Source organism: Lygodium microphyllum, chromosome 10 (genome assembly GCF_053477565.2).
Source record: "Lygodium microphyllum isolate KBCC chromosome 10, Lygodium_microphyllum_v1.1.10, whole genome shotgun sequence".
NCBI classification, from domain to species: Eukaryota; Viridiplantae; Streptophyta; class Polypodiopsida; order Schizaeales; family Lygodiaceae; genus Lygodium; species Lygodium microphyllum.
Window position 1 is genome coordinate 59,174,547 of NC_141144.1, and position 72,089 is coordinate 59,246,635.

The 72,089-nt window shown below is 40.6% G+C and overlaps 2 protein-coding genes across 3 annotated transcripts; both read right to left on the minus strand.

The window, feature by feature from the left end:
- Positions 1 to 3,703: 3,703 nt before the first annotated feature.
- HEN2 (RNA helicase, ATP-dependent, SK12/DOB1 protein) lies at positions 3,704 to 35,699 on the minus strand. 2 transcript variants are annotated; one of them, XM_087686303.1, is made up of 17 exons: positions 35,461 to 35,698; positions 33,892 to 34,972; positions 33,361 to 33,675; positions 33,169 to 33,273; positions 33,019 to 33,087; positions 28,195 to 28,362; positions 28,029 to 28,100; positions 27,824 to 27,940; positions 26,922 to 27,149; positions 26,533 to 26,691; positions 26,028 to 26,117; positions 25,855 to 25,950; positions 5,716 to 5,869; positions 5,472 to 5,620; positions 5,287 to 5,379; positions 5,100 to 5,192; positions 3,711 to 4,995 (listed from the first exon to the last, which is right to left on the minus strand). In XM_087686303.1, exons 2-17 carry the CDS (start codon positions 34,948 to 34,950, stop codon positions 4,885 to 4,887), a joined length of 3,078 nt encoding a protein of 1,025 aa, XP_087542429.1. In that variant the 5' UTR covers positions 34,951 to 34,972; positions 35,461 to 35,698; the 3' UTR covers positions 3,711 to 4,884. The 2 variants fall into 2 exon arrangements, with proteins under 2 accessions (XP_087542430.1, XP_087542429.1); XM_087686304.1 differs by lacking the exons at positions 27,824 to 27,940; positions 28,029 to 28,100; positions 28,195 to 28,362 and having other exon boundaries at positions 3,704 to 4,995; positions 35,461 to 35,699.
- A 15,936-nt stretch (positions 35,700 to 51,635) lies between these two features.
- LOC148030041 (uncharacterized) lies at positions 51,636 to 52,142 on the minus strand. The gene is made up of 2 exons (XM_087687353.1): positions 52,032 to 52,142; positions 51,636 to 51,932 (listed from the first exon to the last, which is right to left on the minus strand). Exons 1-2 carry the CDS (start codon positions 52,140 to 52,142, stop codon positions 51,636 to 51,638), a joined length of 408 nt encoding a protein of 135 aa, XP_087543479.1.
- Positions 52,143 to 72,089: the final 19,947 nt, after the last annotated feature.

Here is a 72,089-nt window from a genome sequence, read left to right on the forward strand (position 1 = left end):
AATGGGGCAACTTTGCAGGACACTGCTTTTCATGTGGAAAATTCGAGCATTTCATGGAAGAAATCCCAAAGAAGCAACCGTCTTCAGATGATGCGCATGTTGTGCTGCCTATGGATGACATGGTGCTTGATGCCCCATCACAGGAGGCAACCTAGCCACCTAATGTTTTGGATAAAGGTAAACAACAGGTTTTGGGTTTGGATTCCCGTAGCAATGACTGGCTAGAGACACGTCCCAAAAAATGTAAAAAGTTGGATGCTGGCCTGGCAGATACTGGGTCTAATGTGTCACAGGATTCCATGCGCACGTATATGCGCAGGAAATAAGTGTTCTCTTCACAGCATGCTGCGTGTACTATGGTTCCTTCTGCTCCCCGTAATCAGTCTACGAGGAAAGTATATACAAACGGTCCAAAGGGCCCACCTGCTAAGTTGGCGTTTGATACTAGAGGTAATGTGATTACACCCTGGAATCGTCGTTATCCCCGTTCCATCCCCAAGACAATGGATATTCCATCTACCTCCAAAGCTGGCCGTCAGAATCCTTTTGCAATGTTAGCTGATTTTCTGGATGAAGGTGTCCTTGACATTCTAGCAGAAAAGGTTAAATCGAGACAAGCTCATTCCTGATTTTCTTTTTGAAGACATATGAAGATAGCCACGTGGAATGTGCGAGGCATTTGTTCTCGCCATAAGCAACATGCCATGTGGACTGTATTGCATGAGAATCAGTGGGATGTCTTGTGTGCGGTTGAGGACAAGAGTCACGGTGAAGCAAGAAAAGTTGTGGATTGCCATGGGTTTCGCTTGTTTTATGCAGGGACACATGCTATGCATTATTCTGGTGTGTTTATGATTGTCCATGAGAAATATCAGCCTGTTCTTATTAAAAATGATGTACAAGGCCGCTTTGTGGTAATTGAAGTTTTATTTGAAGGAGAGATCTTATGGTTGTTGGGCCTCTATACTCCGAATGACCCTTTATCCCGACGAAATCTTTGAAAGACTTTGCAGAGCTCCATGTCACTTGGCAGAAGGGGTTTTTTTATGGGGGATTTTAATATGTGTGTCGATTCTTCACAGTCCACTTCAGGGCATTCGGTGATGGATGCTCCGAAAAGTCGGGTGTGGAATGCCTTTGCTCTTGCGGTACTTAAGCAAGATCTATGGTCTTGGCTACACCCTTCTTCTACAGGGTTTACTTTCCATTCGGCACAGTATGCAACTACATGGTCACGCTTGGACCGAATGTACATCATGCAAGATGATGATTTTCTTCTTGAGATGTTGAAAATGAAAGTCTTGCAGCAATATGCCTTGTCGGACCATTTCCCTCTCCAGCTTGAGATACTTGCACAACCCATTGCACCTTTTATGCAGTTGCTAAATAGACTCCCTTTACGTTTCAACTCGTCTTATTTGAAGCATTCAATCTTTTAGGGCTATATGCAGCAATTGATTGAGAGATTTTTATTGGACTTCGCCTCTGAGGACACCGCTTCCTTTGAACAATTGCTCTCTAATGTGCAGCGGGTTGCTCAGCAGTATGGGATCCATCATGCCTCTCTTTGTCGGCGGCGTCGACATGCAACGGGAGACTTACTGGCTTTGGTTCGTTGGCTGCTGGTGGACACCCCAAATGATGAATTTCTACTGTCACTGGCGATGCATTTGGCTGATCTTATTAAAGAATTTCAGTTGAAATCTTATCAACAGGCCAAACTACAAAATTTGACTGACAATTTGCAAGAGAATGCTTGTCAGACGCATAAGTTCTTTCATGCGCTGCATGTTTCTCCTGCTCGAGAAAATATGACTGACTCCAGGATTCAGAAGGTCGAATGGTCACTGATCCGCAGACCATTGTCAATATGTGCAAGAATTATTTTCTAGATCTTCTTGGTTCTTCTCCGTCGGCTTCTGATCAGGTTAAACATGCACGCTCAGTCTTCTATGATATGGTCTGCCATCAGGTTCCACTTGATATGCAAACTACTTTTGAGACAGATATTTGTGAGGAGGAGGTTATGGATGTTTTGTTACACCTGCCTAAGGATAAAAGTCCCGGTTGGGATGGTCTCACCAATGAATTCTTTGAAAGCTCTGCTACCCAGCTAGTGAAGCCATTGGCGGCTATGTTTCAGCAGGTTTGGGAAACAGAGTTCATGCCTTCCTCATGGAAAGAAGCCCTTATCAAACTGCTTCCAAAGGTTCCTTCGCAGTCAATGTTGCAACATTGGAAACCAATTTCTTTGATGGATTCGATGTATAAAATATTTTCCAAAGTGCTGGCGAATCGGCTCCACAAGCACCTTCCAGCTATTGTGCATCCTCTTCAATATGGTTTCATTAAGGGCCGCAACATTCTGCATAATATCTTAAATATGCAAATGGCTATTGACTATGCAAGGCACTCTAGTCAGGAAGTGGTATTGATTCAATTGGATCTGGAAAAGGCTTTTGACTATTTAGATTGGTCTTTCATTGCAAAACTTATATCTACTATGGGTTTTGCTACTCGGATGTCCCGATTGATCTACACCATTAGTGCTATGGCTTCTTCGTGAGTTATGCTAAATGGTGGTGTTACAGAGCCATTTGTCCTTACACGCTCTGTGAGATAGGGTTGCACTTTGAGTCCTCTCTTCTTTGCCCTGGCGACTCATCCGGTTATTTCAATGTTATCTTCAATGGCAGCTTCTACGTAGATGGCCGGATTGTCTCTTCCTTTGGGACAGCACTTCATTAGCCAATCTTTGGCTGATGATAGCTTTATGATTTTGCGTGCGGACAAGGACAACATTCACAAGGCATTATGCTTCTAGTCTTCATAGCAATGCTTTCAAATCAGACATCCTCAGTTGCACGGAGTCTAATTTACAGTCATTAGGCTGGCAGGGTCAGGTTGTTCCCCGTGGTTCCATTGTCAAGCATCTTGGGTACCCTTTGGATGTTGATGTTCGGCCAAAGCAACTACTAGAGTGGATTTCACAGAAACTGGCAGCTAAGTTTATGTATTGGAAGTTGCAAGCATAGCCCTTCCATGTTCGCCTCAAAGTGGCTCAAACAATTATGCTGCCAATGCTTACATATTTCTTGCCATTGTTGTCGTGGACTCCTACTACTTTGAATGCTCTCACTCGTCCCATTCGTTTCATGTTATGGAAGAAGGATTCATTGCATACAGGTATTTCGTGGATTTCGTGGTCACATACATGTACCCCCAAACGACTGGGTAGTGGAGCTATTTTGGATGCCGAAACTCATATGCTGACACTTCGTTGGTCTCTTTTTCGTGCCATGTGTGTGGATCATCACCCGTGGGCCATTATAGCCCGTTATTTTCTTGAGGACAGCGAGCTTCGGTATGGTAATACACAACTTCGGAGCTCCTGGTAGCATGTCCTTAATGCAGACTCTCGGTTTTCCAATCCGTCCTCATCCCTGTTAGTTCATTTGGTCGGCTCCTGGAAAGTGGTGCTCCAAAAGGCGCGTTGGCATCCAACGGAGAACTGCTTGCATACTAACTCTTTTCAACTGGAATTGTTGGCAGTCTCGAGATTACTTTCATGGGAAGACAAACATGAGCTCATACCAAATTTAACCACATGACCCATTTGGATGTGACTTTACTTGCGGAAGCCACCCTTGCCAATCATAATGTCTTCATATCGTTTCGTACTGCCAGGAGACTTTTCAAAATCCCTCGTGGATACCGTGATTTATGGAAACTGCTTTTGTTAGTGCTTCAGAGCAGGCAACCCTTTCCTGCCCTTGCTATCGATCGTCCTTGGCCGGACTGGGACCTTGCAGGTCGCTTGAGTTTGGAAAAGGCCTCAACTAATCAGGTGTACCATCTTCTGATTAAAGATCATCAATGGCTGGTTGTTAAAGCTAATACTGTATAGGGATTGCGGAAATCTCAGTCATGGTGGAAGGCAACGGTGATGGAGGGCTAGTTGAATAAGACACCTTTCAAATGCCTTGTGTTTCTTTGGAGGGTGATGATGGATGGTCTTCCTCTTGCCTCGGTCCTTTCCAAGCATCGAATCTCTAACGGCAATTGTTTCTTCTGCACCACTACTGTGGAATCGGCCCATCATCGATTTATTTCTTGCCCGCTTGCTAAGAATATCCGGTCGCTCTTGTCACAGGTTTGGCGAGCTGTGGTGGGGTTCTCACTAACCCCTTTCGATTGGGTTTTTGTGCGCCCAAAATACCCCACACTGGCACAGTTGCATATGAAAATCTTATTCCACTTTTTTAGATATTGGGGATGCTAGCACAATTGGACCACTCGGAATGCCTTTCTTTTTTATTCGGCCTCTAATGTACCGGGACACATTGCCAGGCTTAAAGGTCTCTTGCATTGGCAGATAGATCTCATTCGGCACTCGGACTTGCTCCCTCGGGAGGACTTACTTCCCTGGCATATGGCAATTTCCTCTGCGTCTTTGCCATGACTTGTGTAACTCTTTCGTGGCTTCGTACTGGGATTTTACACACGTTGGCTAGTTGCCCTCGTGTATCTTGTAATCATGTAAACTTGTACCTTTTTTTCGTAATTAATACAATTATCTTTTACCACAAAAAAAAAAAAGAGAGCATCATTTTACAAAGCAAAAGTTAGTTGAGTTCCTCAAAGCTTGTGGGGGGGATTAAGAAGATCAGATAGAATTGAGCAGATGGAAAGCTTTGCATTCCAGAACAGATACTCTAAGATCATGTAATCATCTGACTGATAAAATGACAGGGACCTACTTGAAATAGGAAGGCTGTGTGGAGCAGGTGGACTCCTTCAAAATCACACCAGTGTCGTGCATCCAACGAACGTTTTGCTTGCCAGGTCTTGTGAGAGGGTGTTGTCAGAACCATGCTAGATAAACTACAGATACAAGGAGTTTGCAAAAATAATTCCCCGTCGTATGCTTTCACTACCAGCAGCAAATTTTTCTTCTAAACCAGAGTCTCCGATGGCACGTGCAGCCTCCCGCAGCTTGAATAGTGACAAATTATTGTTAGTAAAGAACTAGCACCCTAGCAGAATAGACCAGACAGAACAACACCTCAATTTAGTGCACAATAAGGCTAGCCCTTTACCTGATTCAGGAACTCTTCCAGTCTCCTTGCCACACGAATGATACTGCCCTCAAAAATATCAGTCAAGGAGCAAATTTCAGCAAATGTTGCACCCTGTTGTACCACAGAAAAAGATTATGCACCAGTAACTGGGAGAATACACACAACAAAGGTATCCAAATCGATTGAAAGTAGTTTTAGCCCAAACCTTGGACCAGCTGTATATCACATCCATCAGGAATGGTTTAAAGTTTTGCACGTATTCTTCAGTATCAATATCCAATTTGCACTCACGTTGGATCTTGAGTAGAAAGAACAGCAGGAGTTAGAATTTTCATTCTAGTCCTAATCATCTCAAATCCAATATGCATCCCAGGGCTAAAGACCATGTACCTCAGCAATTCTCCTAGCAGTGTCTTGCATCCTGCGAAGTGGCATTGCAAGTTCGTTTTTCAAATGAACCTGCTCGTTTGATTTCTCTAGTGGCAAAAAGCAGCTTGAAAGAGCTACCAGTTGATGATGATCAAGCTCATTGAACAAACCTGGAGAAGAAAATGATGAGATCTTCAAGTTCAAAGTATATATACAACCTTTAAAATCCTACCAAAAATCTTAGAAGCTCAGTTGTATGTCATACCATTGAACATCAGCTCAGTGACGAGAAGCTCATCTGCGGTGTCTATCAGGCATGCAGCACGACCCTTCAATTGTACTACACCATCAGCATTAATATGACCAAGCCGCTTTAGCACTCTTGAACGGTTGCGAAGCTCCTCTCTAAACTTGTGAAGCTGCAGTTGTACAATTCTGGTGAGCATGAAATTAACGAGATAAAAACAATCAATATACTTTGAAATGAGAAATAACCAGATGATGTAACTTGACAAGGGTTGCACAAAAAACATGATTCTCCTGGGACCTGAAAATATACTAAAATAAATCACAAAAAGAACTAAAGGAAGAAGAGAACGCAGAAAACCTGGACACTGGAGACACACAGAATACTGCTGATCAGATTAACAATCACAAAACGGACTGAAAGGAAAGAGAGAACAGAGAAGACCTGGACATTAGAGACACAGCACACTACAATACAATGGGCAGGACTTACACAGCAGATTGGAAAGAAAACTCTCTCCCCATTGGGTCTCCCAATTAGGATGTTGGGAAGCTCTCTTCTCAACAGGGCTCCTGGAATGGCGGATCCAGTGTAGGTGGAGCCTGTAGCTCAGTGGATGAGAGCATGTGATTCATGGCATCGCAAGAAAACAAGATAATAGGATCAACAGATCCTCCTTACATAATCTCTAACTCTAATACAATCAAGTCCTCCTAAGAAGACACCTCAAGGCCCCAGAAGCCTGAATCAGATCTGAAACATGGTATTGTCAGGCTGAAAAGAAAGGAAACAGCCTTACCAAACTCTATAGAGAATCTGTCATGAAAATCCTCCTCAAAATGGCTGGAACAGGTCCAAACAGCTTTGCCTCTGGCTGAAAGCAACTGATGGAATTCTAGTACGAAAAAAACCTAGATCGGACTTCTGATGCAGAGGCACCCTCTTCACACAAGTAAGAAGCAGCTATCATATATCTTGAAACTTCATTGCGCATGTAATACAGAAGTAGTAATGATGTATATAGGGGTAAAGGATGCCAACAGCAAATCCACACCACACTCCAGCCCATTGCAATCTGCCGCATTCCTACCACTAGGTACAACACTTGTCTTATCCTAAACCAATCACTACTCAGCCTTTAATCACAAAGAATAATTTTGAGTGATCATCCACTAAAGGTGTGACACCAGCCAAGAAGTCAATGAAGACTATTGATCCTTGAAGCTGAGGAGGTTGCTTTGGATAGGTGGCCAACACAATCCAATCTATGCAACTTGACTGACTGACCTACCGTCTGAACGGCCAATCAGCTGCCACATAGCAGTCTAACCAAGCAACACTCGTGTCTGCCTCACATATATGATGTCATCAGTCTGTACCTTGTCCTAGCCAACTGCTTTGATATGGGAGCTGCCTAGCGTTGACCTTTAAAAATATTCCAAACTGATTAGCTCTTTAAAAAAAGCCCAAAATATGTAAATTACCAAAAGCTTCATTAAATTATGCACAGTTCTAGAGAGTTTTTGTGTCCCACATGCAAAACCCTAATTTGGGAGAATCCTTCTACAACTATAAATAGATAGGCTGACCACCATTCAGCCTCATGTATTGTCTTGCAGGTTTCAGCCATCATCCCTCTTCCACAATCCTAGAGAGTTTCTATGTCCCACAAGCAAAACCCTAATTTGGGAGAATAGTTCTACACCTATAAATAGATAGGCTGACCACCATTCAGCCCCATGTCTGGTCTTGTAGGTTTCAACCATCATCCCTCTTCCACCAGCTGTCCAACCCCTAGTAACTGCTACCATGTGATCTACAACTGTCGCCCAGCCTTCCACTGCTGCCCGTGATCAGCCGCCATCGTCTTCAGGTGGTCACATTGATGCATTTACCAATTCCAGTCCTAGAGACTACTGCATTCTAGTTTCCAGCCTCCTGTCCTTCTGCTAGCATTAGCCTGATTTGTGTTTGCATCTGCAACAGGCCATATTAGTGTTTTCAGCACTTTTCTTCATCAGCCTTTGCTCTGATTGGTGGTTAGTGCACTCCGGATCCATCTCCAGTGGGACAACACACAGCGACACCTCCCTCATCCTGCTCCCACGAGAGCCACCAGCTGATGGACAGCTCTACCCTTCATTTACAGCATTCATTTATTCACTTCATTGTATATTCTTTCCTTCATTTACAGCTCTACCCTTCATTTACAGCATTCATTTATTCACTTCAGAGTTCTCTTTCTTCTCTATTTGTGTTTGTGTTTTTGCATTTTATGTTTTGCATTTTGCATTTATTGCATTACTTCTTTCTTGAGTTATTTTGTTTCAATCATGCTTGTACATTCTATGTTTGCTCTATGCAAAACCTACTGTATCTTCACATAGTATCAAAATCGGTGCCCTTTTAAAGAGTATCCTGTGGTATTGTGGAGGCATGATTTTGTGCGAGAAATATGGATGACACCTAACCAATTCACAATGTCTCTGACTCCTTGGGATGTCTTATCAAGCTTCTCCATCACTCCAAGCCCTAAGGAGGCACTATGGACTCGATGAGGAAGATGACACTTCACGTTCACCTTCACTTTCTTCTCCTTTCCCGGACTTCATGATAGATGAGGAGTTAAAAGATTTCATGCACAAGTATGGTTCAACTTATCTCCCTTCTACTATCTTTTCTACTACATCCGAACTAGTTGGTGAGGCTAGCCACCTCTCCGATCAAGGAGACATACAAATTTTGGGATGATTGGCAAACCATATTCATCATCTCAGCCAAACCTAGTATGGGGTTCGTATAACCCCTTTGTGTCCTATGAATCAAAACCCTCCCTTATTTCTCCTTTTGGTGTGCAAAATCCGAACAATTTTTAGTATGTCAATTTTAAGGAGACTCTAGATGCAAATATACATATACAAGTATACTTGGAACTGTATCTTTTGTTTCTTTTTGTGCATAGAGTTAGCATTTCTCTTTCACATTTCCCTCCCACTCGACCCACATCTCCTAGATCTCTTTCTTTTGCATCCAATAATCTAGGATTTCACTCCACTTGTGCATTCAGCACGCTGGGAGTTGAGTCTTCCATCTTTGCTCCTATTTCCTCATCTGTCTCTACACCCCATGTCACCTAGTCTCAAGTGAATGCAACTTTGCACTCCGGTACATCATTAGGGGGAATGCCATCCCTACCACACCTATAAGTGAGCACATCTGTTCATCCTGGAATGGCAGTGATGGTTATCCCCCTCAACACTCACCTCCTCATATATCGGCCTCTCAAATGCAAGATTTCCATCCTCTACTTATGGTGCGCCTTCATGTACTCCATAGGTCACTCCCACAAAGGATTTCCATCCTCTACCCCACGTGTCCCTATCCCTCCTCCATGGGCTACTCATGCGATCACCATGCCCAAACCTAGTCAATCCATCCCACTTTTGAATCCACTCTGCACACTTCACGCATGCATAGTGGGCATACTAGGATTACTTCCCAAGTGTACTCCACTCAACTACCCTACCCACCCTACTCACCTTACCCATCTTATGGCACTACCACTCCTATTGGTACGGCCAAGAATGCATTCACAGATAAGACTTGTTTTAATAGATCCAATTTCACCACTTGGTCGAACTTTATGCAACAAGTGCTTGAATCTTAGGCTCTTTGGGACCTAGTTGTTTGTCTAGAGCCTATGTTGAACCTTTGACTTACCCTGATTACATCTGTCAATGGAGCCTTTGTTGAACCTTTGATTGACTTACCCTGATTACATCTGTCAATGGAGAGCCTATGTTGAACCTTTGATTGACTTACCCTGATTACATCTGTCAATGGAGAGCCCGCAATACCACAACCATTGTTGAGCTAATGCAAGGGTTGCTTCATAAGTTCCTCTCTTAGTTACAACATTTTTCCCTTGTATCTAAGCATTGAAATCATCTCATTGACCACTATGCTGCGCAAGATCGCACTTGACATATCAATCTTGACTTTGAGCTTCAAGAGATTTCCATTAAGGAAAGGGATGGTCTAAAAGTCAACTCGTTGAATGTAGACATTTACTTGCTAAGCTTGCCACCACTAGCTCACTAGTGTCAAATGACAATCTTTTTTTTTTAACAAGCTTCTTGAAAAGTACTTCCACTTCATCCAATGCATCCTCTCATCACCCTGATTGCCAACCTTCTATGAATTCGAATGTCAGTTATTGCATTACACAAGACTGCATGACCAAACAAGAATTCCTCCCACACTCTTATTCAAAGAGAGGGCTGGTTGCCTCTTCTTTGCAAGGAAAAACCGAAGGTGGCAAGAACTCTCAAGATGCGAAGGAAACTCAAAATAGGGATAGCACCCCTTCCTTAGACAGAACTAGAGAATCTAAACCCATTTCGCAATAACTCTCTAAAAACAATAGGTTTTGCACACACTATCAAAGATCGAGCCATGTGAACAAGGAGTGTCATACCAAGGTCCAGGTTCTCCCACCTAGAAAACCACAGCAAACTGCTGCAACTACATCCACTCCTGTTGGATTATCCACTAGGGTTATGCCTCCCACTACTACCCCTTCTACTCCTCCTCGCACAATTGGTGCTAGATATGTGCCACATAAACAGCCTCAGCAACCCATATCTTTCACTAACCCTAAAGGATTACTCATTGTATTGAGCTTAAACTTCATTGCCCACTGATTAGCTCTTTAAAACAACCCCAAAATAATAAATTATCAAAAGTTTAATTAAACAAGGAACGGTTCTAGAGAGTTTCTATGCCCCACATGTAAAACCCTAATTTGGGAGGATCCTTCCACATCTATAAATAGATAGGCTGCCCACCAATCTGTCCCACTTCTTATCTTGGAGATTTCATCCCATCAGCCCTTTTCTATTAGTTGTCTAGCCCCCAACAATTGCTACTATGTGGTCTATAGCTATCGCCCAACCTCCCACTACCACCCAATGATCAACTTCCATCATCTACATCAGGTCGTTTTTGTGTTTTCAATACTTTTATTCATCAGCCTCTACTCTGATTGGTGATTGGAACACTCGGGATCCATCTCCAATAGGTGATACACATCAACGCCTCCATTAGCCCGCTCCCACGAGAGCCACCCGCCATTGGACAACTTTGCCCTTAACCATTCTATACATTCTCTAATTCATTTCTAATATTGATTCATTCACTTTAGAGTTCTTATTCTTCACTATTTGCGTTTGCGTTTTTATGTTTGCATTTTGCGTTTTAGTTTTGCACGTCACTGTCTAAGTCTTTGTGTTTTAGTCATGGCCAGAGTATCCAGTGGCTATCATGGAGTGCTTGGTTTTGTGCGAGATACGTGAATGACATGTATCTAATTCACGATTACTCAAACGACTCCATCTTCAGATCCTCTGATGCTTTCTCTAGCTACTCCTTTAATGGAGTCCCTGCAAAGGCATTATGGTCTTGATTTGGAGGATAACACTCCTACTAACCTTTCTTGTAGGGATCACTCATCGAGTCCCAACTCTTCTTCGCCTCATAATCCTTCAAAAGGTTTATCTCAGTAGGAGCACTCTACTAACAAGATTGGTTACCGCTTAGTTGAGGAAAGACTCTCCACTCACGACACAACCAAAAGTTCAAACTCTTCATAATCAAGCCCAATGGCAAATTGGTATAATCCATTTTTTGTTTTGTCTATATTACAATTTACTACTACTATTATATAGGAACCAACTACAAGTCTCCATGGAGACCCAAATTGGTACCGATATGGTTTAAAGAAAACTCTATGTTAAGATATGTTCCACAATGTAATCCTTCCTTTATTTCATTTGAGTATGAGTTTGGTGCTTCGCATTCATTGTCTTTGAGGCACATCAAGGTTTTGGGCAATCACTAGATACTCAGAAATATTCTACTCTGCACCCTGGTACATCGTTAGTAGAAATGCCACCCTTTAACATTGTGCTTTACACACACCTGCAAGTGTGTTACTCTTTGTCCTCCGGTCCTATTGTACCACCCTTCTTGGATGCTTAAACGCATGATATCAGAGTGCAGCGATGCGGAAGCGTAGGACATAGACTGAGAGAGTGAACATAAGAGAGAGAGAGAGAGACAGAGACAGAGACAGAGACAAAGAGAGAGAAGGAGACAGTGTAAACGCAAAAAATCTGCAATGTAGTATGTTGTATAAGAGTACAGAAAATTACACAGGGGCAAAGGAAATATCTGCATGTGTCTCCGACTTGATGACCTCGATCTCCGACAGCCCGAGCACAATCTGTCTCAGCCAACAAATCTCAAGACCAGAATCTGAAGTGAATGAACGGAAGTGTGCACCAGGAGCTGGCTATTTATAGCCAGGAAAAGAGCAATCACCAGCAGCAGGTCGGCTGCACTGCACCTCAAAAAGTGCAAAATCTGTCCAAATACCCATAAAAAGTAGCGCATGTACCTAATGTTCCACTTGACGCCTGTACGCTGCCTGCACAGAGAGTAAACTGTCTGACTGCTGACGTGTCCTCTACCATACGACCGTCCAGGAAATGCTAACACCCCCTCTCAGATCCTGGACGGGTCAAAAGATTGAGGGATCTGGAATCCTGCCAAAGAAGAGTCTGGGAAAGTGCCTTCGTAAACAAATCTGCAAGATTATCCTTCGTCTTGCAGTGCTCGACATCGATGGTCCCATCCAAAAGCTTCTCCCGACTGAAGTGATAATGGATCTCAATATACTTCGTCTGGGCACAGAATACAAGATTCCGCACCAAGGCAATCCAACTCTAGTTGCCGCACTGCAGAAGAGTAGGACGAGGCTAGGGGCAGCCAAACTCTTCCAACAATCTCCCAAACCACACAACCTCACATGTGGTGGACGACGCACCCCGATACTTCACCTCAATAGAGGAAAGGGCTACCGTGGGTTGCTTCTTGCTACTCCAAGAGATAACACCTGTACCCAAGGTAAAACGGTAACCTGTAGTAGACCATTAGTAGTCCACATCACCAGCCCAATCCGAGTCACTTCAACTTGCAAGAACGAGATCTGAAGCATTTGCACCTGCTGGATAAGAAATCCCTAAGTATTGCTATTGTTTCTGCCTGGCAACTAACTGCTGATCATTTGCACTATTGTCGTACAACCTGCCACATCAATAGACTACTGCGTTTGCAGGCTTCAGCTACCGCCCTAACAATTTTCTCTCTTACTGCAGTCGCTGCAGTCTTTCTCTCACCTGTCAGTTGTTGTCTACAGTTTTCTCTCTCCTCACATCTACGTTTTTAGTCATTCTCTCTCCTGCAAGCTGTCCTGTCTGCGTTTTTAGTCTCTCTCTCCTCACTATTGTCTGCATCAGATCCAGCTTCTCACTGCTGCATTTGCCAGTGTTCAACATCCGGAGGCTGCCTTGCTGCAATTCGGGATCCGTTCAGAGTACGACATACTCTCCAGCTCATTACCCTTGCCATGATCCTTGAGATACAGGAGTTCAAGGTTCAGTATTCATTCATTGCATAGTGTGTTTGTTGCATGAGCATTGTATTATTAGTAGTCATATCATTTCATTTATTAACTGTGTTCATTGTCTCTGAGTTACCCTAACCCTAACCCTAACTGTGTTCTTTTATCAATCTGTGCTTTGTCGTACGGTTTCTGTTTATGCTTCTATGTTAGGGTATTTTCTTTACATGGTATCAGAGCCCGGTACTCTCTAAGAAACCTAGGCCTTTGATCTGAGAGCTCTTCGCAAGAAGTAAGAACAACAGTAGGTTCAAATGACTTCGAACACATCAACACCGATTCTGTCTCCAGAACAGCCTATGCCGAGAACCGAGCTAGAGTGGGCCAATCAGCTTGCTCCACAAAGTTCCGACGTGGTGGAAGACACATCTGCGTACATGGAAGAAAAGATATGCAAGCTGACCTCTGAAGAATATAAACTGATCATAGCCTATCGACGAAAGAAGATTGAAGAGCTCGACCAAAGGATTGCCCTTCAAGAAAAGCTTCTGAATGAAGGTATGCATGATTTTCACTCTTCATATGTTGCGTGTAAGTCCGATGATGTTGCAGGGCTGTCGAGACCTCCATCAGAGATGGGCCCCCCTCTTGGAGAGCAAGATCCGGAGTATTTTTCATTTTTTCAGACTCTTCCGTCCTCTCCAATGCAAGGTACTTTTGATTCGTCTTTCGTGCCTTCTTTTTTTACCTCTTCTCTTTTGCTATATACTGGTAGAGATCATGTGGAAGAAAGAGTCCAGTCTATTGACTACGGAAAAGGTCCTCTTGAGGACCAATTCTTGTATGTTAACACACATCACGGGGATTATAAGAAAAAGTCAGGTACCTCTTCTTCTGCCCTTCCTTCTTTTCCGTCTACTTCACATAATCAAAACGAATTTGGTGTTCCTTTCACTTCATTACATGGTGTATCATTATCTTCACAGTTTTATTTTCAGTCTTTAAATGATAAAAATGAGCAAAAAGAATATGCACCTCATACACCTCACTTTCAAAATCCACCCATCCCACCACATTCTTCCACTGCTTCACCACTTCCATTTAGACCATTTACATTTCCATTTCAGACACCTCATATCGCACCGCACATCACACCGGGGGGCTATGGAAACATAGGCACATCCTTTAGGACCTCATCCTTCCCTCAGCTGGGTAGTGTTTCCCCTACCTCATACACACTTTCGGGATCATTGCAAACTGGGTATCACACTCAGTCTCTCCCGATTGTGGATCAATTGCCTACACAATTTGCCTCCATGGCATTGCCTAGTGAACCTTCTAGTCATACTGTTGTATCCCAGTCTTACTTGGGACAAGGCTACCATGTCCTAGTGCCTCCACCTACACCGGCACCTTATGGAAACATTCATGTTCTAGTGCCTTCGCATCAATCGGCACTCATTAGACACTCACAACCTACTTCCGCCTACCCACCTCTTCCCCCTCCCTCTTACTCTTATCAAATACACCCACCTCCACCATCTTTCCCACCATCATCTTACACCACCTACTCGAAATCTCATGGTTCTAGCTCATCTTCTGCCAAGAATGCATTTAATGACGAGAGTCGTTTTACAGGTCAAGTTTTACTACTTCTATTACCTCATATTTTGTTATCCACTTATTATTTTCTTACACACACACACAAAAAAAAAAAACATTGATTTGGAGGTTTGTTGGTCAGTTTTGACAGCAAAAGCCACTTGGATTAGCGGAGGATCAGAGGATCTCGACAGTACTTCTTCCATTTGCAATATACGATAAAAATCTACCAAAAGGGGTGCTAGTTTTATGGTCAACAAGGTGTTCAATGTCCAAGATCAAAGTGGTAAGTGTGCATTTGAAGTTTACGTGACTTTTATGCTTGCTGTAATTAGTGCTTAATCAAGTTATTTACCACCCTATCCGAGGAGGAAGGTTGGTTTCATGGTTCCATCACCAAGATACCACTCAATCCCTTGATTTGATGGGCCCAAGGCACCTGATTGCAAGCCAAAGATTTATGCTAGTGCTGATTTTTGTTCTCACCTGAGAAATTACAGTAATATGTCTTCATATAGTGAGATGAATCAAGCAGTGATGATGCCTCTCAATATAACATTCACATAGAAATGAAGGATATGCAATGCTTGATCTTGGACAAGGCTCAGACCATGGACAACAAGTTGAAAATATTCCTATTGGGTAAGACGTAGAGGATCTCAATTGTACTTCTTCCATTTGCAATATAAGAAAAAGAAATACCAAAAGGGGTGCCAGTTTTGCAGCCAAGAGGGTATCCAATGTCCAAGATTAAAGTGGTAAAGTTAGCATTTTCAATTTACATGAATTCTATGCTTGTTGTAATTAGTGCTTAATCAAGTTATTTACCACCCTATCCAAGGAGAAAGCATGATTTCACTTATTTGTTAGTGCAATTAATTTTTTGAGCACTGGAATAATTATTGAATTGATGTTCACAATTAATATTTTAAAAATTAATTTAATAAGTTGAATAATGCTGAAAAATGACATTAGAAAGCTACCACTTAACAAAACTTGGCCATGCAAGTGAGAAAAACGTTTTTAGGGACTAGTGAAAGTCTATTCCAGCCATTATGAGAGAGAAAGAGGTTGTTACAAAGCAAGGAGAGATTGCTAATATAATTTGCAACCACCAAGGATCAATCCTACAAAATATGATAGTAGTTTGGAGCCCTCCAAGAGCAAGTGATAGTAGCTCTTAAGGTCCTTCTGGTATAGATGACAGTATACAAGAGGAGGCAGCAATCTTTCTAGTGGTCAGCTGTAGATGACAGCTTTCAGGGCTGTTTGAGCAAGGCAGCAATAGCTTTTCAACGTTTCTCACAATGAAACTCGGAAATTTCTCTCTCTGCAACATTCTCTTGCATCCCGAACATTTCTCAAGTTATCTCAACATTTTTCAGCAGTTTGAGACATCAAAGGAAGAGATTTCAATCAATCTTTATTATAAACCCTAGTTTATAGTAGAAATTTGGGTTTTGACAGCCACCTCGAGATGCATACTCAAAATTGAGGACCTAAGACTTGAATTCCAACAACTAATATTGAGGAATTTCAAGGAGATTCAAAAGGCTAGCTAGTCAATATCAAATTGGGAGCTGAACTTGTCTTTCGAGGAGCAAGGTGAAGGCCAAACCCCAAGCAAAGAGGCAAATTGGTTTGGAAACTTGTTGGTCAGTTTTGACAGCAAGAGGCACTTGGATTAGCAGAGATCAGAGAATCTCAATTGTACTCCTTCCATTTGCAATATGAAAAAAATTTACCAAAAGAGGTATCAAATTTGCAGCCAACAAGATATCAAATGTCCAAGATTAAAGTGGTAAAGTTGATATTTTCAGTTTACATGAATTTTATACTTATTATAATTAGTGCTTAGTCAAGTTATTTACCACCCTATCCAAGGAGAAAGCTTGGTTTCACTTATTTGCTCGTGCAATTAATTTTTTGAGTACTCGAATAATTATCGAATTAATGTTCACAATTAATATTTTAAAAATTAATTTAATAAGTTGAATAATTCTGAAAAATGACATTAGAAGGCTACCACTTAACAAAACTTGGCCATGCAAGTGAGAAAAACGTTTTTAGGGGCTAGTGAAAGTCTATTCCAGCCATTACGAGAGAGAAAGAGATTGTTACAAAGCAAGGAGAGATTGCTAATGTAATTTGTAACCACAAGGGATCAATCCTACAAAATGTGATAGTAGTTTAGAGCCCTCCAAGAGCAAGTGATAGTAGCCCTTAAGATCCTTTTAGTACAGATGACAGCATACAAGAGGAGACAACAATCTTTCTAGTGGTCCCAAGCTGTAGATGACAGCTTTCAGGGCTGTTTGAGCAAGGCAACAATAGCTTTTCAGCGTTTCTCACAATGAAACTCGGAAATTTCTCTCTCTACAACATTCTCTCGCATCCCCAAACATTTCTCAAGTTATCCCAACATTTTTCAACAATTTGAGACATCAAAGGAAGAGATTTTAATCAATCTTTGTTGTAAACCCTAGTTTATAATAGAAATTTGGATCTTGACAGCCACCTCGAGATACATACTCAAAATTGAGGGTCTAGGACTTAAATTCCAACAGCTAATATTGAGGAATTTCAAGGAGATTCAAAAGCCTAGCTAGCCAATATCAAATTAGGAGCTGAATTTGTCTTTCAAGGAGCAAGGTGAAGGCCAATCCCCAAGCAAAAGGGCAAATCGGTTTGGAGGCTTACTGGTCAGTTTTAAGAGTAAGAGGCACTTGGATTAGGAGAGGAGATCAGAGAATCTCAATTGTACTCCTTCCATTTGCAATATAAGAAAAGAAATACTTAAAGGGATGTCAATTTTGCAGCCAATAGGATATCCAATGTCCAAGATTAAAGTGGTAAAGTTGGCATTTTCAATTTACATGAATTTTATGGTTGTTGTGATTAGTGCTTAATCAAGTTATTTACCACCCTATCCAAGGAGAAAGCTTGCTTCCTTCCAAGTTACCCCTTGGCATCCCTTCTTTGTTTGCAACTCCTACCCCTCCTCCCAACCCTTCACCCTCTCCCCTTTCACCCTTGACGACTCCTTTGTCGACTACTTCATCATTGAGTAATCCTGCCCCTTCCACGTCTCCTCAAGTTTCCTCTCGCGAAGGATTGAGCTGTCAAAGAGAGAGCTCTCTTCATCAGGTAAGAAGCACCCGCCTTTCCTTAGTGAGAGGGAGTCCCTTCCACAAATAGGTGCTTTATAAGTGTTGCAAGCTTCTCGGTGTTCTTCGCAGCAAGATGAGCCTATCACTGTTTCTCGATGGTATTTGTAACCAGCCTTCCTTTTGTGGATGGGTGGTAAATCCCTGATTACAACTTAATTACACCAGCAAACAATAAATGCAAATCTAAAAATACAAATTCACCTACTGATCTTGGACAATGCACAACCGATTGGCCCCAAAATTGGTGTGACCAGCAAGTCTTCAATCTATTTTGCTCCTTAATTCAAGCACTAAAATTGGCCTTCACTCACTTCATAGATGATGGAAATTCCCCAAATTCAATGGCTAGCTAGTCCTCCACTTGAATTTGGCAGAAATTCACCTTCTGCCCTGAAAAATCCAAGTCTTGGAGCTTCCAATTTTTGACACGCTTCTCGAGGCTGCTGCTAAACCCTAATTTCTGCTGTAAATTAGGGTCTACAGTAGAGAAATTTGCAATTTCTCAGCCTCCAAGGATCCAAATGCTGAGATCTTCGAAGCAAGACTGTGAAATGGCTGGGAGATGAGAGAGAGAGTTGTAGAGAGAGAAAATTCAGAGTTTTGTCGTGAAGAATGACTAAAAATCAGTCAAATGCAGATACTGCCCTGCCAAACAGATACTGCCCTGCCAAACAGCATGTAGATGCAAAGAACTGAAGAAAATCAGTCAGTTACTGCAGCTGCCCTATCTCAAAAACTTGTAGATGCTGTCACCTGCTATTGATTGGTCTTCTCCTGTCCCTAGCTGCCTCAAAAGTTCCTCCAATGGCTACCAATCAAACCAGTAGCATCTCCTCCCTCACTCTTGCAGGCTAAATACACCAAAAATGCCTCTTTCCAACCTCTAAATACGTTTTTCAGTCTTACATGGGCATTTTTGACAAGTGGTAGCCTTTCCAAAGGGTTTTTTTAGTATTATCAATATTTAAATATTAATTTTTAATCTTTAAATACTGAAAATTAATCTAATAATTATTTTGATACCCTGAAAAATAATCTAACTGGTCAATAATTAAATTGGTGTCACAACTCTATAGAAACAGAATTTGTATCCTTTTTCATTAATTTGTCTATATAATGATTTATTAAATTTATTTCCTTTGCACTAATTAGATATAAAGAAAAGTGCATTGGAGCCGGCCACTGATGAGTGGTCACAAGTTATGGTTTACCCACACGGTGGGTTACAGAAAAGATAGTTCACACTTCCACCTATATGGCCCGATTGGGCGCCTGTGACCAAAACTCACGCATATCAAGGTTAGACTCGCACACAGAAAGGATTGATGCCTTGAAGTGTGGGCTAGATCCACTAGAACAAACAGTTACAATCAACAAGATGGCATGATCATGAAATGCTTGTATAATGTCCATGTGTGGGCTGAAAGCTTGAAATGCACATTTCTTTGCATAGGAAAGTCACATGAAGATTCTGATACCGTTTTTGCAATGTACACGGAAAAAGCTTTTATATGACACCCATATTGGGGGGGTCCCTAAATTTTAGGAGATCCCTAAATTTTAGGAGCCTCGAATTAGCCTAAAAATGCTAGTCCTAAAAAATAGGGATGTCATTCTAAAAATAGTAAGTTCTGTACTCTGATTGTGCTTACTAAATTTCGTTGTTTCTATTCTTGACAATATTCAGTCCAAAAAAGAAGGCCATAAAGAAGAGACAAGTGTCAAGACACTTGTCACATAAGTTTCCAAGTGTCCCACCACTTATCACATCTCATGACATGTGGCTGGACACCTATCTTGTGCTACTCCACTTTCCCCTTTTGTACTAGCTCTTCCCTCTCCTATAAATAAGAGCTCGTTTTTCTTCATTCATCGTCATTTTTCTTTCTTGTAAACTCATGTACAGCACCCACAGATAGCCAGAAACTGGCCCCATCCATCCCCATCATCATCCCCTACTTCTCCATTATCAAATTCCTCCATATTCCCTCTTCTATCACTGCTGTTTTACAAGACATCAAGCCTGTAAATTCATTACAGCACCTCCTTCTCAAGCTCTTTCTTCCATTTTAGCAATAAGAAGCAAGCCCTATCCATGTACTACTGTTCAACGATAAAGAAAGGCTGATTTCCCCTCTTTCTTCTCTCATACTGTAAAGAAATCAGTTGCATAATAGATAACGCATGTGTATTTGTACATCTTTGCATGATCTTGTGAGAGTGAGAATTACTTCTCCTCACTCTCAGGTTGATTGTAACTGAGCTCTTCCCTAAGGGACTTGGATTGAGCAGAAATACATTCCTTCCGGGGGAGGGGGAGGGGGAGGGGGGGGGGGGGGGGGGGGGGGGGGGGAGGGGAGGGGGGGTTGCCTATCTTCAACCCTCAATCTTGTCTCCATTACTTTTACATTTTTATGTCTGTAATTTTGTGAGTAATTTTCATTTTCAACTTTAAGTGTTCATTCTCTTTTATATTAAATCTCAAAAACAAGCGAATATCATAATTGTTAAGCATACTACGTTGTTCGGGGCGTTTACAGTGGTATCAGAGCTTTGGCTCGGTCCTCACCCCAACACTAGAAGTGCTTACAATTATAAGTGTGTTTGTTTTCAGCCCTTGCATTGAGTGCTTGAGCATATTTTTTTCTTAAGAGTCTCAATGGATCAGTCGAGTGCTATCCTTCAAGCCATTCAAAGTCTTAGAGAGGAGAATCAGCAAATTCGTGACCAACTTCTCAAACTAGAAAAAGTTGAGAATCCCAAAGAATTCAAGGAAAGAATCCCATCCGCTTCAAGGAGACAAAGCCATACCAATGAAAGGAGCCGATCAAGAAGTCCAACTAGTTCTAAGAGGCAGTCCCATTCTACTTCAAGACAAAGAAAGAGATCGCGTCGAAGCTCATCCTCTTCTTCAAAGTCATCTGGCGCCTACTCTGATGGACCCTCTTCTAGTGACGAAGAGTCACACCCTTCTCGTGGAAGACCTCATCATCGTCAAAGGCGTCGACATTCTTCACCCTCGTCTCCATCTTCATCCCCATCAAGCGAATATCATAATTGTTAAGCATACTACGTTATTCGGGGCGTTTACAATTGGCAAGGCAATTTTCACTCTTAAGTGTCTCTGTGCCATCTTTGACCATCAGATTGGTGTTAGGTACCATTAAGTCTAGTGTCACCAACTGACACTTATTGCCAAATAAATGACCTAGGCTAACAACTCGCACCAGATACCACCAAGTACCGGTGCCCCATAACTTATAGCAACTTTTGCCTTTGACATCCCGTGATTTCCTCGGGTCTCGCGCTCGTAAATTTACTTTCACCTAGTTACACCTCACATGTGCAACATTTACTTAACCATGTGATTAAAAATTAATCCACATGTTAAGTGAGGTTTCAAAAAGACATGTCCTCATAAGAGTATTACCAGCTCATGTAGGATTCAGGAATTACTTAGTTCCCTGAGACGCCCCTTGCCCACATACGTCAACCTAGTTACAATGCCAATGGGATAGTTCACTCTGTGTTAACTATGCTCTTTGTTTGAGATTCTTCAAGATCATGAGCCTACTACAATTGATGAGACTCTTACACAAGATTTTTTGCATAGTGCTATGCAGGCTGAGCTCGATTATATCGAGTGGAACCAGATTTGAAAGTTGATTCCTTATTCAAAGAAGCGAAAGGTGATTGGTGTAAAGTCAGTCTTCAAGACCAAGTATCGTGCAGACGGAACCTTGGACAAGCGTAAGGCACGGCTTGTTACTAAGGGATTTTCTCAGAGGGCAAGTTTGGATTATTTCGAGACTTTCACACCAATAGCTTGGATTTCCACTATTCAACTTATTTAGGATTTAGCCACCCAACACTATTGGCTTATTTATCAAATGGACGTCAAGTCGGCCTTTTTGAATGGCGTCTTGAAGGAGGATATTTATGCCTCACAGCCTCCTAGTTTTCTTATGCAAGGGAAGGAGAATCATGTTTACAGGTTGCAGAAGGCCCTTTATGGCCTAAAGTAAGTTCCTAGGGCTTGGTATCAATGGATTGATCGATTCTCCCAACCTTTATTACAAGGTTGTGGAGGACCATGTACATCTTGGTCACCTTGTATATTGTTGATCTCATCATTTCAGGGAGCGGCACACAAGAGGTTGATCATACTCAACAAATATTGGAGTATGAGTTCAACATGACGGATCTTGGAATCCTATACTTCTTTCTTGGATTGGAAATCTATCAAATGGCATAGGGCATTTTTATCTTGCAACACAGGTATCTCTCTGAGCTTCTTTCGAAGATTGGTATGGCGGAGTATTGGCCTATCTCATGCTCCATGGACCCAAAGTCCAAGCTTTGGTAGCAAGAGATCCCCTTAGAGATACCACCCGTTACAGGTGCCTTGTTGGCTCTTTGATCTGGCTGTAATCCTTATTCGGCCGGGCATCTCTTTTGTGGTGGCTTTGTCGTCTTCTTTAATGAAGACTCCTACTTAGGCTCACTGGAGAGCCGCCTTGCGCGTTTTGCGCTACCTACAACAGACTCGATCCTACAGGATCATGTAAAGAGAGGGGGCCACTCTTTTATGATGGAGTGACTTTACTTGGTCAAGCGATGTGGACTCACATCGGTCCTCCACTAGTTATGCCTTCTCCCTTGGATTAGAAGCTATCTCTTAGAGCAATAAGAAGCGACCTACTATGGCTCTTTCATCTACAGAGATTGACTACTGTGGCCTTTGTACTACAACTATGGAGACAATTTGGCTCCATTGTTTGTTGGTGGAGATTGGCTCTCCACAAACAAGACCTTCATAGCTGTACATGGACAACTAGTGCCCTTGCTCTAGCAAAGAACCGAGTGTTTCATGCTTGCACAAAGCACATTGAGATTCGGTACCATTATGTTGGAGAGTGAATCTAGTATCCCGAGTTAGCAGAGGCCTAATGTCCTACTACAGATAATGCAGCAAATCTCTTCACAAGGCCTTTGTCTAAGGCTTCTATGCTTCATCACCTGAGATTGTTGTGTCTCCAGACACTCCTATGATCTGAGACAGGATATTAGCTTGTAACTTTTAGTATTGTCGGTCTATCATCTCCCGGTTGTGAGCTCCTATCAAAGTCTAATGGAGACATGGAAGTTGGCATTTTAGTGTGCATTTCCCAAGTTCTATGAGCATTTTTCAGCACTCCCTAGCCTGAGCCACTCTATCAGACACTATTCTATCTCCTTGACTTTATTGTCATATCAGCTGTATTTTTTCCTAAATTTTTTATACTGCCTACTACGTTAAATACAATCGGCCAGTTGACAAGCCAATTTTGGTTCTTTTCTGCTAATTATAGCAGGCTGGCTAGCTCGGGTACATCACTCCTTTCACAGGTTGCTCCTCTAACTATGGGCACACTTCATTGTTTCCAGTGCTGCTGCTTCCATCATCATTTTAGGCCAGATTTGGTGCCCTTACTAACACCTTAGTATCTTCTTGTTGTCTTCTTTCTCTGTGTTCGAGTTCCTTCTTCTGTTGCACTCTCACAGTTTTGACATGAGGGTGCTCACAAGTGGTAATTATTTCATGCTTGGTGATTCATGTATTTCTTGGTTGAGCAAGAAGCAATCTACGGTGGCCACATCTAGCTATGAAGCTGAATATGGGCCAACATATACAACTACATTGGAATGTGTATGGCTAAAACACCTTTTGGTCAATCTTAGTGCAGGATGATAGTCATCCACTCCTATCTATACTGACAATCAAAGTATCATGGCAATTGTGAGAAATCAAGATTTTCATGCTTGTACAAAGCACTTTGAGGCGCATTATCATTATGTCAGAGAGAGGCTCCATGTAGGGGAGATTGACTTGGTTCATATCCCTACATAGAACAACTTGGCAAATGTGCTTACAAAATCTCTCTCTAGAGAGAAGTTTGGTCGATCTTAGTATGGGACAACAGTCACCCCCTCCTATCTATACAGACACTTAAAGTGCCATGGCAATTGCGAGGAATCCAGTTTTTCATGCTTGTACTAAGCACATTGAAGTGCATTATCATTATGTTAGAGAGAGGCTCCATGTAAGGGAGATTAACCTAGTTTATGTCCCTACACACTAACAACTTGATAGATGTGTTTACAAAAGCTCTCTCTAGAGAGAAGTTTGAAGCCTTTTACAAGGCTCTAGGCTTGAGATCATTTGGGGATTCATCTATGTATTCCTATACAAGTTCACATCATTCACTCGAGGGGGGTTTGTTACACTTATCATGTTCCTCCTAAGTTCTAGTGTAAACGCTCCCTTATCCATGGGCACTTTTTACCTTCTAGCTAGAAAAGGGTTTTTTCCCCATGTGAACACCCGTCAGTGAGTGTAGTACTTAGTACCTTAGGGATTGTACTTTCATATCATTCTCCCATAGTAGATGTGATATTTCAGCATTCTCCTCTCTTGTTGTTCACTTGTTCATTGTGAGTGTGTGTGTCTATGCATGCTACTGAATCCTAACCTAACACTCACTAGTAACCTCTGTTTTTACAGGTTCTGATCTCTTTTGCAAGGTAGGTGATTCACCATTGGCTTCCAATCATTCCAAGCCTCATATGGCATAACTTAGTATACTAGTTTAGTGGGGCAAGATTAAGGATATTCGCCAAACAGATGATTGCTTCCATCCAAAACTTGTGAGGAAGCCCTTAATCAGTAAGCATACATTGTGTTATCTCCATAAGAGATTGATTTTTCTTTTCAACAACACCATTTTGATGAGGTGTATATGAGGTTGTACATTGATGATTAATGTCTCTGAAAGTCAAAAATACATTGAACCCATGGGACATAGACTACTTTTTTGGCTCCCCTCGACCAATGTCAAGTGTAATAAGCTTACAACCAATGAAATTTTCAGTCATGCCCAAGAATGTCTTAAAGCTAGTAAGCACTTTTGATTTGTGCTTCATCAAGTACACCTGCCCATAGTGTGTAAAGTCATCATGAAGGTAACAAAGAAGAATTCCCCTATGGATGGGATCTACATCAAACCAATGCACTAGCTGCAATTTCTATGTAGCTCACATTGCTTCATCCTTGGAATGAAGTACGTTGCATCTTGCGAAGTACACAACCTTCACATACATGTTTGACTAGCACTTTTAAAAAGGGAAAATCAAGTACCATGTCATGCCTTTCCACCACAAAGCAAATTGCCATAGTTCAAATGACCAAACCAAGAAAACCAGAGCTCAATGTCAGCAACGACTGAGGCATCAACTACCTAAGCATATTGCTGGGTGCATATTGTCCTAGTGTCTGGGGGACTCGGGGCACAATCTGGTCCACAATGACCATGGTAACGGCGAAACACCTTTCATTGGCACTAAAATGTAAAATGCCTAAAAAAACTGAAATGTTCCACTGAAACACAAAACACCCCAAGTGAAATGGCTGACTGAAACATGATTTTTAAAATGGAAAAAAATATTTTTTTTAATTGTTTTTTTGAGGTTTTTGGGCACTACATGTAGGATACACATCAGTTGTTGATATGAAAGGACTCGCATGATATAAGTGTGTAAGCTATAACTCATTGTTCATAAAGAAAACCATCTCGTATGTATTATTCAACCGTTTCACTTGGTGTTTCTCTTGGAACTTACTCAAAGGTGAAACGTTTTGGAACATTTCAGGGGTGAGATGTTTCGAGAGTGAAATGTTTTGCGGTTACCTTAACAATGACACATTAGAATCCCATGCTACTTACCAAACCAAAAAAACAGCTAAATACCACATAAGAGTCTGCCAGCATATGAAGTTGAAAATCCCATGCCAGCATATGTGTCACAAAGAGAAAAAAGACATTAAAACCACTAAGAAACTACATGTGCAGCATGTATCAAGCAGAATGGGCATTGCTTTGACACCTGGGAATCCCGCATTGTCATCTTCAACCGTTGCGCCTCTGCTGTAAGTTGTGCCCTCTTTTGAAAGAGTGAATAATAATCTGTCTCATTGTCCGACTGCATTCAAACAGGACACATGAAAATTCTATGCATACAATTCACAAGAACTTAGAAGTATTTAAAAGCATGCCAACCTTGTAAAGGGGATGAGCATAAAGCTTCTTCTCTTCTTCCTCAATCTGCCTTATAATCTTCACAAAGTCTGGATCATCAATTTGCATGTCCTGAAAATATAAAAAGAGATTATCTTCTCATTCCCCCCTCCCTTCTACATGTGACATGTATGACTGTTCTTCACTCTCTTGTCACTTTGATCTTTGCTGACATTACATGAAAATGTGTCGCTTTTGCTTTGGTTGTACAAGGATAATACCACCAATAATCATGCTTCATTGAAAAAACTGGAACACACTAAAGGCTAAATTACAGGTTTAGTATATCAGCTGTCTCACGCTCCCACACATGGGAGTTCTCTTGTCAATTAGTCTGCTACTCATTTTCCCTGACAAGCCAGTCCCTGAACCTTTACCGCCGCATGGATATGTTAATCCTACTTACCTTCTGTTAATGCAATTTAAGGCATTTTCAACAAAAAGTTAGACTGCTAATCAGACCAAGTACCAAGAGCAAGTTACGAACTTCTATTGGATCCAATTTTGGTAGCCCATCAGGAAACCGCCTCTCCAGCTCCTGAACTGCCATAAGAACACTTTGTCGAGCCTCAGCTGGCCTTAAATCTTGAGGAACAGCTACTCTCAGTGCACTCACTCCGCATATCAAAGACATCTGCACAGGTACCTGCAACAACGAAATACCCATGAAAAATAGCTTAAGAAAGGGACAACTCCAGACCGACAGAAGGAAGCAGAGCATTGCACACTTTTCAAACATAATGAGCAGCATTGTCATCACATCTCACGTGTTCACATTCAAATACACGAGTTCACCTTGAGAATGCAAGGAACAGATAAGTTACACAGGAGGGAAAGAAAGACAGAGAGAGTGCTACTCTTAGAAGCAGTTCTTACCACATGCATTTCACCCTTCTCCTCTTTAGGACATGGCCTCGGCTTCATTCGAGGACCCTCCTGCGTCAAACCAGATGCACAGTAAAGCAATGTATCAACCAAGTAAAAGCTTGACCGAGCAGTTGTCAACATTGAAGATGGTAGGGGGCTGTGACCAGCTGGTTGCTTCTTGACAACATTGACAACAACACCCCATCCCCAGTCATCCGCTCCGTCCCTAATTTTTATCTACACCCAAAAGAAGTATAATTTAGCATCCTACCCAAAAAGACCATCATTAATAAAACAGATCCTACTCTTTCTAAAAGTCTGAAAAGGCATAAGAAGCAACATGGAGATTCATACATCCTAATCAAAGCCTGCAGGAACGGCGATTATTAGTATAAATCCTACAATTTCTAAGCATATGAGCCAGATCTTACAAAAAAGACAGAAGCCAGCAGTTTTGTGAGAATTAACCCAATGTTTTATCTTCCTCCCATCATCAACTCAGTCAAACTATGCACAAGCCTGAGTGACAATCAAAGTCTACACCATGAGCCTGCTTAGCAACTTGCATAAGTCAAGAACAAACTTTAATTACAGGCTGAATTTGCATGAAGCATAAAATGTAGGGTGGCGACATGTAATATGTCCCAACCTCTCCCTATGCTCATTTCTTCTTATTTTAGGGCACCGCACGTAATAATCGCAATGCATGTTCCAGACCAAAACGAACGACTGCCTGTTTGTTGCTAATAAATGATAGGTTGCTACATTTTGCATCTTTGACAGTGCAAGGCATCTAGTCAATTGCAGGTGTTGGTTTCCATTAAAAACTAAATATAGTACAAGTAAATTCGAAAGAACATGCATGAACTTGGAAGCTAGCTTTCAATACAGATGTGTACAAAAGTGAATACCAGCCTGCCAGGAGCCAAGAAAGCTAAGATGCGTTCGGGTCTCAGAATTTCAGACATCATCTGCCTCTCCAACTGTACAAGACGTAGTCTCAACCTGTGATACTCTGCGATCGAGTCCTGAGTAAATTCACCACCTTCAAAGCTGTTTGATATAAGATTCCCAAGAGAAGTAGCAATGCAAATATACTTCAACAGCGAAGAATACCTCTCCTGCTGTATCAAGGGTCAATGCTTCCTTTTCCAACTGTGCAACCTTCTCTTCTACATCAGGTAAAGCCTATAAATCAAAAGCAACCAAAAAAGAACCCAGCTATCAATCTTGCACCAGAAAACTCTCCTAAGATTATGCTTGTTCTGCAAAATGAGTATACCTTGTCATGCTGAAATTGATGAAATGAGTTCTTGATCACATGCTCAGCATCAAATTGGCCCTCCACTCGACTCATCAAATTCAGCAATGTGTAGTAACTCAACCTGAATGTACTGACTAAAGGAGCAGGCTTGCCCAAAACCATCTCTCTACAGGTATTCATGTCTATCTGCATCCATTGGTAAAACACAGTCACAAACATAAATTTGCAATACCATCCTGCCTTTGGTCTTGAAGACCAACCAGTGCAAATACTTCAAAAGTACAATTAGATTACATGTATGATTATCTTAGAAGTTCAAAAGTCCAATAATCGCAATCTATTATTACTAAATCTGAAGTAGAATTCAAAGAGCAAAATATTTTAGAAGGTAGAAATTGGAACAATCAAGACATTTGGTAGTTCACAAGTAAGTCGAGGGGAGTCTGGGGACATTAGAGCTCTGCCCTTTGTCAGTTACTCATTCACTTTATTCATTATTTACGCCTTTGGCTGGCCAATTTGCATCCCATTTATTGAATATTTGAAGACAACCTATCACTTTGGCATGCTAGCTCAGTCTACGCAACATAATCTTGTTGAGAAACCCTTCACCTGCAATTTGCGTTTTTTGCATTTCTGTGTTTTGCATTTAAGGTTTGCGTTTAGGGTTTGCAGCCCCTGAAAGGGGTGCCATCCTAGACTAGTTGTGCCTATTTATAGGCCACTCTCTCATTCATTCCTACGGCTAATTCATTCAGTCCATCACCTCTTCTCTCCAACCTCTCCACTACCCTCACACCCCTTCAGGAGGACATTGCAGTTCATGGTTCATGGCTATCTTCATCATCTTCCTTGTGCTACGACACCCTTGTTCCCTTTTATCACATTCACTCCATGATTCAAAACTTCATCATTCCATTCATGAGAGTTTCTTCTCTCTTCTCTTCTCTTCTCCATGTTTGCCGAGTTCACTCCGTGTTCCTCCCTGCAAACCCTACTGTCTTATTGGTATGTCATCTTTTGACATGGTATCAGAGCTAGATCTGTTCAAACATCGACAAAGATCCTCCACTCCAATGAAGGCAAAGACTGGTGGCGGGTTTGGCATCCACTTCTCTTCTTCCGCTGCATCAACATCCTAACTGGTGGCTGCTCCCTCCTACGTTTGCTGTTTTCCAGCCTATGTTCAGGACTACTGCTGCCACCTTCACCTCCCCGCTGCTAGCGGCTATTCTCTGCAACCTGGCTAATGTTCTTCTCTCCTCAGCCTGTCACAACAAATTCTCTCCTTGCTGTCGCTGCTGTTTTTCTCTCTCCTTAATCTGTCGCAGCAGATTTTCTCTCCACTGCCTACATTTGCTATTTTCTCTCTCTTGCAACCTATGTTTTGTCTCTCTCTCTCCTCATCTGCGTTTTTCTACCGGTTGCAACCTCTTTCTACTGGTCGCATCCTCCTCCCACTGGTAGCTCACTTCCAACCCTTCCACTGCCCTTCTAGCCCTTGAGGCGGACATTGCAGTTCATGGTTCGTGGGTGGCCTCTTCCTTCTTCAGCAAGGCACACTGGTACCCATAGCTTCTTTACCATCAGATGACCAAACTACTAGGTGCTTCTACTGTGGCATCACCGGGGACACCACCAATGCTTCCCATCCCCCCGGAGTATATGCGTCTTCCACCAAGCACTCCTTGTGCCACCTCTCCTTTATGGGCCACAGAGATCGTTCTGCATCGGCTATTAGAGTACTATGCTCAAAGCATTAAGACAAATTCGATGCGCACTAAGTCCTTTCGAGCACACCGAGGCTCTAAGACCTTGCAAGGCGATAAGCCCTCTTAGAGACCACCCTACCATGCAAAGATTTCCCCCACCCACTTCCAGGTACAATGGCTTCCACGGCCCACTTCTCCTCCATAGTCCACTCTCCTGAGAGCCCGCGACTGTTCTCCACCCTTGGCTCATCCTAAGCCTCCTTCTTCCCCACCAACACGCTTCACTCTACGGCGCTCAAAACTTGGAGTTGTCTCAACTTCAATCTTTGGGAATTAATCTACTATGACATTGTAGTGCCATAGTACATATTGAGTACTCCTTGTAAGCACCATACACTTCACACATGCACATACATCTAAACCTCTTGGTCATCTTTATACATACATATTCGGTTTCACTTCACATGCATAGATTCACTTTACATGCACACAATAACCCTTCTTGATCATGATTGAACATTTGTATATAGGAGCTCGGTTTTTCCCTTGTGCTCCCCAAGGGTTTTTTCATCCGCAGCTAGACACCTTTGTTTGAGTGGGGGTGTTGGAGCTATATATAGCTCACCTATCTAGACTAGGTCTCACCGATATATATATAGATTGTGATCAATATGAAATAGTCTTTGGGAGTGTACATGGTGTGTCTCCTCTCCCTCTCGCGTCTCTATATATCTTCTCTCTCTACATCTCAACACTATTAGCCACATCTGAAGGTTTTCGTTGAATCTTATGTGTCATGCCAACATTATCACCTCAATAAAGTTGAATGGCATACAGACATGCAATGATATTGCACCCTCTACAAATTCCCATTAGAAATGGAGCAAAATCTCCAAGGAATTTGTAGTGCGATCGCCATGCATAGATTGAGGAGGATCTAAGTCATCATGAACTGATTGATTATAACACACCATACACTATGGAGGTTTTTTCCACCTACTTTCAAGACCTTAAATATCCGTAGAGATTCCTAAGTCTTAAGCTTGTTATACAAATTACAATAGCTCTTATATCATTTTATTTTGGTGAATAAAGAGGCTATGCTTTTGAATACGAAGGGAGCAAACACACATATCTATCAAGGGTTCTAGTGGTAACCATAACCTATGGCTTCACAATCCGCTCCATTAAGAAACAGGCTATTAGATCTTCCCTTTTTTACAGCCCACTCCACCAAGAGATAGAGGTCGTCCGACTCTTGGTCTTGCAGTCCTCTCCATTGTAAGACAATGTAACCCATCTTGTATGACTCCACGGACATCAATTCCAATGATACCCTACCTACCATCCCTCCTCTACTCAATCTTGGAAGGCCAGCTTTATTTCCTTGCAACCTCATGTACCTTGCTCCTTCCTTCATCATCTGACTCATCGGAAGCCATGATTCATAAGTTTTTGGATTCCCCATCTCCTTCAAAGGGGGATTCAAAGAGGGCTTCAACCTAGAATTCTCTTCCTTCTGATCTAGAGGGGATCACTTCCTATTCTCATCATTCATCTCAAGACTGTAATTCACCCCCTCCCTATTGCAGCTATTCACGCACCTTGGCCGAGGCCATGGTTTTTCATCCTTCTCTTTCAACACCAACAATGAGGATCTACGAGTTCTACCTAAGGTTGGGACCTTGGATGTTTCAGCCATGACTTGGTCGCTATGCCTTTACATTCTTGTCAATGTGGAGATACGGAGCTAGAGGCTTCTCTCCCAAGGTCAAGTCTTAGGCAACATTAACTCCACCTTGTCTATTGTTTTTCCTTACCAATTTCCGTTCCGGTAGAATACTTGGATTACCAAGTGGAGAATATCTCTTTCACTCCTCCTAGGGCAGCTTTTTGGGCTTAAGAGGAGATGTTGAGCAAAGTCATTGAATGCATGTATTACATTAATTTCCATTTCGGTTTCCATTTACAAACCCCGAAAGGCTTTACTTGTAATATTCATTAGTCTCTAGGTGCCACCCTAGACAATTCAATGACTCGTGTCTATAATTAGGGCATGGGCATTCATTCATCATTGCTCTCTACCCATTTTTCAGTCACTCTTCTTCTTCTTTTCAGACTGTTGTTCCCTTCCTACCTTACATGGTAGTTGCTGCCCATCAGAGCTGCCTGGAGCTGTCATTCGTTGCCACCAGCTGTCAACCAGCCTAAACCCAATTAGAGGCTGACAAACACCTGTGTTTTCAGTAACCTGTGGCCATCCAGCTCCCCTGTAGAATTCAGCAGCTGTTGCTACACCTGGCAGCCCTTGCATTTGCTGCCTGCAGGTCCACTCATCCTCAGATACATGCGTTTTTTGTACCAGTAGCTGTGCAACCCTCTGTTTTGGTGTTCCAGCTGCCACCCAACTCCACACATGGCTCTTACCAGCAGACTTCAACCTCAACGGTGCTGCATTAGTGGGTGCAGCAGTGGAAGCATGAAACACGAGCTGAAGAAGCATTGCAAAGAGAGAACAACACGGCAAGAGAACTCAAAAGATAGATGCTCAAGAAATGGAATCCATATACCAAGAGGAGAGACAATACAAAAACAACAGTGAGTCACTGACTATTTGGGCACTCACACCAGCTCCCTCTCTCCAACGGGACCTGCACATGAAGGTGTATGCACAAAGCAATCTGGAGGGGGAAGCACCTGGCCAATAAATAGGCCATCAGTGTGATCAATTTGGCCAGCAATCTGGCACTACAAAAATACAGTCGGCCAGCTTAGAAAATGCCAGTCAGCCATTAACAGGCGCCCAAAAAACAGGCAGACTACATCATTCTCTAGTTAAAGGTACCCAGCCCACCGGAACGTGCACAGACTCACTCCTGAACTGACAAATCCAGTAACAAAACTACTTCGTTCTAGACCATTTCCTTACACTGTAAACCATAAATGACAAATATAGGCGCACAAAGGAACTAAATGTTAATGGAGCTCCATTCCTCCCTCCCTCCCTCCCTTTGTACATGTTCGCATCCACATATACCAATTCACATAGACATACATTTGCCTAGAAAATTCAACTCAAAATCCAGGTTGATGAGCAGATATTAAAATTGAATTGGATACAACTGCATACCTGCTCATCAATCATTATAATGGAGATGCCTCGCTCATCCTTTCCACGACGACCTGCCCTTCCACTCATCTGCATCCACCCAGATGGAGTTAAAAACATACTATAGGAGCTGAATTCACAATAGTATGATAAATTAACCGAAAGATGTACTTGTATGTACTCTCCAGAAGACATCCAGCGGTGACTGTCTCCATCCCACTTTCGAACCGCTGTAAACACTACAGTCTTTGCAGGCATGTTCAAACCCATCGCAAACTGCAGTGCATGTCAAAATGGTCCATCATTTTTGTGTGAAGTCATTGTCAAATAAGGATATCCAGAATGCTTCTTTAGTATACCCACTGTTTCAGTAGCAAACAATGCTTTTATCAAGCCTTCTTGGAACAAAATCTCAACCACCTCTTTCACAATAGGAAGTAGACCTGAATGATGCATTGCTATGCCTTTCTCCAACAGAGGTAAGATGGAAACTATTGGAGGTAGCTCCCTGTCCTCCTCATTGAGGCATTGTATTGCATTATTAAAGACATCCCTCACCACAGATTTTTCCTCTTCTGAATTAAAGTCTAATTTGTGCATTGCTGTGGCATACTGTTCACATTCACGGCGACTGAAGCTGAAAACGATTACAGGCTGAAATTTTCTTTCCATTATCATCTGAAAGTAAGAATAAATTTAAAATAAGTCTCCCAAGCATTAAAAACTTTGAAAAGTTAGCACAAAATGTTCTTCATAAAGCAAGGTCTCGGTGACACTCGGTAAATAATTCGTTAGCATTGGAATAAAGATCTCCTAAAACTTGGAATTTCCGACCTTGGATAAATAAGTACAACCTTTATAAGCTGAAAACGTATTAACTTGACAACAACCTACCTTTACTATTTTATAGATATCTGTTCCCACATTTGCACCACTGCCAGCACCCCTTCCTTTTCCTGTCCTCCCGCCCCTTGTGCCCCTTCCCATTCCTCTTCCACCTCCATTGGGAGAGGTCAAGCCATCCTCCTGGTCGGCTTCCTTTGAAAATGTTGTGACTAATTTGTTAAAGCTATCCTCTCTAAACTGGCCCTTCTCATCAACAATAAGATACAATCCTGAACCTCCTACAGGAAAAGCATAATGCTGCAGTGGTGTTGGCCTGAAGTCAGTGTACACAACATGGCACGGCTGTTTGTGCAAACAGCATATCCATTCTGCAAATTCAGTTGCATTGGACATTGTAGCTGACAAGAACACCATTTTTATAGCTGGAGGAAGAAAAATTATACTTTCTTCCCACACAACACCTCGTTCTCTGTCTCTCATGTAATGAATTTCATCAAAGATAACCCAAGCAACCTCCTTAAGAACTTCAGAGCCTCTGTAAAGCATCCCTCTTAGAATTTCTGTTGTCATCACAATACAGCTTGCATTGGGGGCTATAGAAACATCTCCAGTCATCAGCCCCACATCACTGAATTCCTGACTAAGTTCCCTATACTTTTGATTACTCAGAGCCTTCAATGGAGACGTATATATTACCCGTTGCTTATCCCTGAATGACATGGCAATCGCATACTCCGCCACAGCTGTTTTACCTGCCGAAGTATGTGCTGACACAAGAACTGATTCATTTCGCTCCAGACAGGCCACTGAGATTTCCTGAAATGGATCCAATGTAAACGGATACTTCTTTGCACCCTCCCCCCTATAAACTGGATTGTCTATAGTTCCATAGGTCTCCTCGTCTTGTGTTGGAACATAACCTGGCGGAACAGCAACTTCGTGGACACAGGTACGTGCAATATTTCGACGTTTAGGATCTGATGCCAATGTAATTTTGACGCTCTCAATTGAAACTTTTGTAGAGCCATTTACATCTTCTGGACTTTTCCGTTTTCCTGGCCCCACATCAGGTGTTCCTTGAGTTACTTTTGACCCTTTTGAGTCCATTTTCTTCTAGGACATTGTGAATCTGCAACAAGACAGATAAAGATTAGTTTACTGTAAACAGTGTACTGCAACAAATCAAGTGCTAATGTTCAAAAAGCCACTCACAGTAACATTAAAGCAGGGAGGCTAGATCAGCCTGTTAGACTAATTATGACGAACTGCCTTTGCTACTACTGCTAAAGCCACGGTAATTTGGACAAGCTTGAATATGCATGTTATATAGCATGCAATCTGTGCATGGATTCACCAGTGTAATTCATATAACAGTCCATATGATTGGGATTAAATGCTTAGGAAAACACAGTTTTAGCCATAATCCCAACGACTTTACACCCTTGAAGGCAAATGCCGCTCGAGTAACATCCCGCTGCAAATTCGAATCAGAATTTGTGTGCTGAAAATGCATTTTTCGGGTCCGTTATGGCGAGCGCACTTGCTAGTCGAGTAATTTGCACCGTAATCAGCTCAGGTTTTAATCCAACTCGCATGATTGAGGTGAGAGAAGCTTACTCTGAGTGTGACGCCAGGGAATGTGAAGAGCCGAGAAACCCTAAATTTCAGCCACAGAAGCTGCAGAAACCTCGAAAGCTTGTCTGTCGTCGGGACGATGGCACTCAATCTGAATGTTTTCCTGTTTTGAGAATAAACCTTTTGTTCTCCCTGCAACACGAGTGACTAGACTAGCAGCAACAATATTAACAAACTTTCCAATAACAACTCTGAACCCTAAGCTTAACACTTCACCACCCATGCAAAGAATGGAAGCAACTGCCTTTAACTAAATCATCCCAAAGTGTAACGTTTAATATTGGCCATGTGGACTTCCATACTTGGGAATTATGGAATAGTACGAGTGACTTTTTCACTTACACATGCTAGGGACTTTGCCGCCCAATTCCATCAACTTGCACATGGTACTTATGCAAGTTGATCAATTGTCATCCACGCACAAGTCCATTTCATAGGGCCCCATTACATGTCGAACTACAAACAAGTGAAAGAAAGCAAGACAAACACAAAGAGAGAGAGAGAGAGAGAGAGAGAGAGAGAGTCAATCACATTTCCTCTGCTTCTCCACAAGAGTATCTCCATTGTTCTCCCTTGAGCCTTAGGCCTACTATACCATGGCATCAACTTTACTAGGTTTGCCCCATCCTCGCACGGGTTTACTTGATCACATCCACTCATGCACGTAATTTTTACATGCATGTATTATGCTCTAGCTTTTATGCCTTGCATGTAGTAGCTTCTCTTTGAGATAATCATTGTAGAGCACTACATCTTACTTCACTCACTACAAAAGGTATTTGGCTCTCAAAATGCACCTTTCTTTATCTTTAGATCCCCTTACATTACAGAAAGTGTGATGTTATTAACCTTTATGATTATTACATACATAGTACTTAAGATGCACCCTTTCTAAACACAAACTTACAACGGCAGTCCGCCTAATTTCATCTTCCAAGAAAAACATTCCTTTATTTTCCCAAGGCAACTTGTCTTTACAGACCCGTGCCATCAATTTTCCAGCAATCACAAGCGCTTGAATTAATCATCCAAATCACATCCACAATCAGTTTAATGCAAAAGCATTTTTAGATGTTATTCAATCCATCGACAAAAGAAAATAATGGTGTCCTTTTCTAAACATTGCAGGAATAATCGCGATAACCTTCCATTGCACATTTGGTCTTCCCCTTGGGATCTAAGTGATTCCATGCAAAATTTACTTAACACTTCCTCTATTCGGCATAACAAGAATAAATTCTACTAACATGTAGAAGCTTGTTAACTAAGGAATTCATCAATTTTAATAGCCAACAAAATGAGATTACCCTACCTCATAAAGGCTTAAACTTTGAAGCAATGCATAGAAACGAGAATATGAGATCCATCTTTACTAAGAAGGCCCTTAGCTTTCGCTAAGGCATGGCCTAGCATGATGTTGGTAGCCTCACTACATGTAGCTTGCCATGGATGGTTGATTACATTTTTGGGTAAAGGTGAAGGCAATGTATGTCTTTATCGTGCAAGGTGATAACTAAGGTATTAGATGCTCACTCTCAAAAGATGCAGTTAAGATACATGCATACATAATTGGCGAGACGATGGATACATTAAGCATATGCAATGCAACTTCTAACTAGAGGAAAGTGTATTACATAACAATACTAAAATCTACTAACATGTAGAAGCTTCTAAACTAAGGAATTGATCAATTTTAATAGCCAAGGGAATGAGATTACCCTAAATCACAAAGGCTCGAACTTTGAAGCAATGCATAAAAACAACAATATGAGATCCATCTTCACTAAGAGGGCCCTTGGCTTTTCGCTAAGTCATGATAGCCTTGCTACATGTAGCTTAGCATGGATGGTTGATTACATGTTTGGGTGCATACATAATTGGTGAGCCAATGGATACTCATTAACTCTCAAAAGGTGATAACTAAGGTGTTAGATGCTCATTCACTCTCAAAAGTTGTAATTAAGATATATGCATACATTATTGGCAAGACGATGGATACATTAAGCATATGCAATGCAACCTCTAACTAGAGGAGAGTGTATTACATAACAATAATAAAATCTACTAACATGTAGAAGTTTTTAAACTAAGGAATTGATAAGTTTTAATAGCCAAGGGAATGAGATTACCCTAAATCACAAAGGCTCGAAAATTGAAGCAATGAATAAAAACAACAATATGAGATCCATCTTTACTAAGAAGGCCCTTAGCTTTCGCTAAGTCATGATAGCCTTGCTACATGTAGCTTAGCATGGATGGTTGATTACATGTTTGGGTGCATACATAATTGGTGATGCAATGGATGCATTAAGCATATCCATTGCAACCTCTCACTAGATATGGCATGGAATAAAAATACATTTTTTTCTTTTTAAGTCGTTAAACAATACCAAAAGGTTTAAGATCACCCAATGAATGCCATTTAGAATTGCTGAGAGGGCAGGTATTAATATTGTGTGCAAGCATATGTGTTGCTTGTGCACTTTCATAATGTATATAGATCATTGTCTTCCAAGAGTAGTGTTGGTAGAAAAACTATCTTTGATATATTGAACCTCGTCTTTAGAAAACTTTACTAATATTTACTACTTTTTGTTATAAGTAGTCTAATACGAAAATTTGAGAAAAAAATTTGGTCACTTCTCAATTGTCCCATTGGTCACACAAAAAATGATTTCTAACATAACCCATAAAAGAGCCAACTACTCCACCAAAAGGGTAGACCTTGAGTTTGCATCTATCTTCACGAGAAACAAAACTAACTATATGAAGTTTGGACACTTGTAATTTGTAGCACCCAAGTACTTTCTCTCTTTGGAAATGCCACATACATCTATCAAAAGCATTTTGTTAGTAATACAATGGTTTACACTAACTGTGAGATTCAAAATAGGAATTTGATGCTTTTCAAACATTTGTTTGTTTTATGACATAGCTTTCTTATCATTATCAAACATCTTATAACAACAATAAGCAAAAATCAAAACACACAACGAGAGGTACATTCAATGTGAGGAGTTTTTCCATTGAGGGTAGTCTCTCTCTCTCTCTCTCTCTCTCTCTCTCTCTCTCTCTCTCTCTCTCTCTCTCTCTCTCTCTCTCTCTCTCTCTCTCTCTCTCTCTCTCTCTCTCTCTCTCTCACATTGAAATTTTGAGGTAGATGAAGGCATTACAAACTAAACTTTTGCTAAAATCACAAGGAAACTACACCCAACACATGAAAGTCAACAACCATTTCAATTGCATAACAATACTTCTAATGTTGCACATGCAACTTGGGTCAAATTTGTCAACATTGAGCATGTAATTCTAATCACATATCTTTGAAAAGTAGGTTCTTTATAAGCTCGTCTTAATTTTAAATAGGGTCTATTCACCTAAGGACCAATATGGGCACATGGTTAGCACCCATTTAGGTCTTAGAAGGAGAGAGATAATAAGTACTTTACCAATAGGTGAGAAGATTGACTCACTCCAAATGCGCGTTCCAATTAGCCATGCTATCCTCGTTCTTCTATTGCGGTCTTTAAGCAACCGCATTGCCTTGCCTGTTTCATGTCTAGTCACTCTACTTAACGAATAATATTGTGGAATATATACAATGCTTATGACCATGAAAGCTAGAGGGCATGTTCACTAGATCTCTTTTGGTTGGCCTTTAGGTGTGACCATGTATACATAGCCAACATGTGCAACTACATGCATCCACAATGTCCTCCTTTACCCCATAAGGACCAAACTTAGTCTTTTAAGCAATATTCAACATGCCTTTACCCTATCAACAAAATCACACAAAGACCACATTTATAAATCTTTAGACTTGCACATGTTGATATCATCAAGATGCTCTCATATGAATACACATTTGTAATGCTAAATTGATACATTGTCACTCATGCAAGTTAACATGAATAATGAAGTTGTGTTCACTTGTTTACCATGCTTACCTTGTCAAAGACTCTTCAAATACGTATGTGATAAGTATATAGGCATGTCCAAGTTAAGTAGAACCAAAAATCTAATACCCTCAAAGAAGGCCTGGAAACTTTTGTGTTTTAATAATAACACTACAATTCTTTATTATGTGTTTTATTGAAAAACCAATAAAGCCCTTAAAAATGGTGTGTTTTGAAAGAGATGTTTATTTCTTAGGGATGAGTTCATGATGCATTACATTACAACACAATTTTGATGAGATGTCATTGGAAATAGATATAAACTTAGATGAGCTTTTGGTATATAAGTAGATGTCATGGGCAAGAAGTGCTAGGTTGACTTTGACATCAATTGTGTTTTTGTCTAGTGAGATGACATATGCATTGTTGACATCACCATCACAATGTTTATCCTTACCCACTCTAGCAAAGCTTAGAAATCTTATAAGAATAACGAGGGTTTTTAAGGATGAGCTCAATGTATACTCCATTTTTTGAACATTTACCTCAAAGAAATGTTAACACAAAATGTAAAATTGGCTAGATATTCATGAGAATATGACAACCCAAGATGTAAATTTAGTACCCATTTTAAAGTTTCTCTTGTGATTATTTATCTTTATAACAATTCCAACATTGCACCAACTCGACAATATATAAACAACTCTCTGCTTTGTCAAGGTGAGCAACTTTGTTAATGTTTAGCACTAATCTTATCTAAAATTTTAAAGTTACTTTAAAAGTTCACATGTGTATTAAATTGGATTTGGTCACCTAAGCACCACGGGCAATGGCATGTTCCTCACTTTTTGGTGGGCTTTGGATATCACCACCTATGCCTAGTCCATACATGCAACCCCATGCATCCACAACATCCTTTTTTCTCATAGGGCACCACACTTAATCTTTTAAGAAATATTAAACATGTCTTTGCCCTATCAACAACAATCGTACCACTAATACATTTATATGCATTTGGGCTTTCGCATATTCATATGCATCATGACACATATGAACATGTGCATTATCTTAAGCTTCTCACCTTTGGAGGATGCTAGTAGCAAGTACGTTCTTATGTAGGTCCTAGTTGCACTTGGCAAGTATGCACCCAAAAGCATAACCCAAGCCATACAACAAAATACGGTTTGCTTTCCAACACTCCACCCTACCACCCACTATGCTTCAATGATATGACCTGAGGAACATCAATCTTTGCAAAAAAGATTTCTTCCACTTTATTCTTGATATACCCAACCTAAGTACACTCAAATTTATGAAAGGCTCTCTTAACTTGCAAAGTCATCACAAATGGGAATATGTTAATAAGCTATAAAGGTAGCCCTCAAGCTTTAACCCACATAGTTGATTCTTACATGTATGAAATACTAATTTTCTTCCACTTTATTCTTGATATACCCAACCTAAGTACACTCAAATTTATGAAAGGCTCTCTTAATTTGCAACATCATCACAAATGGGAATATGTTAATAAGCTTTAACCCACATAGTTGATTCTTACATGTATGAAATACTAATTTTACTAGTTTGCAAGGCAACTACTTATCTAAAAAATATGGTAGACAAGTAGATATAGTAAAGCCTACAAAAGTATTCCTTAAAGGAACTTGATGTGATGCATAGATACTGTATATATTTGGAGAAGAGTTTGATGGTTCAAAATCAAGACCACATACTCATGACTCATAGACACTATAATTAATAGAAGTGAGAATGTAACTTGACTTGTAGTACCGTCAACTTCAAAAAACCCTCACCACCTAATTGCAATCACCCAACTACCATTGAAAGCTTCTCCTTGATCTCTTCTTCCATCTTTTCCTTAGTTTTCCCCATTCTCTAATAAATACTCTTCTTGCACAAACCTAAGATTCAGCTTCACCATCAACATGCTTGGTGGAATGCAAAAATGGCCAAACCCATAACCTTGATCCATCTTCTTGAGAATCATTATATGAAAAAGATCACCACCCTAGAATAAACATAGAAAAGTGGTTTTGATCCATTCCAAACATACGTTGTCCATAACTACTCCAATTTTTCAAATCCTAAGAGTAAGTTATGTTATGTTGCTACCATTAGACACATCTCCCATGACATGCTAGCATTTGGGATAACTATGGCCATAGGCACATGGAACCTCATAATGCCACAATCACATTAGGATGAATCCTACACTCAACAATAATAGTCACAAGATACCCTTTAGATGTGCAACATTAAGGTGTATGGGTTCTAAGTAGTAGTATGGATGTGTTTGATTGGTGTTTTGTGCAACCAAAACATAGAAATACGTCTCACAATCATTGTAGCTACTCAATAATCTATGCCTCCACCTGGTTGAAGATAGGGCCATTGAGTTTTCTCACCTTTGATATGTGCACTAGCCTCCTACCATGAGATCACGCTTGTTGAAAACCAGCATAGGGAGGAGGAGCAACATCCATGTACCTCCCCCAATTGCAATAGATAGGGAGGAGGAATTCCATGATTAGCAATAGCAATACTACACACACACGCACGCACACACACACACACATACACATGCACGCACGCACACACACACACACGCACGCACGCACACACACACACACACACACACCCACGCACGCATGCATGCACGCACACGCACGCATGCACGCACGCACACACACACACACACACACACACACACACACAGAAGAGGAGAGAGGTATTAGTAGTAGTAGTTTGAATTAATACAAAAAGAATAGAGATTATGTCGATTTGAAGATAACATCGAAACTACATAGTTAATGGTACATCATTGAATGATTTAGATATCATCAAGGGTGTCTTTTGGGGTTATTTACCTCAAGGAGATGTTGAATGAGTGAGATGAGGTTGAAAGAGCTCTTTCAAAGGAGGTAGAGTAGGCAAGGTAATACTTTATCAATGTTTTGCAACTAGGATGGAAGGGAACTAGCTTGCTCACCAAATTGAGGCTTTAATCCTAGCATAAGCAATTTCGAATGAACTAGATACCCAAACTTCATGGGATCTAGTCTCCATTACTATTCCTCTAGGAGATTTATTGAAATTTTTCTCAATATTTAAGGACCACTTGTTGAAGATAATCCACCAGATTGGCCCATTCTATTAGAGCCTAAAGTTGTGGCATTGGTTGCATCTACATTGGAAGAAGAAGGTGCAGTCTTTAGGACCGTTGTCTGACCATACCATTTTGATCATCTCTCTTTGATTCCAGAACCAGGTCCTCAACACTATCTTGTTGGATAGTGGGTTCAGACTCAACATCATTACGATGGCCACTTTTGTAGAGATTTGGGGTTGATGAAATGGGTGCCAACCCCATTCCTTGTTTGAATGGAAAATCAACAAAGAGTGTGGCCACTTGGCATGAGCCAATTAGTCCTAATGGAGGTTGCTAGTGTACCATTGTTGATTTCCTTCGTAGTTCTTAACATGGAGCATGCAAGTGAAGATTACCACATTTTGCTTGGACTACCTTGGTTGCGGTAAGCACATGTCAATCACAATTGGGATTGTTACCAACTGACTATCCACCAAGGTCACAATAAAATCCGGATCTTCTCAAACAAGATTTTGCTTCCATCAGTAGCATGTTGCCAGTCACAAAGACTATTGACATAGTGGAAGGCTTGGATGATGATGAGGAAGATGCGTTATTGGAAACTAATGCCCACTTGGAATCATTTTGCCTAGTGGATGTGTTCTAGATTAGCCAACAATACATGGATCCGCACTCCCCACTCAATCTTGCCCAGGAGCCAGAATCAACCCAAGAGCTGATTCTTAATGACTTAGAAAATTAGAATCTAGACTTTGAGGTAGAAGTGGCTCAAGCTAAAGCTATAGCCGATAATAAATTTTTGGATGTGCTCTGATAAGAAAGAGAATTTGAAGCTCAAAATGTAGAAGGTCACGAGAGTCAAGGAGGATGCTCTCACCATAATTTACCTTGGCTTGGATGAAACAAAGCCAGTCAAAATTAGTGTGTAGCTTGACTTGTGCAACCAACTAGTTGCCCTCCTAACCGAATTCAAATATATTTTTTAACTGGGATTACTATGAAATGAAGGGATTGGATCCTCAATTTTACTACCACCAAATTCCTTTCAAATCAAATGTTATACCAGTCTACATGCAAATATATCAAATGAATCCCCACATGGTAAAGCTAATGAAAGAAGAGTTGGATCAACTCTTCTAAGTTGGCTTCATCACCCCCGTGGATTGGGCAGAGTGGATCTTGCCCATTGTCATTATTCCCAAAAAAAATAACAAGCTCAAAATTTGTGAAGATTACAGGAAGTTGAGTGTTGCAAAAATTCCACATCCGTTCCTTATCCCGTACTTGACAACATCTTGATGAGGTTGTTGGTCATGAGAAGTACTCATTTTTTTATGGATTCAATGGTTACAACTAGGTTAGGCTTGCTCTGGAGGGTCAATTGCTTTCACCATGGCTTGGGGTGTGTATGTTTGTATAGTAATGTGGTTTGGGCTAAAGAATATCCTTGCTTCCTTTCAGCGAGATGTGCAGGAAATATTCAAGCCCTCCCTAACAAAATTCATGTGGGTCTTCTTGGATGACTTCAATGTCTTTGAAACACTCTTGCTTCACTTACATCATCTTCAGCTTTGTTTCATCAGATGTTGAGAAGCCATCTAAGTCTAAATCCCATGAAATGCATCTTTGTAGTGAAAGGCAATGTTAGGTCACAGAATTTCTAGCAATAGCATTGTTGTGGATCCCAACAAGGTAGTTGCCATCATGTAGGCCCCCACTCCTAACTCCCTAACTGTAGAGCTACAATTTCTAGGGCAAGTGCGGTGGTGCGAATGACACTTGTGCCTTTTGGCCCACGTAGCTATTCCCTTCAATTAGCTCACACACAGTCCCAAGGTATCTTTCCACTAGAATGAGGCAATAGACCTTGCATTTTGACAACTTCGACTACTCCATTCCAAGGCCCTAGTATCGATTCTATTGAATTGGACAAGGCCTTTCCATGTCTTTGTAGATGCCTTCGATAGGGCAATAGGCAATGTGCTTATGCAATAGGATGCAAATGGTTGGTTCCAATCCATTTTTTATGCTAGCAGATGGCTCTCTACTACTAAGAAAAAATTTTGTGACAGAAAGGGAATGCCTCAAAATGATTTATTTTGTGAAGAAATTCCACACCTACTTATTTGGCCATTCTTTTGTCTTCCATGTGGATCACTCTGCTTTGGTCTATTTAGTCAAGCAACAAAATGTCACAGAGGATGACTGGCCCACTCGATCCTATTACTATAATTTTTTTATTTCAAGCTTGTACATCGACTTGGTGCCGAGAACATGTGATTGCCAACTTCTTGTTCCGGCTTGATTTCAAAGAAGCTTCAATTAGAGTAGATGATGACTTTTTGGATGCCCAACTATTCCATGCAATCATTGAAAACCTAGAATCTAACCCACCCAATCCTCCCTAGAAATGGTATGAAGAATTATTGGTCTTCTTGGACTCATGACAAGTCTCAAATCACATTTTGATGTACCAATGCAAATGAATAGCTCTCCGGAGCGTGTGTTTTGAATCAGTCCTAGGCTAGCCTACCACATAACATTTTTCGAAGTGCTACAGTGTGTGGTTCTACCTATGGAAAAGGAGGTGGTCATGAAAGAAGCTCACTAAGGCATAGCTAGAGGTCACTTTACGGTTGATGTTATAATCCTGAAGATCCAACAAGCAAGACTATGGCGGCCTACTATACATGGAGATGTCAACTGATTTGTCCAAAAGTGCAATGCATGCCAATGACTTGGTCAACCTTTGTCTCACGACTGGTTTCCCTTTCACCCAATCTTGTCACTAGAGCCCTTTCAAAAATGAGGACTAGACTTGGTTGGCCCTATCAAACTTGCCGCATCATACACCAAAAATAGGTATATCCTTATAGCAACGGACAACTGCACAAAGTAGGTTGAAGCATGGACACTACCCAACAATTCTGCATAAGCAGTAGCCAAGTGCATCTTAAAGGAAATCTTCATCCTCTATGATTGTCTGGTTGAATCAGTTAGTGACAGGGGAAGGTAAATTGTAAATAAGATCATCAAGTATATGACTTCCACCTTCTTGGTAATTCACAAGAAATTTTCCCTATACTATCCACAAGCTATTGGTCTAGTTGAATCTACCAACAAAAATTTGTGTAAAATACTTACCAAGTTGGTCAAGCATCATAAAAAATATTAGGATACCAAGCTCCCAATAGCACTTTGGGCTTACTGCACTTCATGAAAAGTGGCTATAGGCCTCACTCCATACAAGCTTGCCTTTGGCATTGAGGCAATTACTCCTCTGGAATGCGTAGTCCCAAGTTTTCGAATTGCTATCAAAGATCACCTTCTTCCTTAGGAAACCCTCCCATTCTGAATAGAAAACCAAGCTCAACTTGATGAGGATTGACTCAGAGTTCCTACCTCCTATCCAAAGTATAGTCAAGGCAGAAGCACCAAGTAGATTGCCTTTCCAAAGAGTAGCTCTTCGAGCACAAACAAGCCATCTTGGTCTTCCACACTCGCATGGGCAAGCTTCCTGAAAATTTGAAAATGCAGTGAAGTGGCCCATTTTGGATCTTGAAGTTCCAATCATGCCCTCAAGCTTGGCCGCTTTTTTCCATCCTCACTATCTCCACCTTCCTAAAGCTTTTCCATGCACAATTATTTGTAGCAAATGTGGATGCTTTGAGCCACCAAACCCTCCCTGGTCATGGTATGAAGAAATGACGGCTTGTCACACTCATTATTCCTTATGGCCCTATCTATTGACATGGTAAACATGTATTGGCCACATTCAAACCACCCACTTGCCATGCTTCTGTTAAAATATTGAGAATGCATGCTATGGAGGATCATTGATGAGCAAATAGACAATCATAATGAGGCAGAAGCATTGACAAGGAAGAACAACTAATATTATCCAAGCATAATGCAAGTACAACTGATTGATAATGACTGATTGAATGAGTGTGGGGATGAGTGCCTTTTATAGGCTTATAGTAGGTGGTATTCGTAGGTGGAGATAGGCGGAAAGGGACCATGTTATTCAACAACTGTGGTTTTAATAAACCGTGCATACATGGCCTAGTCTAAGGCTTTATTTGCTGTATGTTTCTTTGCCTTGTTTGTCCCATACAAAGAGGCTATGGTGGATGTGATTGCACATTTCTCAACACCCCTCCTCAATCACAACTAGAAAGGACACTAAGTATACAGAGGCTGTTGTGAGTAGAACCTTGCTAAGTGTAGACATGGAAGAAAAAAACCATACAAAGCTAGAGGCTATTACAAGGCCTCACTAAGTGTGTAGAGGCTACATGAGGAGTTTAGGAGCTTATGGTGGGAACATAAGGCAAGACCACATGTTTAAACGTTAAAAAATTCTATCATCAGAAAATGAGCTGCAAACGAGGGACTGATGAGTCTTATCCTTTTGTTCTTGGGGTTTTTCTTCTCCTTCTTCTTCAATGTTGTCTTCATCTTCTTTGACTGTAGCAAGATATGCTCTTTGAGACTTTTTCTTAGCATAGCAAAATCACTCAATATGCTCGGATTTCTTACAAAAGTCACAGACTACGCTCTTCTTCCTTTCACATAGAGGAGTTGTTGGTCTCCTTTTGGGATGCTTGTTTCTCCCTTGTTCTTGATCTTCTTTTCCTCTTCCAGGAGAGAGGCTTTGATGTCCACAAGTTTTAGCTTTGGCATGTTGACTAATGTGGTAGACACATTATCAAACTCAGGTGGAAGACTTTTGAGAAGCACTCCAATGCAAATGTCTTCATTCATCTTCAAGTTGATTCCTGCGAGTTGTGTCAACAAGCTTTCCATATAATTCAAATGAGTTGAGGATTTTGAATGAGCTCCAAATAGGGTTTCTAATTGATCCCATGTCGCGTAAGAGGTTTCACAATCATCAACATGATGAATGTAGTTGTCATCAAGTTTGAGCTTGATAATAGCTTGAGCCTTATCATCATTTTTATCCCATACGATTGAAAGTGTAGCTTCCCTTGGTTTCTTCTCTTGACCACTTGTGATTAACCACAAGCCTTTCTTCATTAAGATCAGTTTGATCCTAGTTTGCCATGTATGGAATCCAACACCATTGAATTAGGATGTCGGAGAGTCTTTGCCCATTTTGAGATTGCAAGATTAGCAACAAATCAACTCCAAAAAATTCAAATTTTAGTTGAGCACAAGTGTTAAGAAGAATTAGGTGATTAGTATCAAGAGATAGTAGGTGATTTAGTGACTGTGATGCCCTTGAATTCGGAATCTTCAAGATCTTGCAAGTCTGAGTCTTCCCCCCCTTGATTTGATGCTGGAGTTGCAAAAAAAACTGAGAATAGTCCAGCAGAAGTGTTGAATTTGAGTGTGTCAAAGGACACACGAGGATTAGTGTTAATCAACACTAGTATTAAGAGATACAATGTAGTTGGCAGTTGATGTTGAATCTTCTTCTTGCTAATTTGAAGTGATAACTTAGCTGGGAAATCAGTGTTGTAGTAGATCAGAGGGTTAGTGACATTACTAAGCCAAAGGAAGTAGGAAAATGAATAAAAAATTGATATTTGAGGTTGATGGCTATAGAGTCTGCATTGGGGTTTTTGGGGGCAGCTTGGTTTTTCAGCTTCTATGAATTGAATACTTTATCATTTTCAAAAATTTCTTGATAAAAATGGAGCTTAGGAAGTAGGCTATCAAAGCCCTATGATGTTCATCAACATCGCGATGTGTGTAGGCAGAATCAAATGTATGAATGGCAGAGGATGCAGAAAATGGCAACAATTGAGTGAACGTGCAATGCTGGAGCATACATTCAATAATGTTGGGCTTTGATGTGATGGGCAAGAGCGCCCTGAGTCAGGGAGTATTTTCCTAGAAGACACCACGAGCTGGAATGGCCTAGATAGGGAGATTCAAGTCCTCCACTGAAGGTGGATAGGTACGGAGGTAGGTGAGAGATTCATGGAAAAGTGGAGGGAGCCAGAAATTCAAATTGGAATGACTCAATTAGTGGCCTAATGACTCGTTAACTTAAAACCCACTTTGATACCATGTTAAAATACTGAGAATGCATGCTATGGAGGATCATTGATGAGCAAATAGACAATCATAATGAGGCAGAAGCATTGACAAGGAAGAACAACTAATATTATCCAAGCATAATGCAAGTACAACTGATTGATAATGACTGATTGAATGAGTGTGGGGATAAGTGCCTTTTATAGGCTCACAATAGGTGGTATTGGTAGGTGGAGATAGGTGGAAAGGGACCATGGTATTCAACAACCATGGTTTTAATAAACCGTGCATACATGACCTAGTTTAAGGCTTTATTTGATGTATGTTTCTTTGCCTTGTTTGTCCCATACAAAGAGGCTATGGTGGATGTGATTGCACATTTCTCAATACATCCACCCCCCTCATAAGCAAAATTTTCATAAGCCTTTCTCTTCATTGTGACTCCTATTTTCAACTCTTTGTGCTCTCAATGCCCTATCATACTTGTCCTTTCCTTGCCTTAGATCACTTCTTACCACCAATGGCATCGGTCTCCTCTACCCTTTGCCTCAATACAGTTCCCCATCTCACCCCCCCGAGAATAAGAAGCTCATGATATGTGGGTATATAGCCTATGCCTTAATGCCTTCCTTGTGCTCCAATGGGCGATGACCTCGGTGCATCCTAATATAGAGGCCATCTTGCTTTAGTTGCATATGTGCACCTCATTCACTAGGGAAGGTAGCTTGCAGTTCTACGTAACAACCCCAACAAATAACTATAGAAGACATACTTGCCATCTAAGGGATTATAGTTGCCATTGCCCACACCATATCAAAAGTAGGCCCCTCGAGTTTCAGCCAAAGCAATTTGGACTTCAAGTCCCACATTACTCAACTCAAGTAGTCTATCTAGGCCCAATAGCACCCTACAGAGGAGAAAATGCAGATCGCCAACCACTCCATTGATACTAGTGATGTGAATGCTATCCCAACAGTCCCCATAGCCACCTTGGCCCCTCACCTCACATCTTTCTAGGGACTCATGTTTTTGACAAAGTTCTATCCAAAGACTACCCTACAATGCCTAAAATATTTGACAAAAGGTCTCAAATGCCACCAGTTGTTGTAGCAATAGGTTTAGTCCTCGCAAAGTAAAGTGTAGCAAGTGCAAAAAGATAATGAGGCCCTCCAAGCCCAAGTTCAATAGTAGTAGGAGGAGCTTCACAAGTAGCGGCAACATCTCCAAGCCTATCACGAAGCCTAGTTGGATTTGGCTAACTTCCTCTAAGACCGGTACTAGCAAGACACAACGGATCTACATAATACTTGGGAAGATGTAATCTGGAGATTTTGGGCTACCTTCTTGGATCCTTCCTCCCAACTGTGCTACCTCTGCTGCATTGGGAACATGATTTACATGCCGATGCCAACCCTCTTGACTCTTGCCCCACCTCAATGCCACAATACCATCTATGTCCACCCTACAACCTCCCTTTTGTCGTGGTTCAATGGTTGCACTCTAGTAGCAAGCTATAACCTCCACCCCAACCCCTGTTCCCTGGGTGTGCATGTTGAGCTTGGCAAGGTTCCAGTAGCCTCTTCTCGCACTTTGATTGCCAATAGATGTTGCATCTTGAGGCAAGGGAGGCCTTAAATCCCTTCTCATCCTTGAAGTGCAATAGCACAAAGAGAGGGAGCATGCCCTATGAACACCCTTCACATGGCTTGACATCACTACGATGTTGGATGTAGTCAGCAAAGAGAAGAACATCATCAAGGAGGAGGTCATTCTCCTTAGTGTTGATGAAGACTCCCTTGCAAGACCCATCTAGAACTTCTTTGACTTCCCTATCAGCACACCCTCTCAAGATTCCAAAAAGATCATGCTCATGGAGCACTACAAGACTCTTGAGCAATAGCATGATGAGGCCCTAAGTCATGCAGAGCAACTATCGCCAACTCTTGGTTGATGTTAAAATTGAGGTTAAGTATCTCATGAAGCACATCCTGCTAGCAATCCAAAAAAACTTGGACTGGACCATACAATGAGGAAAAATGTCTTTTGACCTCGATCCCAAACTTTGCACCTCAACTTAGGTGGTTGTTGTTGCTCCTACCCCAATCAAGAAAAAGCACACCTTGGTGAAGAAGTCCAAGGAGGAGGCCAAAGCCTAGTGCACACATGCAAAAGTAGATAAACAAGTAGAGGCAGAAGCTGTGATGATTGACATCAAGCTCTGTGTCAAAATGGAGCAACTGAAGGGGAGACTAATGCAGTTCAAGGCCCTGGCATCCAAGAACATGATGTGCATCTACTTCCTCCAAGATGCTACTAGCCATCAAGATGAATGAATTTTGAAACCTTGACATGATAGCTCATAGTATCAAGGATGGAGAACGATTGACTCTAGCAAGTTGTGTGGCTCGATGTAAAGAAAGACTAATCTATCAGTGGAGATGAATGAGAAATCAAAATATTCTAAGCTACACATAACAAGAAATATACCAAATTGAGATCCAAGCATGGCCATGCCATGGAACATCTTCTAATACCATAGCACAATGTAGCCATGAGCTGCAAACCTAGTACAAGAAGATGAAAGACAAGAAGATTTGGAAAATTATTGATAGTGCCAAAGAATGATGCTACATTAGCACTTCTTGCCTTTTTATACTAAACCCTAAAGCCCTCGTCTCTCTTAGCTTAAGTATTTACAAGGTTTATACTTGGAATAGGCTTCAACTCTCATATTGATAATTTGCTTCATTACAAATCATCCTCTCTTAGAGATGTTTTGTCCTCAAAATAGAAGATAATAATGTGGTAATAGGCAAGTTGTTAATGAAGCAAATTATGTCGATGAAGATCCATAAGCATGTGGAAGCACTTTGTGTGAAGAAACATCACAATGAATCTGAAACATTGAATTGACTCCTTGCTGTCCAAACACGACTGCATCAGTAAAATTGCCATAACTTTTGATCGGAGTGTCCAAATTCAGTGTTTGAGGCAAAGATGAAGTACACAACGTGAGGCATCATCGCATACCATCAACACCACTTTTTGATGTCAATAAGACAATTTAATTAATAACAATATTTTAAAACAACAAGCTATCCCTGCACAGACTATCATCATTCATCTTACAAAAGCCATGGAAGAGCATCCAAATAAGAAGAGGGTTGCCAAGTGGACTCTTCCATAGGCAGCCCCTTCCATTTGATCAAAAATTCAGTGAGAGTTTGGTTCCTAAGAACCTTTTCATGCTTCCCAATAATCTTCTCAAGTTCATAGACAATCAAACCGTCTTCATCAAGTGGTGGAAGCTCTTCAATAACTTGTACATCTTGCCCGATATACTTCTTCAATTGTGATACATGAAAAACATTATGTATGCGAGTAGTTGAAGGCAATTGGAGCTTATATGCAAGCTCTCCATTCTTTTCCAACACCAAACATGGGCCATAAAATCTGTGATGCAACTTGTTATTTCCACCCTTAAGGGATGCATAATGAGTCTTGGGCACCTCCAAGAAGACCCAATCTCCAACATCAAACTCCATGTGCCTCCTTCTATCATCAACATAGGACTTTGTGACATCTTGTGCCTTTCGTATGTTTTCTTTACATTGCTTCATAAGCATCTCCATTCTTTCTAACTCATCCTTTGCTTGTGGATTCGCGTCTTTGTGAAACATGACTGAAGGAATTTGAACCTTGTATCCATAGAGTGCTTCAAAAGGAGCCATCCCAATGCTCATATGATATGTGTTGTTGTAAAAAAATTCAGCAAGGTGCAGCCAATTATCCCAAGATGATTGCATGCCATGACAAAAATGTCTTAAGTATACTTCCACCCATCGGTTACCCTTTTGGTTTGACCATCAGTTTGAGTGTGGTAAGCGATACTTGGAGCAAGAGTAGTGCCCATGGAAGTAAACAAAACCTTCCAAAAATTTCCCATGAATCTAGTGTCTCTATCTGACACGATCCTCAAGGGCATACCACGTAGCTTGAACACTCCTTCCATGAATTGATCAGCTACTTGCTTTGCTGAAAATTGTATCTTGGTTGGAATAAAATGGACTAATTTGGTAAGTCTATCCACCACAACAAAAATGCTATTCCAACCATGCCTTATGGTAGGGAGGCCATAATAAAGTCCATTGAAATTTTGATCCATTTTCCTAGTGGGATAGGTAAGGGCTGAAGGAGACCGACTAGTAATAAATAAGAATCTTTATTTTGTTGACATTCCAAGCAATGTGAGACATACTCCTTCACGTCCCGCCATAGGCCTTTCCAATAGAAACTCTTGTGCACTTTGTCAAAAGTCTTAAAGAGACCAAGATGACCAGCCAAGGCCAAAGAATGCATTTCTTGAAGGACTTTTAGCCTAAAGTTGCTTTGATGGATCAAGTAGACCTTCCCCTTGTACCATAAAAGTTCATTATGCCATTTAAAGTTTGGATATTCTTCATTCACCCCTTGATGTAATTTCTGCATTATTGTGGCAGCATGCTCCTCCATCATATATTCCTCTTGTATGTCATTTATCCAATCTTTATATATAGTGGAGATGGTAGATACATTATATGCCCATATCCTAGAGAGCGCGTCTGCCACTACATTGTCTTTTCTAGGCGTGTATACTATCTCAAAATCATATGATTGAAGAGTTGCCAACCACCTTCTTTGCTTAGGAGACAAGTTGGGCTAAGAGAGGAAGTACTTCAACACCCTATGGTCACTTTTCACTTTAAAGTGACTTCCATAGAGGTAATGATGCCATTTTTTGACTGCATGTAGTATAGCTAGCATCTCTTACTCATATACATGTATTTGCCTCTCTTTTTTATCAAATTTTTTGCTCTCATATGCAATGACACCATGTTCTTGGGCTAAGACAGCCCCCAATCCTCTCCCACTAGCATCCTCATAGATCACAAAAACCTTAGAAAAGTCGGGACAAACCAATATAGGTGCTGAAATGAGGAGTTGCTTCACCTCATTGATGCTTTTGTCGGCTATTTCATCCCAAAAGAAAGCTTCTTTCTTTAACCTATTGGCCAATGGTGCAACCACATGAGCATAATTCTTGATAGATCTTCGATAGAAAGAAGACAAACCAAGAAAACCTCTCAATGAAGTAGTATTTTTTAGAGTAGGCCAATCTTTCACACATTGGACCTTTTTTGAGTCAATCTTGATGCCATTTTTTCCAACAATATGTCCCAAGTATTCTACTTCTTTGGCTATGAATGTACATTTGGTTGCTTTAGCAAACAACTTGTGACTCCTCAATATGTCAAAAACTTCTCTAACATGTTGTAAATGCTCTTCTTTTTCCTTGCTATATATCAATATGTCATCAAAGAACACCAAAACTATCTTGAACAAAAGTGGCTGAAGTATTTTGTTCATTAAAGCTTGGAATGTGGCTGGAGCGTTTGAAAGACCAAAGGGCATAACCAACAATCCCCTCTTGGTTCTAAATACAATCTTGTATTCATCCCCCTTCTTCATGCATATTTGGTGGTATCTCGATCGCAAATCGATGTGAAAAGACCTTGGCATCCTTCAATTCGTCCAATAGATCATCAATCCTTGGTATTGGATACCTATTTTTGATAGAGGTCTTATTCAAGTCCCGATAATCTATGCACATGTGGAATGAAACATCCTTCTTATTGACTAAGAGAATGGGAGAAGCAAAGGGAGATTGACTTGGTTGTATAAGACCCATTTCAAGTAGCTCCTTTACTTGGCGCTCAACTTCTTCTCTTTCCACCTTTGAAAGGTGATATGGAGGCTTATTGATAGGCTTGGTATTTGGAAGCAGGTCGATGGGGTGATCCACTTTACGCTTTAGAGGAAGAGAGGAAGATGGTTGAAATAAATCACCATACTCTTTCAACCATTTGCAAAGATAAGGATCCATATCTGTTGAAGGAGTAGAGGGCTGATTTGAAGAGGGCTAATCCTCATCAATCATTGACAAGAGAAGGGCAAACATACCAGCCTTTGCATTGATCTCTCTCTTAATCTTCATGGGGTTGATCACCTTTAGCGTTTTCTTCTCGATCCCTTGAAGAGTAACTTGTTGTCCATGCCATTGAAATTCCATTTGTAGCCTATTCAAATCCATGGTAAACCTGACAATACTTTTCAGCCAATTGCAGCCAAGTATAACATCAATGGGACCCATCTCCAAGGCAATAAGACTCACCAAAGTAGTACAAGATGACGATAAAGTGAACATTAGAACAAATCTGATTATTGCTCTCATAAGCCCCATTTGCCACTTGAATTCTTAGTGATGAAGGCATTTCTTGAGCGTACAACTTCAACCCATCAAGAGACCATGTATTAATGAAGCTATGTGTGCCTCCGATGTCGATAAGAATATGAGCAATTCTTCCATTAATGTAGCCTTTAAGGCATCATGTATTGTCCCCTTTGGAACCATTCCATGCATCATGGGAAATAGAACAAAGCTTCAATAAATCCAAATTTGTCCAAGGATCATCCATGTTGTAACCACCTGGGTTGAATGGAAAACCATCCATAGGGTCATAAAATTCTTCATGGCAATCATCATCATGGTCATGCGTCTCCTCAATAATAGGTAAGCACTCAAGCTGAGATATATTGCTTTCATTTGCCTCAACATCCAATTCCTCTTCAAAGATCATGCTCACTTTGACATTCTTGGCTTTGCATTTTGTCTTGTGGTTGGGAGACCATTTCTCCCCACATTTGAAGCATAGACCTTTCACATACAAGTCCTTCAGCTTGTCATTAGACACATGCTTTCCTTGCACCATAGGAGCTGAGTTTTTGCCACCTATTTTAGTCTTCTTTCCATTTGATTTATTTTCAGCATTAAATTTGAAATTACTGCCCTATTTTGATCCATAAACAGAAGGAAATGTAGGAATCTTACTGTAGATGGCTTCCCTCCTTGCTAAAATTCAGTCTTTGTTTGGCCATAATTTGCAGTTGTTCTAGTGGACAGGTTTGGCTAAAAATGTTGTCTTGTTCTTTGCTCAAAACTCTTATATTTTTGACCATACCTTTTAGTCAATTGTATGGCAGCTTGTAAAGAGGATGGCTTCATAGCTCCCACTTCCAAAGATAGAGAATATTCAAGCCCAAATATATACTTATTTAGCTTGGCATTGTTGGATACTTCATCCACATACATGGAGAGGTTAAGGAATTGGTTATAATAATTGCTAACCGATAATCCCCTTTGATCAAGATCATACCACTTCTTCTCTAACTTCTCTTTTTCAACAGGAGACACGAAAACTTTGATCATTGCCCTCTTTAATGCATCCCATGTCAAGAATTCATTACCAATCCTTGACATGTACCACCACCAAATGTGTGCATATCCCTCCAAATGTAGGGCTGTAAATTTAATCTTGGCATTCTCCGGTCTAGGATACAAAGAGAAATACATCTCAAGCTGGTCAAACCATTCTTCTAATTCGGTAGGGGATGCATTTTCACCCTTGAAATTAGAAATGGTTATTTTCTCCTTGTATTCCCGCTCATATTGATGAGATTGGCCATTATTGTGTTGCTATCCATAAAAGTTTGGACCAAAAGAATTTTGCCTTTGAACATCATTACTCCATGTTCCATGAACATATAGTTGTTGCTGTCCATGAATATTTACAAACGCATTTGGTTGATTAAATTGTCCTTGTGGTAGAAAGAAGGAGTTGCCAACAACATGAGGCTGTCCATAGACTTGATCTCCATACATTGGAGAGTGTATATTTATTGTGACATTCATTGGTGGTTGATGTCCACTCATTTGATGAGGCCAAAACTGATTTGAATGAGGGCCTTGTTTAGAGGGCTGATTATTTACATGATTATTATTGACTTGATGTTGCTATCCAAAAGAATTTGGAGCTGAATTTACATGACCATGTCCATTGTAAGGGTGCTGCCCATGAGAATTATCACCTCCACTTGCTTGACCATGATAAGACCTTTGTTCTTCAACTTTCTCTTCATGTGTAGATTTAGGGATACTAGATGTCTATCTATAAAAAGGCTTGTAAAAAGGATGGTATCCATGTGTGTCATCATCAAGCCTTGAGATAGCATGAATCTTATCTTCCAAATCCTATCCATGAGGGCTAGTGTAGGTCTTGGATTGATAAAGGGGCTGTAATTGAGGCTCTTGATGGCTCTCCAACTTCATAATGTCCAACAACCTTGGAAGTTGTGGTCTTTGGCTACTCTTCAACAATGGGAAGACTTGGAGCATTTGGAATTGCTGTAGGTAATATCCTCTCACTCAAGAGAGCCACAAGCTTGTCAATGCCCAACTTCATGTCCTTTATGTCATTGGAGAGTTGTTGAAAACCGTTAGAATCAATAGAGACACGAGTAGTGCCAACCCCATTCACTTGATTGTTTACTGCAGCATGTGTTGAACTAATCTCTAGCACCTCATTATCATGGTTCTAATGGTAAATAGCCTCTTGTGAAGCTTCACGCTCTTTATCCAGCTGATAGTCCCTTAAGCCTTCACTAATGGTGTCCTTTCTTTTATTTTTACCCATACGTGACGTCCTGTCCTGGATGTACAACATCAGAAAAAATCAAATATCTTGAGCTCTAGTGATCCAAATGACTAACTTTTTGGCTCTATTTAAAGCTTGGGATGTCCTGTTTCAAATGAGCTATCAAGTATTGAAAATGGTTGAGTATAGAAAATTATGTAAGCAATTCACTATAGCTATTTGGAAATTTTCTGCTATGAATGCTCTGTCTTGGTCATTTAATGACTCGTACCATCAATTTCATGCATGCACCAACTATGTAGACCTGTAAAGGAACTCCATACAACTACAAAACTGAAAATGATCTCTGCAAGAAACAAAATGGTTGAATAATCCCATTGTAGACTGCAAGATAAGGATCCAATCAATGAGACCTTGTTTGCATACCCTGTTCCAACTCTTTAATGCTAACCCAAAGTACAAATGCCACAAGTAACATACATCTTGCTCAACATAGCTCTGTCCCAATTTGCAAATTCCATTGCATTATGTTGTTATACATTTGCCTTATTCAATGGCTACCATGCATTTGCCATTACATCATGTAATCAGTGCCAATTACATTGTGCTGTAGGCTAAATTCTTGTGCCTTTGAAATGGTACATGCACCTAGACTTTAAATGTGTGGGATTCGAGACTTGAGGGGTGTGCAAATTTCCCTCTCAAGCTGGGTTGTGCTCCCCTTCAGGGTCCTCGTCAATAGGGGAGGGTCACCTCTCTTTTGTCCTGTCACAACTCTATAGAAACAGAATTTGTATCATTTTTCATTAATTTGTCTATATAATGATTTATTAAATTTATTTCCTTTGCACTAATTAGATATAAAGAAAAGTGCATTGGAGCTGGCCATTGATGAGTGGTCACAGGTTATGGTGGACCCACACGGTGGGTTAGAGAAAAGATAGTTCACACTTCCACCTATATGACCCGATTGGGCGCCTGTGACTAGAACTCACGCATATCAGGGTTAGACTCGCACACAGAAAGGATTGATGCCTTGAAGTGTGGGCTAGATCCACCAGAACAGACAGTTCACATGAAGATTCGGATACCATTTTTGCGATGTACACGGAAAAAGCTTTCATATGATACCCATATTGGGGGGGTCCCTAAATTTTAGGAGATCCCTAAATTTTAGGAGGTCCCTAAATTTTAGGAGCCTTGAATTAGCCTAAAAATGCTAGTCCTAAAAAATAGGGATGTCATTCTAAAAATAGTAAGTTCTGTACTCTGACTGTGCTTACTAAATTTGGTTGTTTCTATTCTTGACAGTATTCAACCCAAAAAGGAAGGCCATAGAGAAGAGACAAGTGTCAAGACACTTGTCACACAAGTTTCCAAGTGTCCCACCACTTGTCACATCTCATGACATGTGGCTGGACACTTGTCTTGTGCTACTCCACTTTCCCCTTTTGTACTAGCTCTCCCCTCTCCTATAAATAAGAGCTCGTTTTTCTTCATTCAACATCATTTTTCTTTGCTGTAAACTCATGTACAGCACCCACAGATAGCCAGAAACTGGCCCCATCCATCCCCATCATCATCCCCCACTTCTCCATTATCAAATTCCTCCATATTCCCTCTTCTATCACTGTTGTTTTACAAGACAGCAAGCCTGTAAATTCATTACAGCACCTCCTTCTTGAGCTATTTCTTCCATTTTAGCTACAAGAAGCAAGCTCTATCCATGTATTGCTGATCAACGATGGAGAAAGGCTGAATTCCCCTTTTTCTTCTCTCATACTGTAAAGAAATCAGTTCTTATCATTGCATAATAGATAATGCATGTGTGTTTGTACATCTTTGCATGATCTTGTGAGAGTGAGAATTACTTCTTCTCACTCTCAGGTTGATTGTAACTGAGCTCTTCCCTAAGGGACTTGGGTTGAGCAGAAATACATTCCTTCGGGGGGGGGGGGGGGGGTTGCCCATCTTCAACCCTCAATCTTGTCTCCATTACTTTTACATTTTCATGGCTGTAATTTTGTGAGTAATTTTCATTTTCAGCTTTAAGTGTTCTTTCTCTTTTATATTAAATCTCGAAAACAAGCAAATATCATAATTGTTAAGCATACTACGTTGTTCGGGGCGTTTACAGTGGTATCAGAGCTTTGGCTCGGTCCTCACCCCCAACACTGGTAGTGCTTACAACTATAAGTTTGTTTGTTTTCAGCCCTTGCATTGAGTGCTTGAGCATATTTTTTTTCTTTAGTCTCAATGGATCAATCGAGTGCTATCCTTCAAGCCATTCAAAGTCTTAGAGAGGAGAATCAGCAAATTCGTGAGCAACTTCTCAAACTAGAAAAAATTGAGAATCCCAAAGAATTCAAGGAAAGAAGCCCATCTACTTCAAGGAAACAAAGCCATACCAATGAAAGGAGCCGATCAAGAAGTCCAACTACTTCTAAGAGGCAGTCCCATTCTACTTCAAGAAAGAGATCGCGTCGAAGCTCATCCTCTTCTTCAAAGTCATCTGGCGCCTATTCTGATGGATCCTCTTCTAGTAATGAAGAGTCACACCCTTCTCGTGGAAGACCTCATCATCGTCAAAGGCATCGACATTCTTCACCCTCGTCTCCATCTTTATCCCCATCAAGCACTTCATCATCTTCAACCTCAATATCCGAGCATGGACGAAGGCATAAGAAGAAGAAGAAGACTAAGTCACTATCTCAACTTGAAAAGAAGATCAAGTTCAGTATGTATGATGGTTCCCGAAATCCTGATCTTCTTCTGAAGTTTATTCGTCAATTTCAAATTTTGTATGGTCGTGACAAGTATAAAGAAAAAGAAAAGATTAAGTTTGCAGCTTTACATTTAACCGACTTAGCCCATACTTGGTGGACGGAGTTGGAATATGATCATGCTGCCCCAAAATCATGGCGGTCCTTTGTTCACCTGATACAAAGCCAATTTCTTCCTGTTCATTTCAAAAGAGATGTAAAAATGGAATGGGATCGGCTTTGGCAAAGGAAAAATGAGTCACTTGGTGACTATACCAAGAGATTTTGGGAGCTACTTTTGAAGGTCCAACATTTCAAGAAGATCAGTAGTTCGGAAAAGCTTAGGAAGTTTCAAGGAGGTTTGCATTTTAAACTTCGTACTGCTCTTAATCATTATCATTGTTCTAGTCTCAGGGAACTCATTGACCATGCTGAGACATGGGAAATGGAGCACAATGGCAACAAATCATTCCAAAAGAATGATAAGAAGAGAGTAGCTGATGATGAGGAGTATTCAGCCCCAAATGAAGGACAAAAACAGTGGCAAAAGCAGCCACTATCAAATCAAAAGAAGATGAAGCCCTATGCACCTCCTAATGCTCCTCAATTTCGCTCCAATCTATACCCACAAGCAAAGCAATTTTCTGAAGAAGAAAAGCAACGCTTCATGAAAGAAGGGAAGTGCTTTAAATGTGGACAAATAGGCCACATAGCGAAGCAATGTCCAAACAAGGGACAAAGCAAGGTTTCTGACAACAAGCCTAAGTCGCCAGTGAAAATCAATGCTATCAGTGATGTAGTTGCAAACACAACTCACACTCCAGAGACGCGCAAATTATTAAAAGCTTGGGGACAGTTGCAAGGTAAGCAAGCACTATTCTTGATAGATCTTGGGGCGAATGAAAATATTATTTCCTTGCAATTAGCTAAAGAGCTTGGATTAAAGAATGAAGAGATGGATACTCCGGCAGAAGTTCGCCAAGCTTTAAATGCTGATGAAGGTGACACAGTGAAGACTGTGATACCCTACATTGGCAAGCTCAAGTTTCAAATTCAAGGCTACAGTGACGAAGATACCTTCTGTATCGGAGACCTTGATGGTTGCGATGTGATTCTTGGCATGCCCTGGAATCATAGAATAGATTCAACCATCTTCTCTCAGAAAAAGAAGGTAGAACTCACCAACAAAGGCAAGAAGTACGAGATCCAAGCTGGAGTTTCTGGAGACACCATACCTATGGTAAGCCATATGCAAGTCTCTAGAGTAATTAAGGATTGTGTTCAATGTTGTCTGCTTTATGTCACTGATGTAAAAGATAATATGAATGCTGAAAACCAAGAGCAACTTCAGCTCTTGGAAAAGTATAAAGATTGTTTTTTGGAAGATCTTCCTTATCAGCTTCCCCCAGAAAGGCCAAAAGACCATCATATTGATATTATCCCGGGCAGTTCTCCTCCTAATATAGCACCATACCGTGTGAGCCGTCCTCAACAAGAAGAAATCAGAAAGCAAGTCGAAGACATACTCAACCGTGGGCTAATTAGGCCAAGTAGCTCACCATTTTGTTCACCGGTTCTTCTTGTTCAAAAGAAAGATGGCACATTCAGGATGTGCATTGATTATCGAGCCCTCAACAAAATCACCGTGAAGAATCGGTTTCCTATTCCCAGAATTGACGACATTTTGGATCGTCTAGGAGGCTCAAAGGTTTTCAGCCGCATTGATCTAAAGAGTGGTTATCATCAAATTAGGGTAATACCACAAGATGTACACAAAACTGCTTTCCGCACTTCATACGGTCTTTATGAATTCTTGGTGGTTCCTTTCGGATTAACCAATGCACCAGCCACCTTTAATCGAATGATGGAGCGCATCTTTAGAGAGCATCAACAATATGTCGGCACTTTCTTTGATGATATTCTTGTCTTTAGCAAGAATGAAGAGGAGCATCATCAACACTTGGAAATTGTTCTACAATTACTACAACAAAATCAACTCTTGGTAAATGGTAAAAAGAGTGAATTTTTCATGCATAAAATAAATTACCTTGGGCATGTCATCTCTTTTGAAGGGATTCAGATGGATCCTGAAAAGATCAGGATAATCCAAGAATGGCCTCATCTTCGTGATGTACATGAGGTGCGATCGATTCTTGGCTTATGTTCTTATTACCGCCGCTTCATCAAGCATTTTGCACATATGGCTTCTCCACTTCATGACCTTACAAAGAAGAAGATCTCTTTCCAATGGAAGGAAAAAGAGAAGGCAGCCTTCACAAGGCTGAAAACAGCTCTTACTTCTGGACCTGTTCTTATCATTCCAGATCTGGTAAAACCATTTGTGGTGGAAGCAGATGCTTGCGGTGATTGTATTGGTGCAGTGCTAAATCAAGAAGGCCATGCCGTAGCCTTTGAAAGCCGCCGTCTAAATGATGTGGAGAACATGTATGACATTTATGAAAAGGAGCTCTTAGCAGTGGTTCATGCTTTAAAGATATGGAAACATTATCTTTTAGCAATGAATTCCTTATTAAAACCGATCATCAAAGCTTGAAGTATTTCAAGACTCAAAAGCATTTGCAAGAGAAACATGCAAGATGGGAAAATTTCTTGTCTATGTTTCATTTTCAAATTATGTACACTCCAGGGAAACAAAATGTAGTTGTTGATGCACTTTCTAGAGTGCCTCGCATTGCAACTATTACAGTGGCTCATCATGAAGATTTTCAAACGATGAAGAATACTTATGATGAAGATACTGATTTTGCAGCAGTTTGGTCAAATTTACAGCAAGGAGGTTCTCATCCAGATTATTCCATCAAAGACGATTACCTTCTCATGAACAATCGCCTTTGTGTCACTCTTCCTGTTCGACAAAAGGTGCTTAAAGAAAGTCATGAACCCCCTTATGCAGGGCATAGAGGGAGGGCAGCCACTCTAAGTGCAATTGAGCGCTACTTTTATTGGCCAACATTACGAAAAGATACACATAACTTCATCGAGGCTTGTCTGGTATGCCAAAAATCCAAATATGATAGGCAAAAGATTCCAGGATTGTTGCAACCTCTTCCAGTGCCCAAAGATCCATGGGAATCTATCACAATGGATTTCATCTCAGGTATTCCAAGAACACCTCAAGGTCATGATATGATTTGGGTCATAATTGATAGATTCAGCAAACAATCACATTTTATTCCATGTCATAAAACATTGAAATCCGCACAAGCTGCAAGACTTTTCATTCAACATATCTTCAGATTACATGGTATGCCTTCTGAGATCATTTCAGATAGAGACTCCAAATTCACAAGTAACTTTTGGCGTGCTTTATTTGAGAATTTGGGAACCACTTTAAAGTTCTCCTCAGCTTTTCATCCTCAAACTGACGGCCAAACAGAGGTGATGAATCTCACTCTTTTGGATATGTTGAAAGCTTATGTTAGTGAACATAAGTCACAATGGGAGAAATATCTTCCATTATTGGAGTTTGCTTACAACAATACAGTGCACTCATCCATAGGGAAAGCTCCAAATGAAATAGTATAGGGTAAAGTGATTCCCCCTCCAATTATTCGCACTAAAGATAAGATTTTTGCTGCTGATGAGTTTGCTTCAGATTTAAAAACCGCAGTGGATCAAGTTCGAGCCACTATCAAAGTTGCCCAAGAGCGACAAAAGAAGCAAGCAGATAAACGAAGAAGACCTTTGGCTTTTGAAAAAGGTCAATATGTCTTGCTAAAGTTTGATAAAAGCAGGCTCAAACAAGGTTCTGGTCAAAATTCATCTTTTCCAAAGCTCTCCAGTAGATACTTTGGACCCTTCAAAGTGATTGAGAAAATAAATGAAGTTTCTTATCGACTTGAGCTTCCTACTCATTGGAAAATACACAATGCTTTTCATGTAAGTTTGCTAAAACCTTACATAGGACCAGAACCAAAGGAACCCATTACTGAAGATCCCCCAGAAGTTGAAGAAACAGAGCAACTCTTGGAACCTGAAAAGATTTTGTTTCTCAAGGATCGAACCACGAGAAGTGGCCTTGTGACATGAAAATTCTTGCTAAAATTCAAGAATCTACCCACAACAGATGCACAGTGGGTAGATGAAAAATTCATGAAGGATTACCCAAATATTCTACAACAATATCAAGAAGCTTTTCAGCTGAGGACAGCTGAATAAAAGCCAGAGGGCTGTCACAACTCTATAGAAACAGAATTTGTATCCTTTTTCATTAATTTGTCTATATAATGATTTATTAAATTTATTTCCTTTGCACTAATTAGATATAAAGAAAAGTGCATTGGAGCTGGCCACTGATGAGTGGTCACAGGTTATGGTGGACCCACACGGTGGGTTAGAGAAAAGATAGTTCACACTTCCACCTATATGACCCGATTGGGCGCCTGTGACTAGAACTCACGCATATCAGGGTTAGACTCGCACACAGAAAGGATTGATGCCTTGAAGTGTGGGCTAGATCCACCAGAACAGACAGTTACAATCAACAAGATGGCATGATTATGAAATGCTTGTATAATGTGCATGTGTGGGCTGAAAGCTTGAAATGCACATTTCTTTGCATAGGAAAGTCACATGAAGATTCGGATACCATTTTTGCGATGTACACGGAAAAAGCTTTCATATGATACCCATATTGGGGGAGTCCCTAAATTTTAGGAGATCCCTAAATTTTAGGAGCCTTGAATTAGCCTAAAAATGCTAGTCCTAAAAAATAGGGATGTCATTCTAAAAATAGTAAGTTCTGTACTCTGACTGTGCTTACTAAATTTGGTTGTTTCTATTCTTGACAGTATTCAACCCAAAAAGGAAGGCCATAGAGAAGAGACAAGTGTCAAGACACTTGTCACACAAGTTTCCAAGTGTCCCACCACTTGTCACATCTCATGACATGTGGCTGGACACTTGTCTTGTGCTACTCCACTTTCCCCTTTTGTACTAGCTCTCCCCTCTCCTATAAATAAGAGCTCGTTTTTCTTCATTCAACATCATTTTTCTTTGCTGTAAACTCATGTACAGCACCCACAGATAGCCAGAAATTGGCCCCATCCATCCCCATCATCATCCCCCACTTCTCCATTATCAAATTCCTCCATATTCCCTCTTCTATCACTGTTGTTTTACAAGACAGCAAGCCTGTAAATTCATTACAGCACCTCCTTCTTGAGCTCTTTCTTCCATTTTAGCTACAAGAAGCAAGCTCTATCCATGTACTGCTGATCAACGATGGAGAAAGGCTAAATTCCCCTTTTTCTTCTCTCATACTGTAAAGAAATCAGTTCTTATCATTGCATAATAGATAATGCATGTGTGTTTGTACATCTTTGCATGATCTTGTGAGAGTGAGAATTACTTCTTCTCACTCTCAGGTTGATTGTAACTGAGCTCTTCCCTAAGGGACTTGGGTTGAGCAGAAATACATTCCTTCGGGGGGGGGGGGGGGGAGGGTTGCCCATCTTCAACCCTCAATCTTGTCTCCATTACTTTTACATTTTCATGGCTGTAATTTTGTGAGTAATTTTCATTTTCAGCTTTAAGTGTTCTTTCTCTTTTATATTAAATCTCGAAAACAAGCAAATATCATAATTGTTAAGCATACTACGTTGTTCGGGGCGTTTACATGTCCTACCAACTCGCCCGACATTCACTTTTCCTCGTGGGTATAGACATGGTAGCTCAATGCTATGCTAAGAAGACATCATGAAATGCATGTATTGAAAGGAATTTGATTGCCATTTCATGATATGAAAGAACTTGTATGGAATTGGGCTGAAAATGAAATGGGGATAGGTAAGGGCTACCTGCAGTAGTGACTCAGTGGTTTACAATTTTTATTTCACTTACAATTGGGCAAAATTTTCATTCATGGCCAAACAATTCAATGTCAGGGTTAGGGCAAAGTGGATGAGAATTATAGGCATTGAGAGTGAGTATTTCAGTGAATGAAAGTGATCAAGCAGTGATTAATAGCTTTATGGGCTATTCATGAAATGCATTTGAGAAAATGATTGGAGTTCTTAATCATTTTAATCCCTCTTCCATCAATTGGATTAGCTCAGCAATATGATTCTAAAAGGAGAGATTAAAGATGATTGAAAGTACCTCTTATGCTTGTATGTGAAGAGTGTGGTTGATGTAGATACCTTTCACAAAGATGACTTGTCTTTATCTTCAAATGATCTAGAAAGACCAAATTAAGCTCTCCAATGATAATGTCCCACTTCTTGATCAAGATGTTCCATCAAAAGTACTCCCATGAACCATTGGATCCAAGATTTGATGAGGAGTGCTTTAATACGGATGCCTCTTGATTAGAAGTTGATGATTGCTCTTCTAGATGTGAAGTAGGCTTCAATAAGACTTCAAAAGTTGGAAATAATCCACTAATTTCTTCTCTTGAAATAACACAGGCTACCCTTTCAATGGTACCTCTAAGAATCAACTCCATTCTTCAACTATGATGGGAAATCCTTGCAATGTTGGTTTTGTCCATCGCTGGATGCTTCAGTGCTCTTGCTGTTTGACCAAAATGGAAGCCCTGCCGAGCGAGAAGTGCACTAAACAAGGATTCTTTGAGGGGCTTCGAAGTGCTAGATGGCTTGAAAGCCACCCTTGAGATTGTTTGTCCGAACACAGTTTCTTGCATAGATTTAGTGGTTATGGTAGCGAGGGAAGCCGTGGTTTAGGCTGGAGGACCTTATTATAGTGTAGCCAAAGGCAGATGAGATAGCGTTAACTTGTTGGCCAAGGCCACGACCAAGGCTGCAGTAGAGCAACTTCCTCTTCCGAACTTTAATATTGCAGAAATGAAAACCTCATTTGCTAACAAAGGATTGAATGAAACCTCTGATCTTGTGAGCCTTTTAGGCGCGCACACAATCAACCTTGTTAATTGCACAATCATGTCGACAAGGCTGCAAAGCTTTCAAAACGGATTGCCAGACGGTTGCTTGAATATGAGCCTTTTCTTGGCCAATGTAAAGAAGCTTGAGATGAGCTACAAGAGCTCAAAAATACTCTTAATCACAAGTAGTACAACACTTGCATTTTTGGCGCAGGCAGCATGAGTGCATGTTGAAGTACCATTTGATCAAGAGGTGGCTAATAAGCCACTTGAGTACTCAATGGGAAGCGTAGAGCATGGAGGCTTAAGCTATCAGGCCCATTTTGATAGTAGAGATCATGGGAGAGAGAGAGGATAGAGGTTTTGGCTATGGAGGTTGACGGAAGCTTGGGGCAGGAGAGAGAAAGACTGTTTTGCAAGAGTAACCCTTTCCCTCTCAAAAGTAACCCATACTAAACCCCATTCTAACATCGATTACCTGTGGTTTCTCAATTCTCCTCAATTTTTGGACCAAATTGAGGTCACAACCTGCCAAGTTGGCTGTAGCCTGCACCATTGTCCACAGGGTAATGCAAAGATCCTCCATCTTAGTCACAGTTTGTGACAGATCTCCATGTCTGACCATGGTTATGGAAGAACTAACTCTTGTGACTAATTTTTAACTACGGTTTTCACTCCCAAGTCATTACAACTAGATCTAATGCATGAAAATGACTTGCAACAAGATCTAAACTAATTCTTTGATACCAATGTAAAGAAAAACTAATCTATCAATGGAGATGAACAAGAAATCAAAATATTCTAAGCTACACATAACAAGAAATATACCAAACTAAGATCCAAGCATGGCCATGCCATGGAACATCTTCTATTACCATAGCATAATGTAGCCATGAGCTGCAAACCAAGTATAAGAAGACGAAAGACAATAAGATTTAGAAAATTAGTGAAAGTGCCAAAGAATTATGCTACATTAGCACTTCTTGCCTTGTTATACTAAACCATAAAGCCCTCATCTCTCTTGGCTCAAGTATTTACTAGGTTTATACTTGGAATAGGCTCAACTCTCATGTTGATAATTTGTTGCATTACACTCGATGCCTATTACTTGGAAACCCTGGCGGTCGAAGTCTATGCTCACCAAATCTTGTAGCCTCTACATTAGGTTTCCATGGACCTCTAGCTTCAACCCAATAGCCTCCACTACTCCTTGCTCCCTATCCTTCCTCTAGTTTGACCTGGGCCCTATCCTACTTTACCCCTTGCCCCACCTAGAATTGCCTATCCTACCCACTCGACCAGTACCGGCATCGTTGAGAACCTTTGTCCCAACCTCCCACCTACACCACCTAACCCTACACAAGATGCATCCGCTCTAGAATCAAAGAATGACTCATGTGGGTTTGAGTCCTCTGTGCGTGCCATGCGTCAGACACAAGATGGCTTGATTGGTGACCCAAAATAACATTTATGGCAAGGTGGCTAAAAGAGGTCTTTAACTCTGACAGAAGCAATGTAGTAATACAAGGCAATGGATTATCCAAGGATTATGTGACAGAAGGACTTCATGATAGCACTAGAACCGCAAGCTATATAAGGATCAAGGAAGAAGTGTTGTGGTCTTCTCCTCCTTCTTTGTCTTTTGGGTTCTCTATTTTTACTCAAGTTTCTTTTACATGAAATCTCCTTGAGTTACCTTGGGCTTGTCTCTCTTCTCTTGACTTCACAATGTCTGTCACATCAATCCTTGTACACATTTGATGAAATATATGAGCATTCACTTTACCATGAACTATCTATTCTCAATAGCAATGGTGATTAATTCTCTTGGTATGCTTTGTTGTTAAGTCCAAAATGCTAAATTATCCCTATGTCGGGTCTAAGTATGATAAAGTTTTGCTATCTCTCATAGAGCTAGTGCAACTAGTTTGCACACCTAGTGACCACACCCAAAAATTGGACCCAATTACACACATGTGAAGAGAATCCTCATAGTCTTGCAAGTAAATAAGTTAAACTTTTTATGCCCATAAAGGAGGACTATGGTTCGAGGGAACCATAAAGGTCCTTACATCCAATACTTGAGTTACAAGAACTAAAGATTCTTAAGGAGGGAAATCAAACCCAATTTAAATATATAAAAATAACTAAAGGGTTAAAATCTCTTCAAGCGGCTAGGCTGGTGCCATCCCCAAGTTCATGGCAACCTGAAAGGTAAGTGGAACCTCAAGTTGGAAGGATAATACTTAGAACACGTTTGAAATTGCATAGATTGCATCCCAAGGATTGTTTGGTGCATTACAAAGGATTTTGTTGATTGTGTATTATGATTAAAGTTTGTACCAATCATATTGAGCTCCATGGGAACAGAGGTTGATGTATTAGTTCCTCCTTGTTTCTCACTCTCTTTGAATCAAGTGTAACACATGTCTGCTTTGATTCATGTTGACTTGTACAAGCAGTTGCCCAAAATTGACACTAAAGTAATTTCAAGGACTTTGTTACAAGTTGATCCTTAGGAAATGGAGTGGAGCTTCCTATGCAAGATAGACTAAAGTGACCCTAGGCAACTAAGTCCAGATATTTCAAGGAAGTTCTAAATGGCATTATATAGATCTATCTCTTGATGGACTATTGAAATCGTACCATCAAGGATTTGTCAGATAGGCATATCACATGTACTATTAGAGCAAAGCAATAAATTGTAGTTATGAAGCTTAAATAGAACTATTTGCAAGCTTGTACAAGATACAATGAACTTAACAACCTTTTTGTAAAAAATGATTTATAACTAATTAATGATGGATTTTTCAAAATGATGAAGCTTGGATAGAGATTTAAAGTCTTTTGGACTATGTTTAGTCTTGCTATCCACTCCCTAGATTTTGATTGGAGAGATTGCTTTATGCAGATCTTGGAGCACATGTATAATCCTTCTCCTTTGTACCAAAAGCAATGTTGGACATGAAATAGTGTATACTACTTCATAATCATTGATCACCTTGTCTATGTTAAAAAAATCTCACTTGAATTAAATAAATGGAAGTTCTCAAGATTATCAAACTATTCATCTTCAAAGAATCTAGAATAAACCCCACCCTCCACATAGCTAAACAACATATTCCATAGAATTGCTAAATTTATGGTCAAGTAACCTGAATTATTCCAACTGAGCATGTCACCATTTTAGGGTGCTTGTACTGTAACAATTATTGTAAATATGGTTTTCCCAATCTTCCTTCTAAATACAAGACTTTAGACATCTTTGTGGAGCCTCCAACTTATAAAACCATTGATGTATTCGAATTCTAAGGATGACTTATGATTAGAATAATCACTACTTTGATGTTTAACCTTTTAGCTATTGTAACTGTGAACAAAGATATTTCTATTGTTCATTGCATTTGTGCAAAAAACAATAATTCCTTGAGTCTTATATTGTGAATATGTGAAAGTTAAAACGGAACTCTGGATGAATCATGCAAAAATTAACTTTGTGTATTGAAAATTCAAGGCATTGCACCTACCTCTAACCCTATTGAGATCCAAGAGAAGAAAATTCTCTTTAAGGAAGTCAAGCCATCTAAGCTTGACGGCAAGGGGAAAGATGTGGAAATTACTGTCAAAGTTTGGATTGAGACAATGGAGGATTATTTCCTCATTGTTGGAACAAGTCCTCACATCAAGCCATGATAGCTTAGCTTTAGTTGACAGGGGTAGCTCGGTTGTGGTGGAAGCAATGGTGTAAAGACCATTGGGGCCTCTGAATTGGTTGCCACATGGGAGTAATTAAAAGAAGCTATGTGCGAGAGATACATTCTACTAGCTCGCCACTATGGAAATAAATGAGTTCTTAAATTTATGCTAGATGGATTTGAGCTTGGAAGTCAATTATTCTCAATTCATAGTACTTTAGTAAGACACCCCACCTATAGATACTACTTGATAGATATCCAAGTTTGGTCATGGATTGAATCTCTCATTCGATATCCAACTTAAAGCAATGTAAGGACCACGTACCTACCTAGGATCAACAACATGTTGACCCAAAAAAGAAGGATAAGATCATTGTAGTAGGAAACTACTATTGTACCAAGCCAAGATATTTCAAAAGGTAGTGTCCAAAGCTGAATTAGACCTTTCATCAAGGGCAGTTTCATGGGTAGGATAGAGAAACATCAGCCAAAGGAAAAGGAAAGGTTGTCGTGGTCACTTTTAGGAACAAGAAGAAGAGCAAGAACTCATGATGGAAACCAAGATGGAAAGAGGAACAATCCATGCTACCCTCAACAGGCAAGGACCGAATTGCAAGTTTTCGATGATTCAAACACCTATGAATTATCAAGGCAAATCCTTCAAGTTCTAAGATTATGGAAGCATTTACTCTTTCATTTCACCAAAATATGCAAAGAAGTTAGGGATAGAAAGTACACCTACAACCAAACTTTTTGTAGAGCCGGTGTCTTTGCTTTTACAAGCTACACATGCTCGACTTAGTGAAATGCTTAGTATTTCAAGCACTTTGAGTAACATGGCTATGGCTACCTCTCATCTAACCATTGCACACTCTTAAAACAAACATAGCGAACTCAGTGATTTACCTTCTCATCGTAGTCTATTCACAAAGGAGTCGTCGATAGCTCTGCAATTCAAGCAATGCCTTAAGCAAGCTCCATCTCTATAGCCTCGATCTCCATGTGAGCTTCACGTTGGAGAAGAAAAAGGGCAGGATGGGAAGGAAGTAAGAGCTTCTTCCACATTAGTCCCTCACACACACACACACACACACACACACACACACACTCTCTCTCTCTCTCTCTCTCTCTCTCTCTCTCTCTCACTCTCTCTCTCTCTCTCTCTCTCTCTCTCTCTCTCTCTCTCTCTCTCTCTCTCTCTCTCTCTCTCTCTCTCTCTCTCTCTCTCTCTCTCTCTCTCTCTCTCTCTCTCTCTCTCTCTCTCTCTCTCTCTCGCAAAGGCAAGTAAGAAGCAAGAAGAGAACTCCAAAGATTGCACAACACAAGAATGAGCTTATCCTTTTATTCTTTTTCTTTTATATATGGCCTTGGTTTTCTTGGCCACCCTCCCATCTCATTGGCTTAAATTGGTATTCTCTTACCTTGTACACACTCTTTGGTATTTTACAGCTCATTTCCAACTAATGGGTTGAGTTTTTTAATGCTCATGCCCACTCAGGACGTTATTACAATTTGCATCGGAGTGAGTCCAACTCTCTTTGCAAAGCTAAAAATTTACAAGCACTTGAGAGATATTTTGATTCCCACTTCTCTTTTCATTCTAAAATTTGACACATTTTTTTGCCCTTCCTTTGGCATGCCTTCTTAGAAGGAATCAACATTACCCCCTTTTAGACTTCTGCTAGTACCATGACACTCTATAACCTCGTGGGTATATCTGTGTGGCTAG

Bases quoted from the DNA above. Each gene is read 5' to 3' on its own strand.
- LOC148030041 (XM_087687353.1), bottom strand. From the start codon at position 52,142: ATGGAGATGCTTATGAAGCAATGTAAAGAAAACATACGAAAGGCACAA. The intron at 51,933-52,031 runs GTCTTCTTGGAG...GTGTTGGAAAAG, and splicing joins AGTTTGATGTTGGAGATTGG to AATGGAGAGCTTGCATATAA.
- HEN2 (XM_087686303.1), bottom strand. From the start codon at position 34,950: ATGGACTCAAAAGGGTCAAAAGTAACTCAAGGAACACCTGATGTGGGG. The intron at 25,951-26,027 runs GTTGGCATGCTT...GTTTGAATGCAG, and splicing joins ATGCTCATCCCCTTTACAAG to TCGGACAATGAGACAGATTA. The intron at 5,621-5,715 runs GTATGACATACA...TTTCTTCTCCAG, and splicing joins CACTGAGCTGATGTTCAATG to GTTTGTTCAATGAGCTTGAT.